General features: G+C 34.8%; 7 protein-coding genes and 1 long non-coding RNA gene across 11 annotated transcripts; 4 read left to right on the top strand and 4 right to left on the bottom strand.

Moving 5' to 3' along the window:
- Positions 1-8,117: 8,117 nt before the first annotated feature.
- LOC145026657 (E3 ubiquitin-protein ligase) lies at positions 8,118-10,241 on the bottom strand. Its single transcript, XM_078976855.1, has 5 exons — positions 9,771-10,241; positions 9,321-9,391; positions 8,777-8,882; positions 8,543-8,675; positions 8,118-8,448 (listed from the first exon to the last, which is right to left on the bottom strand). Exons 1-5 carry the CDS (start codon positions 9,857-9,859, stop codon positions 8,287-8,289), a joined length of 561 nt encoding a protein of 186 aa, XP_078832981.1. The 5' UTR covers positions 9,860-10,241; the 3' UTR covers positions 8,118-8,286.
- Positions 10,242-30,739: 20,498 nt separating this feature from the next.
- On the top strand, positions 30,740-33,748 carry LOC145048542 (tropomyosin). 3 transcript variants are annotated; one of them, XM_078997070.1, is made up of 10 exons: positions 30,740-30,931; positions 31,038-31,124; positions 31,622-31,755; positions 32,052-32,110; positions 32,193-32,247; positions 32,333-32,383; positions 32,620-32,721; positions 32,881-32,928; positions 33,103-33,222; positions 33,480-33,745. In XM_078997070.1, exons 1-10 carry the CDS (start codon positions 30,883-30,885, stop codon positions 33,546-33,548), a joined length of 774 nt encoding a protein of 257 aa, XP_078853196.1. In that variant the 5' UTR covers positions 30,740-30,882; the 3' UTR covers positions 33,549-33,745. The 3 variants fall into 3 exon arrangements, with proteins under 3 accessions (XP_078853196.1, XP_078853205.1, XP_078853213.1); XM_078997079.1 differs by lacking the exon at positions 32,620-32,721 and having other exon boundaries at positions 33,480-33,748; XM_078997087.1 differs by lacking the exons at positions 30,740-30,931; positions 31,038-31,124 and having other exon boundaries at positions 31,626-31,894; positions 33,480-33,747.
- Positions 33,749-33,961: 213 nt separating this feature from the next.
- On the bottom strand, positions 33,962-35,235 carry LOC145048533 (spliceosome-associated protein 49-like). The gene is made up of 4 exons (XM_078997058.1): positions 35,091-35,235; positions 34,486-34,697; positions 34,258-34,387; positions 33,962-34,164 (listed from the first exon to the last, which is right to left on the bottom strand). The coding sequence occupies exons 1-4, from the start codon at positions 35,128-35,130 to the stop codon at positions 34,121-34,123; spliced, it is 426 nt and encodes a 141-aa protein (XP_078853184.1). The 5' UTR covers positions 35,131-35,235; the 3' UTR covers positions 33,962-34,120.
- A 465-nt stretch (positions 35,236-35,700) lies between these two features.
- LOC145026641 (eukaryotic translation initiation factor SUI1 family protein) lies at positions 35,701-39,020 on the bottom strand. Its single transcript, XM_078976854.1, has 8 exons — positions 38,751-39,020; positions 38,111-38,222; positions 37,821-38,011; positions 37,649-37,743; positions 37,197-37,574; positions 37,005-37,113; positions 36,295-36,940; positions 35,701-36,089 (listed from the first exon to the last, which is right to left on the bottom strand). The coding sequence occupies exons 1-8, from the start codon at positions 38,883-38,885 to the stop codon at positions 35,965-35,967; spliced, it is 1,791 nt and encodes a 596-aa protein (XP_078832980.1). The 5' UTR covers positions 38,886-39,020; the 3' UTR covers positions 35,701-35,964.
- Positions 39,021-48,602: 9,582 nt separating this feature from the next.
- On the top strand, positions 48,603-49,783 carry LOC145026625 (uncharacterized). The gene has a single exon (XM_078976853.1). The coding sequence runs from the start codon at positions 48,725-48,727 to the stop codon at positions 49,547-49,549; it is 825 nt and encodes a 274-aa protein (XP_078832979.1). The 5' UTR covers positions 48,603-48,724; the 3' UTR covers positions 49,550-49,783.
- A 333-nt stretch (positions 49,784-50,116) lies between these two features.
- LOC145048529 (uncharacterized) lies at positions 50,117-52,152 on the top strand. The gene is made up of 3 exons (XR_013682899.1): positions 50,117-50,205; positions 51,695-51,748; positions 51,940-52,152. It is a non-coding gene; the product is annotated as an uncharacterized LOC145048529 (long non-coding RNA).
- A 9,477-nt stretch (positions 52,153-61,629) lies between these two features.
- Positions 61,630-64,058, top strand: LOC145026583 (exocyst complex component EXO70I-like). Its single transcript, XM_078976849.1, has one exon. The coding sequence runs from the start codon at positions 61,825-61,827 to the stop codon at positions 63,937-63,939; it is 2,115 nt and encodes a 704-aa protein (XP_078832975.1). The 5' UTR covers positions 61,630-61,824; the 3' UTR covers positions 63,940-64,058.
- Positions 63,961-66,737, bottom strand: LOC145026599 (translocator assembly/maintenance protein). Of its 2 annotated transcripts, none has more exons than XM_078976852.1 (11): positions 66,645-66,737; positions 65,814-65,911; positions 65,648-65,704; positions 65,498-65,560; positions 65,300-65,368; positions 65,119-65,211; positions 64,897-65,001; positions 64,741-64,818; positions 64,501-64,629; positions 64,302-64,395; positions 63,961-64,220 (listed from the first exon to the last, which is right to left on the bottom strand). In XM_078976852.1, the coding sequence occupies exons 2-11, from the start codon at positions 65,907-65,909 to the stop codon at positions 64,030-64,032; spliced, it is 975 nt and encodes a 324-aa protein (XP_078832978.1). In that variant the 5' UTR covers positions 65,910-65,911; positions 66,645-66,737; the 3' UTR covers positions 63,961-64,029. The 2 variants fall into 2 exon arrangements, with proteins under 2 accessions (XP_078832978.1, XP_078832977.1); XM_078976851.1 differs by lacking the exon at positions 66,645-66,737 and adding an exon at positions 66,428-66,637.
- Between the last annotated feature and the right edge of the window lie 5,352 nt (positions 66,738-72,089).

Genomic DNA, 72,089 nt, shown 5'->3' with positions numbered 1-72,089 from the left:
ACGACTTCTTCGCTCAGTCCTGGGTTTTGGTTTCATCTAATTGTTTCCCTTTTCTCTTGCGCTTTTACCCCTTCCATCACACATGCTTTACTCTCTCACTCTAGCCATCCGTCTCCATAGAAACCTTAGCTTTCACCTCTGCCCTTCCTCACCAACACCGATTACCTTCTCTCTGAAATCCCCAATCGTTGGCGATACATGTGGGTCCTTCTGTGATTTGGTGTTGACTTATAATGTTGGGCCCAACCAGGAGTCAATTGATGTGTTCAATTTGAAGTCTTATATCATCATCACAAATTAGGAAACCGGGAAACAAAATTTAGACAACAAGATTGATTTTAATTCATGTCTCATGTTTGTATGATATCTATTAGAACGGAGGAATATTTGATCACTTATCTAAGGACCAATGTCTGTTTAGATCAGAGTTCGGCGGTTACTTTGGAAAGCAGACTTTGTTGTTTAATTTGAAAGTTGTAATTTAGTTATAGACTTATTCAAGTGAGAGATTGTTGGATTAGGTGTCTAATCCATTAATTAAATTATTATAAACTTAAATTATTAGCAAAGTCTTTTTGGGTTGCCCTCAAATCTAGTAAGAGAATGAAATGTTATTTGGAGAGAGAGAGAAAGAGACTGATATATTAATTTATTATATGATTAATAAATTAATTAGAAATCAAAATAAATAATTTATTAATATGTTTTGAGAAAAATATATTAGTTCAAAATTATATTATAAATTAATCAGAAATTAATTGGAATTAATTTTAGTATTAATTGGAATAACTAAAAGTGGAAGGACTAAAAGTATCAATGTCTAAAAGTTGAACGTTGATTGATTCTAGAGGGAATAAAGGAGCCTTTCTTGGGCTCTAAAGAATACTAGGGCTGCTTTAGGGGAAAGAAAAGGGTTAGGGTTATCCATAAGGAAACCTGCCTTTTATGCACCTCCTTATGACCTATAAATACCCCGATCCCTTATGATTTTCGATTCAACTCTTCCAAGATACCCTAGTGATGAAATCATATCCTTCCCCTCTCTCTTCAATAGCCTCCAACTTCTAGTGTTTGGGTGTGAGCCATCAGAGGCAAGAAATTTCTGGTGCTGACTTTCTGAAGATCTACAAAGAAGGAATTCAAGTTTATTTACACTAATAAACTAAAATCTATGTTTTCTAATAACCCATCTCCAATTTCGAAAATAGCAATCTAATTTAGGGTTCTTGAATTCAAATTGTTGCTTGCATAAACATAGATCCTTTAGGGTGTATCCGAATTTAGGGTTTTGTATTTTCCACCAAAAATATGATATTTGTTATCTATAAAACCCGTCATACATAATGGGCCTCGCCCAGACTGATGGATTTTATACTAACAATCCTATGTGTACATACAACCCTAGCGTTGGATCTATGTTTTCACTATTAGATATACAACATTATGAACACATAATAAAACCCTAAAGATGATTGCTATTACCGAAATTAACCAAGAAGGTTAGATTACATACCTCTTGTTGTTATATTGTAATAACAACTTAAATCTTCAAACCCTAAGTCTTGAAAGCAAGCACCTCAAGTGTAGTGCCTCTAATGGCTCACAAACACTACAAGCAATTGGAGAGGCTATAGAGAGAGAAGAGGGAGGTGGAAATTCGGCCTTAAGAACCCTTTTAGGAAGCATGGACGAAATCCTAAGGCCTTAAGGGTCTTTATATAGGGTTGGGATTAGGGTTTCAGTCCTTATCCTTATCCAGTTACTTGCCCATCAAGCAACCATAAGATAAGCCTTGAAAAACCCTTATCTCTTGGACCTTGGACGATTTTAAGGATATCTTTATCCTTGAATTCGTCCATCCTTTAACAAGGATAACCAGTGCCCTATTTTTCAACTATCACATAATTACAATTCAGCCCCTCTAGTTTAATTAATTACATTTGATCACAAAATTAATTCTTAATTAATTATTGACTAATATTAATTAAACAAATATGATTTCTTCTTTAATATATTATTCTTATAACATATTAATAAATCATAATAACCTCTTTCTCTATTATTTCTCCAGTCAAGTTGCTTTGGTGAAGGCAACCCAAAAGGACCATGCACAATCGGGTCAAGTACTTACCAAATATGGTTACGGGCATAGATACTAATCCAACACAGACCTCACTGCAGGGAGCTACATCTTGGTATTCCATACACTTTTAGATGTTAGATACTGGTCTTCCATACAATCCATAAAGTCATATGTAATCAGGGGACACATAGGCAGTCAAACGGATGATCCAACCAAGAGCGAACAATCAGGCAAGAACATCACAATAAGACATTATACAAAGAGTTCCCGGGCTATCCAACTTAGACTACATAGAACCCAAATTATCACTACCACATAATCATGTAATATAAACACATAAAATATACTAGCATATTGAATACTCTTGACAACTAGTCTTCCCTAGTTACCCTACCAACATAACACATAACAATATCATCCATGTCATGGTCATTCTTTGGCCACATCGTGGCAACTTCCAGAAGCCATATTTTCACATTAAGGACTTAATCCGTTAAGTCCTTTGCCCTAACTTTCCTGAAGGGTTCATTTCCTTCTAAAGAACCATAAAAATCATTACTTTATAGACATGTGTGTCCAATGTATGTCTATCCCAAGTGTGACAACCCCATTTTCATGGCCATAAAAGACCGATTTTGTTTATGCTTTGTTTTATAAATCAGAGTAATCTTTTAAAGAAAACAGTTGCGGAATTTGTTCCCAAAACAAAATGTGATAAGAATTTATCAAAGCATTTCTTTAAAAAAATGTAATTTCATTAAATAACAAAATCTCGGGGTGTCATGTTCAGATACAGACCAAAAGCATAAACAGTATAAAATAGACCTTACAACAGTCATTTATAATTACTGATCTATAATCCAAAATCTCTCGTCAGGATCGCCAACTTATACTCTTGTGCCATTACCTGTAATACAAAGAAAACTGAGTGGGTCAGGCTTGGGAGCCTGGTGAGCATATAGGGCTCTCAACCCACAATGTTATATCACATATATATTAGAACTCACAAACATATACAATTCACTATATATAAACAACTCTTATCCCACCCCGTCTATCCTTACAACGAAACAATCCATACTAACGTAACACAATGTACCTCTTTACCCAATCCATACTCACTGATCTACAACTAACCTCTATACCAAATCCATACTCATGGATCTAAAACTAACCTCTCTACCAAATCCATACTCACGGATCTAAAACTAACCTCTCTACCAAATCCATACTCATGGATCTAAAACTAACCTCTCTACCGAATCCATACTCACGGATCTAGTATATCCGATCCATACTCTCGGATCTAAATTAACCTCTTGATTCGATCCATACTCCCGGATCAATAATTGTGCCCAACTCATACTCCCGGAATAGAGACAATTAACTATACCTAAATCCTGATCTGATCCATACTCCCGGATCAATAACTGTGCCCAACCCATACTCCCAGAATAGGGACAATTAACTATACCTTAATCCATAGCTACCAAAGTTCTTCTCTAACAGGTGCTAGGTCTATAACTATCGACGTTTACTCATACCATCTTTCATCTCTCATTGTTTATCTACTCATGTTCTACCCAACATATTGTTAGATACAAAATACATATATAGTTTAACTCATTTAAAAACTATATAAAATATCCATTACACATCCATCTCATATAAACAAACAATATATAACACATAACACGTATTTCATAGCAAATACTTCATATTTATGTGTTAGAAGAAAGTGACTACACACTCACTCATATCATATATCTAATATGTTCATCAATACTTGTATTATAATCGTGTATATGAAAGGAACTATGCACTCATTTGATCAGAAGATGATGCTCGGATAACACTACAGCTTGTAAAGAAGTATTCTTCGGGGAAACTAGAAGATCTTCACACAACGGGTTTCTCGCAAGCAGAGCTTCCGCTCAGAAACTCTTTTCTTCTCAGGATCTTCGGGCTTTGGGACTTGCTTCCGGTCTCGGGATGATCTGGGGCTTTGGGGGTGCTTTAAAAGGGCTAGAGAGGGTATCGGGAGTGAGAGAGTGAATGAATTAGCAACTAAGGCAGGCTGCCCTTCGATTTCTATTTATAGGGCCATTTTTCTGGATTCACGTCGTGAACCTCAAATATTCACGTCGTGAATTCAGTAGTCATCAGGTGCGTCATCACAACTTGCGTCTGTCAGGCTCCAGAAGTCATAAATACTGAGTTCACGTTGTGAACACTGTGTTCACGTCGTGAACTCTAACACAGTGTTGGGGTTCGCGCCTCGAACTTCAGAAATTCATAACTTTCGAATAAGATCACTATTTTTGACGTTCTTTTTCTCCACGCGTAGGTAAAAACAAGATCTACAACTTTCGTTTAGACTCCGTCGGCTAATTTTGACTTTAATTTTTATTATGTTATTTTTAGTAGGCCGGGACAAGAAAACTCTGTTATAAACTCATAACTTCTTCATCCGACGTCCGTTTTGTTCTATCTTTTTACCGTTGAACTACTATCGATGAGATCTTCGATTCTCATTTAGATTGTTTCGGCTAGAAATCCGTCAATATCATATTCGAACTTCGGGCTGCATACTGTTAAGTTGAAACTTAGAAAAATCATAACTTCTTCATACGAAGTCAGATTTGGACGTTCTTTTTATGCACACTCTCGGTTTAACGTATTCTACGACTTTCATTTAGATAGCTAAGGACAAATATCGCTCTACCATAAATTCACTATTTACATCGCCCTGTGTCGTGTCGGTTCTATTGCGAAACTTCGACAGGTCATAACTTCTTCGTTATAACTCGGATTTCGGCATTCTTTATATGTACAAAATCCTTGTAACATATACTATAACTTTGTTAAGATTACTCCTTCTAAATAATCTTCCATCAAAAAGATATTTTTGACTGTCATTATCTCTAAATTGATTAGCCCGGATCTACGGGCGTTACACCAAGACTAGGTCAAAAAAGTTAGAGATGGAGTTAAAACTCCATACATTACACCAAACAACAAGAGAGTTTAGATCTAGAACATATGATGGCCAGGGGCCCTCAACAAGTGATAAAGTTGTCAACTTTATCCAAACCAACCATTCATAACCACAAATCATGAAGGAAAAGGGAACAAAACGCAGATCCACAAGATATGGACTAAAAAGATGGGAACGTGGAGACTTACATAAGTCCAGAAGGTGCACCAAGAGATAGATGATTTTGCTAGTTGGTCAATGGTTCAACAAATCTTTCCTTCAATATTCAAATACTCAAAATACCATTAAAGAGCTCAAAAGGCAAGAGGAGACGCTAGGGTTTCAAAATAAGAGGATTGAGGCTGAGGGAAATGAGCTAACCCTAGAGTTAAGGTATTTAAATATGGAGGAAACCATAGAAATCATTAGGGATGAGCATGGGACGGAACCGGTACAGACCCTTACCGTTCCCGATTTCCCAAAAACCGAATTTTTTCGAAAGTTAGTCCCGAGTATCAAACCGAATTAACATCACCGTTACCGATACCGGGAATGGTACCGATTTTAGGTACTATTACCGGTACCGGTGGTATCGAATCCCAAATTTCATGTATGTGGAGTACCGAGTACCGTCCCATCTTTTCAAATTCGGTATGGTTCGGTACTGATTCCGGTATGGTACCGGTACGGGATCGGGATTTGGGACAAACTGCTCATCCTTAGAAATCATGGGCTTGGGTTGCAACAACTGCTACGTCGTGGCCATCCTCATGCTACATCGTAGAGCTTACCAGAGACACATGTTTCATATAACTCATGTCACGTCGTGGGCATCCATGCACCATGTCGTGACAAATGATTCTTCTCTAAAAAAACCTATTTGAATCCCTTTAAGTCTTTACCTGATACTTTCTAGAAAACGGGTGTTACATATTCACAACTATAACTAACTACGGATATTTAAAGTAGCTTGTTGTTATCTATGAATGAAAACATGCTAATTCGGGGCAAAATGACGTTTGGTGAAACAGTGCACCTTATATATTAATTCATCATGATAAAACATCACCACGTAATTCTCCGTCCTCCGATACCAAAATACAAAAATTCTTAAACAAATGATCTCATCCTTTTAACATGATTAGCCCCAATACCATCAATAGTCTCATGTTGTGTAAAGAAAAGGCATGGTCTTAGGTCATATATTAATGATTTCACCCGAGTGAACCTTTTAGGAACCACTAACTTCATTTTGATCTAATTTACTACATATATCATAATGAAAAAGTCTTGGCATTCTCTGGAATTCATTCCTCGTATGCAAGTGTCCCTAGTACACTCAAGTATTAGTCTAGATATATTTGAGGAGATATTCAATAGTTCTAGAAACAATTTGTTTTCTTAAAACATTGACTTATCTCTTTAATGTTTTTTCAAAAATATATATGAAAGCCTTGAAGTGTATTCAAATATCTTATGTCAGATTGTGCATATTGTGCATATTGATCTTCTCTAAGAGGGATCCAATATGTCTGGTGTATCGTACTACGTGAAAACACGGTTGGACTATAATCATCAAGACTTCTCTTGTTAGTGTTGAATGTTCGCATAAGTATTACCTTTCAGTACTGATTTTCACCATCCAAGTTTGTGTAACTAATTATTCTTAGTTTTCATAAAACTCCAGAATACTCTCTATTCACTCTTCAATGCTCTAAGCATATTAGACCAAGTACATGACATGTTTTTTTTTTGGTAGACTTGGTGGAATAAAATCTAGTGATCTCCATGTCTCATAAAATGTGCTCTTTTAATCTCATGTGACATCGGTATGATTTCAAACAAAAAAATTATCTTGAACTTAGAGATGGAAACGGGGCCCGGGAATACCAGGGACCCCAATCCCCATCTTCATCCATGAATCCTCATTACAATCTCCATTCTCATCCTCATCTCCATCAGAGAATATAAATGAATCATCATCCCCACCCCAACGAGGATTGGGGATCCCAACGGGGAATCGAAGATTTTATTTTTCTATTTCAATATGAAACTTTTATGTAAAGAAAAAACTATAAATTTCGATTAACAAAACATAAAAAAAATCCATAGATTGCATAAAAATCATAAATGTTTCTTCTATCAAATGAACTCTAGCTAAAACTAGATAGGTGTGAGACTTGGAGAAAGACTCACACCTATCTAGTTTAAGACCCTTGTTTATGGCTAAAACTAAATAGGTGTGAGTCTTCATTAGAAACATGTTATTAGGTTTTTCATGTCTAAACTACTATTTTGACATATGTTCAGTTAGTAGTTGATCCGGTAGCCTTGAAGATGGACGATCATTCTGATTTTTTAGAAGACATCTTTCGGTGCATGCTATAATAGTTAATTAACCTTTGTCTCTTGGTTACTTGTTACACCCTCATCCTCATATATTTTGAAATTTTTAAAACTTTAAACAGTTCAAAATTTAGACCTTATCTGCGATTATTTTTTTAGACATTACAAATTATTTTTCTAAAATGTTTTAAAATCTTATTAAAATAACTATTGCAAATAGCCTATACAAAGGATTTGGCAACAAGGCATCTACACAAATTTGAAGACTCGAGACTGTTGTGTTACTCATTTTATCTTGCAACTCAAAATAATCAGAATTTGTTTAAAAATGGAATCTACACCTGGATTTGCCAAAAATGAGCAAATTTAATTTACGCAAGACATTGTTGGTACTTCAATTTACTTGCACGTTATTATGGAGAAGTTGTTTATTACGTTTACCTTTGTGTCTAGTTTCATTACTTGCACCTAACCATATTAGCACTTATAGAAAAAAAAAATGTAGTCTCAGATTGAGTATGAGCTCTAACTAACACCACAAAGTGAAACAAAACAAATAACCCTAAACCTACATGATTACTACTAACAAACCCTATACAAAATTAAAATAAAAACCAAACATAATATTCAGATCTATAAAACCAAAATTTTCACTAAAAACTTGTATAATAGATTTCTAGATAAAATATCGTTATTATTGAGAAGGGAAGGTTCAACAATCTAAATCCATTATTTTTATCCCACACATACAAAGTCAAACAATTTATTAGTATTACATGTATATATACTTACAAATCGACACCATAAAAGAATATTGAATAAATTCTTTTTTCCCAAAAGCAAAAAAACGTAACAGAATTATGTGACATTTTGGTGTTATTCAAGTATCCCTCACCCTAAGCTTCAATTCTGTGCTGGATGGTGAGGCTGATTTTGGGCCTGAAGTGTTACTGAATTTATGCACTAAAATCACAAAAGCAGGTAAAAGAATCACATAAAGTGCCCCTAGGATCAACGGTGCCAAAACCAACCACCCCAACAACTGTAAAATAAAACTTTAAAATGAATCACGCATTTGAAGGAAACGAGTTTAATGTGAAATTTTGTAGGGGTAAAATTGTAAATATGCAACCTACCGCATGAAGGAGGCTTCGAAATATCTCCATAGAAGCTTCACCGGTTAATACCTTCTTTAAAGCATCAGAAGTCAAAGGGAAATGACCTCCACCCATGATAAACTCACCAAACCGTAAAAATACTATCATCAGACTACATCAGTAAAAAAAAAAAAAAGGATCAAGATTTTATAATGCAAGTTTTCTAGGGATATTTTAGGTGATGAAGATGAGAAGGGTATTTACGTCTTTTACCTGAGCTCTAATGGAGTAGCAATAAAATTAGCCAACATAACTGTGGGAGCATTCACAGAAGATCCAAGCACTGCTATAGCTAGCCCACACAGGAACACTGTCACCCCTGTTGCAAGATAACAAGTTACATTTTGACTATATTGCCCCTTTCAATGATAGGGGTAGTTTTGAAATAATAATTGATCTCAGAGAATAGAAATGACTTATTTTTAAAGATTTGGATTGTGCCAAATGACATGACATTGTTGTTGGAAGGTCAACTTTGAAGAAAAGGTAGGAGCTAACTAACATTTCCAATAAGGACAAAACATATTACAAATAACTATTAGTAGTATTTAAAAGAAATAAAGTTTGATTTGAAAACTTATCTAAAGAAAGAAATTCCTTTCATCCGAATATAAATTAATGATTTACTTGGTGCATAGTTTGATAAGAGTATCAACTTAAGTCCATTATCTAAAATGCTTACCAAATAAGTCCTAAATTGAAAAAATTCATAAATAAGCATAAAGACCATAAATAAGGATTTGAATCAAAATCATACCAACAATTGGGAACACTCCTAATGAAATGCCAAGGGCAGTTGAGAATGCCAGTTGCTTAGGCTCTGCTCCCCTATAATCAAAGTGTCATAAAATCAATAAAAACAAATCAGTGCCACTCAACTTGTAATTACATAAAAAATGGGTAAAATTTGGGAGAATTTAAACAATCATTGTTACGAGTTAGCTTTATGAATAAAAGGAATCTTATCCTATGGAAGAATAGTTCACAGGATGATAATTTAATTGCAATATAAGTTTGCGTACATGTTAAATTCAAAAAAAGTTAGGTTTTCTTGAGTTGAATCTGAGCTAACAGGTGATATATAGTCCGAATTAATCCAGAAAACAAAGAAGACGTGCTTAACATTTCTTCGATTTGGTACTTAAACAGGTGAAATTGAAAACAGAAACTAATGAAAGATTGTTAGGAAACACGAGTGGTTGTTTACCTGCGAAGGATTTTAACGAAAGGATCAACGATCTTCTTGCGAAGCCAGGGAGCCATGGCTCCTAATCCACTTCCCGCCGCATCCGACATTTATAAAATAAAAAACGACGTATACAAATCCGAACTCGAATTAGTTCAAATTCCGCTTGAAATCGATGAATCAAAGACAATAACTCATGTTGCCTCTTACTCAAAAAAATTAAGACCCGCAGTTTTCGATTCAAAGGTCAAAAGATGTTGATTTTGGTTCTATGGAAAGTGCCAGATTTCGCTTACAAAGAAATGCAGCACACAGTTCTGTTTCTATCGTGCAAAAGAAAATAATATCTCTCTCCTAAATGTGTTCTATCTCCTCCAATCGTTTTCCGATCTTGTTCGGTGTTTCTTTTGGGTTTTTACATGTCGATTGATATGTGTCGAATCTCCATGAATCGTTTCCTCTATTTGGAAGTTTTAGGTCGCATTCCATTTCAGCCACAAAACTAATAAATTTTTTATTTGGACCACTGTACTAAATATCTCACATTGTGATGTGACTCGCAATAACACCAAAACAATTTTATCTCCATACGACCATAACTCAATCATATAAATCGTGCATTTATATTAGATCAGTTTACGTAATAAAGCAACTGTTGCATCTCACGTGCGATGCGAATTCAAATATCTTTCAACTGTTATTATGAATTTGTTTAAAAAATTGATCGGAGATGGATTTTGATGTGTGAGTGACAAATAGTTTAATAAAGATTGATTATTAACTTTTGGGGAATATGTAATACTATCTTTTTTTTTTTTTGTACATGTATAGGTAACAAACTTTTTGGAAGTGTTCACATATGACCATTATGACCTGCTATAGCAGGTTAAATCCTAAATGTAAACACTTTCAACAAGTTTGTTACCTTGATGTATACAAAAAAAGTAGTTACCCAAATATGAACAAAACGAAAAGTAAAAATTAAATTACATGAATGATCCCTGTAGTTTGGGGGAATTTGTGGTTTTGGTCTCTAAGTTATTTTTTTAAACTTAAATGGTTCCTATTGTTTATTTTTGTTGCGCGTTTGGTCCCCATCTTACCTAAAAATACTATTGTGCCCTTATTAATTTATTTTTTTAATTAATTTTCTTATCTATGTTTATTTTTTACATATTTATAAAAATTAATAGACCACACATATTTGTATCTCCTCGGATGATCCATACTATTTATTTTTTAATTAATTTAATTTTTTAACTCGGATGGTTCCTACTATTTAATTTTGTTACGAACTTGGTCTCTGTCTTACCTAAAAAGACTATTGTGCCCTTATTAATTTTTTTTAATTAATTTTCTTGTTTATGTACTTATGCTTTATATGTTTAAGAAAAATTAGTAGACCTCACATAACTGTATCTCCTCACCATCCCATCTTTCATCATTCTCCACTTCTATTTATTTTTCATCTTTAGTGATATCGACGTCTTCATCATCACTTCTTTTTTCGGTCCTTCAACTCCGTCGAAACAACACCACAACCCACTAAATATGAAGAGACAGTAGGTTATGGTGTTGGTTCTCCAGAGTTGAAGTACCGAAAAAAAGAAGGACGTTGAAGACGTTGATGTTACTAAAGATGGAAAAGAAATAGGAGATGGGGAGGATCAGAGATGAGATGGTGAATGGTAAGACTCAAATTAAATTTCTCAAATGTGGTTTCAGGTTTATGGTAATAAGATACATATATGTGGGGTATATTAATTTTTTTATAAAAAATAAATACATAAATAAGAAAATTAATTTAAAAAATTAATAAGGGAAAAATAGTATTTTTAGATAAGACAGAGACCAAACGCGTAACAAAAATAAACAGTAAGGATCATCCAAGTTAAAAAAAATTAATTAAAAATAAACAGTAGAGATCATCCGAGGAGATACAAATATGTGTGGTCTATTAATTTTTTTAAATATGTATAAAATAAATACATAGATAAGAAAATTAATTAAAAAAATAAATTAATAAGGGCACAATAGTATTTTTAGGTAAGATGGGGACCAAACGCGCAACAAAAATAAATAGTAAGGACCATTTAAGTTAAAAAAATAAATTAGGGACCAAAACCACAAATTCCCTCAAACCACAAGGACCATTCATGTAATTTAATTTTTAATTTTCATTTTGTTCATATTTGGGTAACTATTTTTTTTGTACACATCTAGGTAACAAACTTGTTGAAAGAGTTCACATCTAGGATTTAACCTGCTATAGCAGGTCATAATGGTCATATGTGAACACTTCCAAAAAGTTTGTTACCTACATATATACAAAAAAAAGATAGTTACCCAGATGTGAACATACTGAAAAGTTAATTACCTTGATAAGTTATATTCCCTTAACTTTTTTATGATTGTCACTATGAAAATATTTTTTACATAATTAACTTTTTATATCTTTATTTTTATTTTTATTTTTTAAAAATTCTTTTCATTTTACATCTTTGTTTTCAGACATTTTTTTTCTCTATTGTAAATTATGTTCCGCTAACGATACATTAGGCCTGTCAAATCGGGTCGTCGTGTCGTGTTTTTGTCTGACACGACACGACACGACAAGGTTTTTTGTAACAAGAACACGACACAACACGATGTCGTGTTTCTTTTCACTAACACGAAAACGAAGCAATTAAAAAACGACAACACGACACGACACGACAAAGATAATATTACATAACTATTATTTTATTTAATTCATATTTAATCATATATAACACGATAAAAACGACAAACACGAAAACACGACAAATACATGCTCAATCGTGTTAATTTCGTGTGGATTTGTAAATACGAACACAACACGACACGACATCGTGTTTTTTAAACTTGACACGAACACGACACGAAAACGAATTTGAATTTTGATTTCGTCCCGATTTCGTTTCGTGTTGTGTATTTTTGTTGTGTCATGTCATAAATTGACACCCCTACGATACATACACAAACTTTCGGTAGCGAGACTCGCTTACTACCCACATTTAAGGGAATATGACTTATTAAGGTTGTTTTCGGTATGTTTACGTCTGAGTAATTATCTTTTTTTTTTACACATGTAGGTAACAAACTTGTTGGAAGTGTTCACATATGATCATTATGACAAGCTATAGCAGGTTAAATCCTAGATGTGAACGCTTCCACAAGTTCGTTACCTAGATGTGTACAAACAAATAGTTATCCAAATATGAACAAAACGAAACATAAAAATCAAATAACGCGAATGGTCCCTGTGGTTTGGGAAATTTGTGTTTTTGATCCCTAACTTATTTTTTTTAACTTGGATGGTCCCTACTGTTTATTTTTGTTGCGCGTTTGGTCGTTCTCTTACATAAAAAAACTATTGTGCCCTTATTAGTTTATCTTTTAACTAAATTTTTTATTTATGTATTTATTTTTTACATATTTAAAAAAAATTAATAGACCAAACATATTTGTATCTCCTCGAATGATCCATACTGTTTATTTTTTAATTAATTTTTTTTAACTCGGATGGTTCCTACTGTTTAATTTTGTTACACACTTGGTCTTTGTCTTACCTAAAAAGACTATTGCGCCCTTATTATTATTTTTTAATTAATTTTCTTGTTTATGTACCCATGCTTTATATATTTAAGAAAATTAATAGACCCCGCATATGTGTATCTCCTCACCATCCCATCTTTCATCCTTCTCAACTTCAATTTGTCTTCCATCTTTAGTGATATCTACGTCTTCATAATCACTTCTTTTTTTGGTCTTTCAACTCTGTCAAATCAACACCACAACCCACTAAATAGGAAGAGACAGTAGGTGGTGTTGGTTCGCTAGAGTTGAAGTACCAAAAAAAGAAGGATGATGAAGACGTCGATGTTACTAAAGATTGAAAAGAAATAAAAGTCGGTGAGGATGAGAGATGAGGTGGTGACCGGTAAGACCCAAATTAAATTTCTCAAATGTGGTTTCAGGTTTACAGTGAGGAAATACATATATGTGGGATATATTAATTTTTTTAAATATATAAAAAAACAAATACATAAATAAGAAAATTAATTACAGAAATTAATAAGGAAAAATTAGTATTTTTAGTTAAGACAGAGATCAAACGCGTAACAAAAATAAATAGTAGGGACCATTCGAGTTTAAAAAAAATTAATTAATTAATAATAAATAGTAGGGATCATCCGAGGAGATACAAATATGTGTGGTCTATTAATTTTTTTAAATATGTAAAAAATAAATATATAAATAAGAAAATTACTTAAAACATAAATTAATAAGGGTACAAAGTCTTTTTAGGTAAAACAGAGACCAAACATGCAACAAAAATAAACAGTAGGGACCATCTAACTTAAAAAAAAATAAGTTAGGGACCAAAAACATAAATTCCCCCAAACCACAGGGACCATTTGTGTAATTTAATTTTTACTTTTCGTTTTGTTTATATTTGGATAACTATTTTTTCTTGTACACATCTAGGTAACGAACTTGTTGAAAACGTTCACATATAGGATTTAACATGCTATAGCAGATCATAATGGTCATATGTGAACACTTCCAACAAGTTTGTTACCTAGATATGTATAAAAAAAATTACCCAAATATGAAAATACCGAAAAGTTAATTACCTTAATAAATATTATTCCCCATACTTAATAACACTTCGAAATTTATGCGCAAATACATATTTGATGAGTCAACTAAATTCATCCTACACTAAAATTATATATAACCCTAACATATCCAATTCCCACTTATTTTATATATACAATTCATGATTTTCAACAAGATAAATACATAGCTATTTCCTTTTCATCTACATATGATAAACTTGAAATTTATTTCTATCATATCATTCATTTAGTTTTGTATAAATGTATAAAAAGAATCACAAAATAATATGTATTTTCAAGTAAACAAGTCAAAATGCAATATAGGGGACTTTATAAATTTAGTGGTCAGTATATGATTTTTTTTTTAATTTAAATGTCCCAAAGAGTAGCTACGTTGCCAATTTTTCTTAAAATAATTTCAAACAAACTTTTATAAAATGTGAAGGTACCTTTTTATATATATATATATATATATATATATATATATATATATATATATATATATATATATATATATATATATATATATATTAAATGTTAACAATTTAAACAAAAACAAAAACAATATCTAATAATTGTGCCCCAAATTGATCTTCAAATTCCAAACTTAAACTAGGCAAAAATAGATTATAGTATCTTTAATAAATTTCAAACTATAAATCAATTTTGGTATTAAGACCATCCATCCCATTCATCTTCTACTCTAATAAATGAATTTTTTTTGTCACATCTCATACTCTCATTCAATTTGATAAATGTTATTTTGTTGTTATTTTGAATTAATTTATTTTCCACATATCATTTATGAGTTTTTCTATTTTAATAAATTTCATATAATACTTTAATATAATAATTAAAATAAATGTAATAATAAATAAATATCAATTTCATTAATTAACTTATATTTTTATTTCAAAATTTTCAAATTAAAGGTCCTTAGTTTATTGTGTTTATTTATTTAAATTTAAATGATAAAGAAAATCAATTTTAATAATTTATAATTTTTTTTATTTTCTTATAAATTCAAAGTTTTTAAATACTTTTATTTATATATATATATATATATATATATATATATATATATATATATATATATATATATATATATTAATTAATGTAAATAATGAGTCTTAGATCTAACGAATAAATAAATAAATAGGTTGGTTGGTATAAAAATATTAAAATAAGGAAAAGCTCTCCAAATAACAACGATTGGTACTCTATCACAAACCTCATTAGGTCTTTTTTTTTATTAATAATTGTTTTATATATAAGTTTTAAATAAAAATAAAGAATATCCTTTTCATTACAATTTAACTCATTCGGCCTATTTTTCTTATTAATAATTGTTTTGTATAATAATTGTTATATATATATATATATATATATATATATATATATATATATATATATATATATATATATATATATATATATATATATATATATATATATATATATATATTAGAATAAAAATAAAGAATATCCTTTTTCATTATAATTTAAGTTTAGAAAATCAAGAAACTACAACTTCTTATCTTCTAAAAATGTACAATATAAAAAAAGTATAAAAATGTTATTGAAGTTCTTCCACGTCAAATTCCAAATACCCAATACTATGAAAACTTCCATTTTTTCAAGTCCAAATCAAGCATATATCACTAAAAAACAACCACAAGTCAATAATATGTACTTTGCATCTTTTAAATGTTTAATTTTATATTTAATATTATATTTGTAGCTTGATTTGTCATTTTTATTAAGTATGTTTGATAAATGTTATATATTTTTATGTCTATTTTTTTAATATTTTTTGTATCTTAAATAAATAAATTAGTTGCTTTGAAAAAAAAATATTAAATGTGATTGAAGCATTTTGATCATGTTCATGGAACATTTGAAGCACTTGGAATTCAATAGAGCACTTGGGGTTCATGGAGCGTGTGCCAAAGGAACGGAACATATAGAAGGGGGTTTGGAGCACTTGAGAGTGATATGGAGCAACATGGGGAACTTGTTGTGCCATATGTTAAAGGGATGGGGCAAGAAGGATGCTATTACGCCATGACATTTCTTCTTGCTGTAACATCTATAAAATTCATGAAAAATTTAAACTTTTAAAACCACTCCACAAATCAACATTGTTTAGAAAATAGTATTTAAAACATGTTTAATATCAGAGTTTTCCTAAAATCATAAAACAAAATACGATGAGGTACAAGATCATGCCTTTATCTTCTCGCAATCATCTGAAGTACCTGAAACATAACCCAAAATTGTAAGTCAAAAGCTTAGTGAGTTCCCCTAAAATACCAACACATTACATAATCATAATAATAACAACAAAAAACATGCATACAGAGCCTTCGATTTGATTGGAACGCCCACCAGCCTACAGTCTACCTGGTACACTCACAAAACCTTCAGCATGATCGGTACGCCTCACTAGGCCTTCAGCCTATCTGGAGCGTTCTCTGGGCCTTGGGCCTGACTGGTATGCCCCACTGGCCTTTAGTCTATTCGGGATGCCCTGGATATGTTGGCCTTCAGCACAAAGCAGGACCGCCTCAACCCAACCACACATACACCGTGTAGACATACATATATAACAGACAAGCGTACAATAACCAATTAGTAAACAAACAAACAGATCTTACAAATCACTAAGCATATCATCATCTTATTTACCAGGATACAGATCTAACAGATCACTACAACACACCATCATACGATAAACCAGGATAACAATCCAAAGGGTCATCCTTGGTGACTTCGATTCGTAAGTACAATAAGCTAAACTCACCTCGCACTGCTGAATCTCACAGAAAGAATCTCTGGTCGTTGCCTCACTAAAATCCTCTTGCTACAAATCACCATAATAATCATCCGTCAATAATCGAATCTGGTCCATACTAATTGGCCAAACTGGGGTAAAAGACCTTTTTACCCTTTACTCAGCATGACCCAACCTAGGTCTAAACCAACAATCCAAAGATCCAATAAACATTCAAGGCCCATACATGGCCTAATTTTCTAAATTGGGCCCAAACCCTTACATGGGCCTTACCTTAAGGCCCATTAATTTTCTCTACTCCAAACTCTTGCATTCAGGTGGCCCAACAAAGCCCCAAGCCACAAGGCCTAAAGAATAGCCAAAATCTGAGGCCCAAACATGTAGAACCCACCAACCTGAGTACGCGGGGTGTACCCATAACGTACGAGCAACGTACTCACTTGAAGGCTTGCACGCTATGTGTACTTGCTTGTATACCCAAAACTTAATTCCATCACTTAATCCCTTAAGACATAACTTCAAAACACATATCTGACCTCCTTGAACTAGATTATCACGAAAAGTTGCTAACTTTACGTTCATGCATGGCTAAATGAAGCTCTTAAGCTTAAAGAGAACTTAACAAGTGCTTAATGCTTGCATGGACCACAATACATCATAAAGCTTGCATTTTTATGAACCTTGGGACAGAATGGAGCTAAGATCTAGCACTCATTGCTTCTAGAGCAGATCAAAAACCCATCTTTATCACAAAAGACTCCAAAAAGCACAATATACTCCATGAACTGGATCTAACATATAATATCATAAGATAGAAACTTTATACCTCCAAAATGTAGATCAAGATGCAAAAATCCTAGATCCAAAAGCTTCAAGCCATCCAACACTTCTCCAATAAGTTCCTTCTTCTTTTATGAACACTAAAAAGCATGAAATACTACCAAAAGCTGAAAAACCACTCAAATACACGCAACGCACTTCTGGTACGCCCAACCTATTCCTTAGAGAATCCACGATCATACTGCTCAATACTCCCATCATACACCATTGTACGCCCTGTGTACTGGCCTTAGTACTAGTACTCCCCGCGTACCCGGTTTCACTCTAAAACCACTAAAAGTTCCGAAGGCCATAACTTCTTCGTTCTAACTCTGTTTCCAACGATCCTTATATCCATAAAAAGGTAATGAGAAGCTCTACCCTGTATCAAATCATACATGCCTTAAAACCTCTTTAACAAAAATTTTAAATTCCATAAAATCTTGAACTGACACTTTACCAAAATACCCCTTGGCTCCAAAACACAAATCGAACTTCCTGGATCACCCTAAATTACACAAATCGACTACTCAAATTTTAATAATCGGATTTCCCACTAGAAAATAGATTCACCAACTATACACTACTACCGAAAAACCTTCACTCGACCAAAGGAACAAATATTCCTTCGAGGGAAAGCTCATCCTAATGAAAATAATTTTTCTAGGAAATATAATGAACAACTGGAAACAAATTGGGAGATGAGCCTTCTAGTGCTGAACAAGACACTGCTTCCTTTAACTCCTGAACCAACATACCCCGACCGAAATTCTGAAACCCCATACTTTCCTCCCCCCCCCCCCCCCCCCCCACATACACACACAGAGATAGAACCAAACCAAGCCACAATCACAAGGATCTGATCTGCCATCAAAACTGAAACCATCCTTTAACCCTGAACCCTCCAACGGGTCTCCTTGGCATACATATTACTTAATTCATACCATCAAAACTCACAATCATTACTTAGTATTCTAAGTTTAAGTTTAGAAATCCTACAAATTTCTAGTTCGCTTAAACTAATGCTCTGATACCAACTGTGACATCCCCCAATTTCTCGGCCAGAAAAGACCGATTTAGTTTATGCTTTTAAAATAAAATCAAAGTAGTCTCTCCGATAAAAATATGCGGAATTTTTCCCAAAACAAAATATGATAAAAAATTATCAAAGCATTTCTTAAAGAAATGTATTTTTCATTTCATTACAAAACTCGGGATGTCCAAATCAATACATACTAAAAGCATAAACAGTATACTATAGACCTTACAACAGATATGTACATCTAATGACCTATAACCCAAAAATCCATCTTCATCATCCAACTATGCTCTGGGTCCACTACCTGTAATATAAAAAAGCTGAGTGGGTCAGGCTTGGGAGTTTGGTGAGCATATAGGGTTTTCAACCCACAATAAATAAATTTATTAATTTCATCAACCAAAAATATCCCTGATTACCCATTCCCGTTATCCTCGCTTTACGTCCCTAAATATCTATCATAAGGGACCTAGCTTAAAGATTTTTCTTCAGGGTGACAACACTGCTTAGGGGATTCGTCAGCAATACATGTCAAATAAGGCAACAATGGAGGGGGGGGGGGGGGGGAGTACATCTGGTGAACACTTAGTTCAAAAAAAGCTATAGGTTGTGAGCCTACTAGCGTTCCACGGGACTGTCTAGAATAGTTTGTGGTCATCATCTATACTCCTCTAGATGACTGGAACAACAACAACATCGAGGTCTCTCATCATTTTAATACACATCAACTGTTTCATGTACTCATATTATACCCAACATATTTGTAGATAAAAATACATATACAGTTTAAATCATTCTAAACATGTGTAAAAACTTCATTCAACATCCATCTCAGATAAACAAACAATATTTATACACATAGCACATATTTTATAGAAAATATGTCATATCTATGTGTAAGATGAAAGTGATCACACACTCACTTGATACGATGGTAATTGGGCAGCACTTCGTCCTTTAAAATAATCTATTTAGGTGAAACTTGGATGTTTTCTCAAAAACCGGGCTTCACGTGGATAGAGTTTCGACTCTAAAACTCTTTTTCTCGGGATCTTCGGGTGCTTTGGGACTTGCTTATGATGCTAGGATGGTATTTTAGGGTTGGGGGTATTCATTGTAACATAAAAGAAAGTTTAAGGTGGGAGGATGTAAAATTTGTAAACAAATTTTGGATAGCTTCGATCACTATTTATAGTGGCTGAACATTTGAGTTACGTTGGGCGTAACTCTATGGTACGCGGGGCATACTGCTTCTTCAACCAGTACACTAGGCGTACATCGAGTACGTTGGGGGTACAAAGGGATTATCTCAAACGCGTCAAGGCGACAAATACGTGTCCACCATGAAATAGAGTAGGTTGTGTGGCCAATTATGGACCGTGAACACAAACGTACGTTGGGCGTACATATCTCGTATGTTGGGTGTACATATTTATACGTTAAGCGTACCTCTTGGTACGTTGGACGTTCTCCCAGCTTCGAAGTTTGTGCCTGAAACATCAAAAATTCATATCTTTCACATACGTGCTCCATTTTTGACGTTCTTTATATCCACGTGTAGGTGAAAAATTGTACTCTACAACTTTCCTTTAGAATTCGTAGGCTAATTCTAACTTTATTTTTAAAGTTATATTTTAACAGGACGGGATAGGAAAAGTTCTTTAAAAATTCATAACTTCTTCACCCGACGTCCGTTTTCATCTGTTTTTTTTTTTTTCCATTAAACTACAATAGACAAGATCTTCGATTCTCGTTTAAGTTATGTCAGATAAAAATCGCTCGATCTAAAAATTCGAGTTTCTGGCTGCATACGGCTATACCAAATCTTAGAAAATTCATAACTTCCTCATACGAAGTCAGATTTTGACATTTTTTTATGCAAGCTCTCGGTTTAACGTATACTACGACTTTCATTTAGATTGCTAAGGCTAAAAAGCATTTTATCGTAAATTCACTTTTTACGTCATACAGCGTCGTGACGGTTCTCTCACGAACTTCGACAGGTCATAACTTCTTCGTTATAACTCGGATTTCAGTATTCTTTATATCTCTGAAATCTTTGTTTCAACTACTAAAACTTCCTTCATAGATATCGGGTTTATCTAACATTTATTTTCGACGCTTATTTTTATCCTTAATTTATTAAATCATAATAATTAAGTATAAACACATAATACTCAAATAATACATCTTTATTATTTCAAAATAAGTTACAAAGGTTGACCTAGACTATTACATCATCATTAATGCTTAGCCTAAAAACACGAGCGTTACAATTCTCTCTCTCTCCCCCCCCCCTTTAGGATGATTCCGTCCCCAGAATCATACATCAGCAAACAAATACAGATAACGATTCATCATGTCACTCACCATTTCCCAGGTGAGATTTGGCCCATTTGTATGTTTCCATCGCACAAGCACTAAATCGTCCATCTTGCGTCGCAACTTCTTAGTCTTACGGTCAACGATTGCCTCCGGTTCTTCAGTTAACCTCTTGCTTTCATCCAACCTTAATTTAAAAATTGGAATTATGCCCGAAACTTCTCCCATGAATTTCTTCAAATAACACACGTGGAAAGTGTTATGAATACCATCTAGTTCTTCTGGTAGTTCTAGCTTGTAAGCTTGGTTCCCAATCCTCTAAAGAACTTTTAACGGTCTAATAAACCTTGGACTCAACTTTCGTCTTTTACCAAATTTTATAAGTCCCTTCGACGGCGAGACCTTAAGTAAAACGAATCTCCAACTTCGAATGTTATCAATTGTCTTTTCTTGTCAGCATAGCTCTTTTGACGATCCTGAGCTGCTAACATCATTTCCCTAATCACTTTCAACTTTTCAGCAATCTGATGGACTATCTCGGGTCCCATAAACTGCTTTTCTCCATCTTCAATCCAACATGACGGCTTTCGACACTTTTATCTATACAAAGCTTAATAAAGGTGTCATCTTGATGCTCGAGTGGAAACTCTTACTGTAGGAAAATTCTACTAAAGGTAAATGTTCATTCCAATTACCTTGGAATTCAAGGGTACATGCTCTCAGCATATCCTCCAATGTTTGAATCATTTGTTCACTCTGACCATCGGTTTGCGAATGGTAAGTTGTACTTAAACACAATTTCGTACCCAATTCCTCTTATATACTTCTCCAAAACCGTGACATGAAACGACTATCACGATCTGATACAATCATTAAAGGAACACCGTGAAGTCTTACTATTTCCTGCACATAAGGATTAGCAAGTTTATCCATAGATCATTTTTCATTGGCTGCTATGAAGTATGCACTTTTAGTAAACCAATCAACGACCACCCAAATCATGTCGTGACCGCTCTTCGTTCTGGGCAGTTTAGTCACAAAATCCATGGTAATGTCTTCCCATTTACCCATGGGTACAGGTAAAGGTTCTAAACTCCCATACGGTTTTTGATGTTGTGCCTTAACGCTCGCACATGTCACACACTCGGTCACATACTTTGCAACATCGGGCTTCATAGTTAGCCACTAGTAGTAGGGTTTCAGATCCCTATACATTTTTGTGTTGTCAGGATGAATCGAGTACATGGTCTTGTGAGCTTCCTCCATCATAATATCTCTTATTCATCTCGTTTTAGGTACCCAAATCCTATCTTGGAACACTTTCGGCTCTTGACCGTTTATATCAAACATTAATGTTTTGCCCAAACATTCTTCTTGTCGGTCATTTTTCTCTAAAGCTTCTATCTGAGCTTTCTTAATGCTTTCTACAATCGTTAAGACAATTTCGATTCTTAATGCTCTTGGCATTTTCTTTTCAACGCTCACTTTTCTGCTTAAAGCATCAGCTACAACATTTGCTTTACCAGGGTGGTAAAGTATTTCACAGTCGTAATCCTTGAGCAATTCTAGATAGCGCGTTGTCTCATGTTCAATTCCTTCTGATTAAAGAGACACTGAAGACTCTTATGATCAGTGAAAAGTTTGCACTTTGTTCCATAAATATAATGCCTCCATATTTTTAGGGCGAACACTACCGCTGCCAACTCCAGATCATGAGTGGGGTAATTCTTTTTCATGTTCTTTCAATTATCTCGATGCATATGATATCACCTTATCCATTTGGGTCAGAACACAACCTAACCTAACTCTAGATACATCGCTATAAACTACGTAGTCTTCAACTCCTTCAGGTAAAGAGAGAATCGATGATTCACATAATTTCTTCTTTAACTTCTCAAAGGCTTCCTTGTGCTTTTCAATCCAAGTATAAGTAGCTCATTTGTGGGTCGAAGCTTTCAATGGAGCAGCTATCAAAGAAAATCATTGGATAAACCTTCGGTAATATCCGGCTAATCCCATAAAGCTTCGGATCTCCGTTGGACTCTTTGGTTGTTCCCACTTTATTATAGCTTCAATCTTAGTTGGGCAACCTATAATCCCTTCTTGGTTAACCACATGACCCAAAAATTGGACTTTTTGAATCCAAAAATCACATTTGGAGAACTTTGCATACAACTTCTCCATTTTCATAACTTCTAGCACTTCACGCAGATGCTTGTCATGCTCCTGCTTTCTTTTGAATATATCAAAATATCATCTATGAACACTATCACGGATTTATCGAGGAACGGTTTACAAACCCTGTTTATCAAATCCATGAAGGCTTCTGGAGCATTGGTTAGTCCAAACGTCATAAAGAAAAACTTGTAGTGTCCATATCTTGTTCTGAATGCAGTCTTCTCAATATCCTGATCTCTCACCTTTAGGTGATGATATCCTGACCTAAGATCGATATTCGAGAAATAACTCGAACCTTGAAACTGATCAAACAAGTCATCAATCCTTGGCAACAGGTACTTGTTCTTTATTGTTGCATTGTTCAGCTCTCCGTAATCTATTCACATTCTCATGCTCTCGTATTTATTCTTTACGAATAACATTGGAGCTCCCCAGGGTGATGAACTAGGTCTAACGAAACCGTTGTCCAACAACTCCAAAAGTTGCGTCATAAGATCCTTCATATCCGTTGGTGCTATTCGATATGGTGCTTTTGATATTGGTGTTGTGCCTAGTAATAAGTCTATTCTAAACTCCACTTGTCTATCAGGGGGCAATCCAGGAAGATTTTCAAGAAAGACTTTCGGATAGTCACACACCACTGGTATGCTTTGCATTTTCTTCTTCTCATTCTTTGCATCAATCACGAATGCTAAGTATGATGTGCATCCTTTAGACAAACATTTTCTAGCCTTCATCAGGGTAATGATTCCAGAATTCACTTTGCGCTTGTCTCTGTACACCGTAAATGACTCTTTTCCAGGCGGGTGAAACTTACCCTAGTTCCATACCTGCTCTCCGTGCCCAAGGCACGAACTAACCCCTTTTATACTCACGACCTCCTTAAACAATTGCCTCCCTTAAAGTGGGAAGTGAAACTTACCCTAGTTTCACACCTGAGTCAGCTCCCCGAAGATTCTGATCGATTCTCCCCCACTTAAATTTTTCCAAAACTCTCCCATCCCACAAGTTTTGTTGGGTTCCCAACCTATTTTATCCTCATGAACCAACTATAACTGGTGTCTACCAGTATCATCGTTCCATTACTAGCCAATCTCGATAATTGCCCAACTCTTGAATCCCCAAAGAATGCTCTCTGAAATCCTAGCAAGCCCGATAATCTCAATCACTTCTCAGGATACCGCACCAAATCCTTACGCCCCTAATAATGGAGACTAAAACCATAGCCCTTTCTTTGAATTGGCGAATCTTTAACCTACTCCTCATCTTTAGTTGAATACCTGAATTCTAACCATCTACAACCCTTGGAGATAAATAAACTTCCATGGAACTTCCAATGACCTAACGACTCATGCGATTGACACCACCATCTCCTTGTTACCGCTCCTTCCCTAGCAGTGATAGTAGTTGAACCCAAAGGTTTTCTTATGGACAACTGTCGGTCCTACTTCAACGAATGATATCATGCATGAACTCTGGCTTCCTCGAAGGACTAATCATTTTACTTAGCCATAGATCCTCCATTCCCTACCCCCGAACTAGGTCCACTAAAGGAACCAGAATAAACTACAGAACCATTAAACCACACCTAATGAGATCCGACCCACCGATGACTCTTGGGATGCAAAATGGCATATGAAAGATTCAAAGTACACAAATAGGGAAAACAGAGAACTAACCGGACGATACTACTTCCCAATATCCAACAAGATTCTAAGGCAAATGCAATACCGATTAAGCACAATTTAACCATAACCCCACTACAAAATTGGGGATCAAATTACGTACCAGAGATTTCTTGCACCTCGAATTTGACCTTCCTGAGGAACGATGAGCATTGGAACCTGGACTCTCTCCATCCCCAAAGTAGGACAATGGAACTGGAAATGATCTGGCTAGTGACAGTGAAAGCATATCTGATCCTTCTTATAATCCCGACACATGCCCTTTTTCCCCACACTTGTAACACTTGAACTTATGACAAACAAATTCGTAAGTTCCCCTACACTTGCCACACACCTCATGATTCTACTAACTTCCAGTACCCAGGTCAGCAACCTCAATCTCCTCACCCTTTGGTGAAAAAGCCATCTTCCTCTTCCCTAGTTATGACACCACAACTAGATCTCCCCCAGCAGCCATCCCATTAGCAACACCTCCACAGACTAAAAATATGTGGTTTGCTTCTTGAGCCTAGCAATAACCCTGCTAGTGATCCGATCTATGACATGACACAATTCTTCTTGCAAAACCTGAAAAACCTCCACGACAACCACCTCCTGCATCTGATCAACAGACAACACCGGCCTATCTTGGCCATTAGCTCCTGATCCTGATCTGGATCCTGCCTCCAATTGTCTCATCATCACCATATTGAACATAACTAGGGAGATATCATATAACATACATATCATAACAGGGGAACCACCTCCCAACAAATCCCTAGGGGGTTATGACTTCCTTGTTACGTATATGGTCATGTATTTTCAGTAGTACAGACCCATACTACCTTCCACACCTACCTATATTTGTCTCAAGGATCATCAATCCTAATAATACATGCTAGCATACACACATACAAGGTCTTAAAATCCTAGAGGAAAACTACACATCTCAAGACTGGCCGGCTGACCCCACACAACTCTTTCTACCACTAGCTACCACACAACCCTCCATTGGTGCAAGATAACTATTGCATGAATAAAATCACCTGCCGTACAACTAAACAAACTTAAACTAAAAGATTAAATCCTATAACGGCTAGACTCATACAAGAGTTGCAAATCCCTTACCTTAAGATCGTTTAACCTATGAATCATGTGACTTAGCGCATTCACTCAATAGTCAGTTCACATGCAAAAGAGTCATATAACAATCAATCAAGTATTATATAAGAGATAAGGTATCATATATCAGGCAATTCTATCATACATTTCCTGAAGATCCCTATCTTGTTACTAGCATGCTGTTTTAACATATCATAACGTAATCTTAAGTAACTATGTGGTAATTTGGGTTCTACTTATTGACTCCGGCTGATCGTACACATCGCATCCTCCTTGATTATTTTGAAAATCCTGTGAAAAATGTTTTTTTTTTAATCTTTTTACTTAGTTTAAAACTGGATTCACATGAGTGTTCCTCCAATTCACTCAAACCAAGGTTCTGATACAAACTTGTATCATCCATAAAATTCATGAAAAATATAAAATATTAAAACCACTCCACAAATCAACATTGTTTACAAAATAGTTTACAAAACATGCTTAATAGAGTATTCCTAAAATCATAAAACAAACTATGATGAGATGCACAATCACGCCTTTGCCTTCCCACAATCATTTGAGGTAGATGAAACATAAACCAAAACTGTAAGCCCAAAGCTTAGTGAGTTCCCCTAAAATACCAACACATCACATAATCATAATACTAATAATAACAAACAACATGCATACAGAGCCTTCAGTCTGACTGGAACTCCCCGTCGGCCTACAATTTACTTGGTATGCTTACAGAACCTTCAGCATGACTAGTACGGCTCACAGGGCCTTCAGCCTATCTGTAACGTTCTCCGAGCCTTCGGCCTAATTGGTACGCCCCATTGGCCTTCAGTCTATCCGTGACACCCTAGGTCTATTTGCAACGGTCGAGATCCAGGTATTTACATTTCTTACCCTTAATATGAAAGTTATTACAAAATTTGGGCCTTTTCGTACGTTGGGTGTACTTAAGGAGTACGCTTAGCATACTAAGGATGGTTGATCACGGAGATTCGTCACGTACGTTGGGCATACCAAGGGGTACGCGGGGCGTACATAACTGAAGACCAAAACCATAATATATGGGCTTGAGACCTATATAAACGTCCTTAAGTCTTTTAGACCAAACCCTAATCAGCCTCCATAGCCTCATTTCGTCCTTGAACCTCAAATTTCCTTGTGAGTAAGATTCTTGAGCTTAGAAAGTGTGTTGGTGGCCATTTTAGAGAGCATTCAAGAAGGAGAAGGTGGTGATCAAGCCTTGAGTGTCATTGAGCTTCTACATCCTGTATCTAGTTCATCTTGATCCTTGATGAGCCAAGTATGCTATGAAGTCCTCTATGATGCTCAAGATCGTTCAAGGATGCTCAGAAGTTGGTATTGCTCAAGGATTACACCATGTTGTGCCATCATGATGGGTGTTGGTGTTGGATAAGGTGTCTAAGCCCATAACTATATCTGGTATGTACTTAACCCGACCCGACATGGTCCATTTGGGTTGCATGGCACCATGCATTGGATAAACTAAATGAGAGAAATAACACTTATGGTTTATTAATATATTATAAGTTCTAATATATTAATAATATTATTTAATTAGTTTGATCAAGAATTAATTTAGAATTAATTGAGTGATCAAAAGATAACTAATTAAATATATGGGTTGATTATGTAAATCATCCATAACTTATGTAGTGGGCTAAGACGCTCCATGGATTATCAAGTTGGATTCCACCCATAGGATGCTCCATGGACTTAATCCATGGATCATGAAAATGAAGATTCATGTAACATTAGTGTTTTACCTAATGCAATACACTATATAAACCATGTGACATCTCCCAAAGACGGCTATGCATGCATACTTGAGGGCTAGAGCCGATTTTTGAGTGTTATACTTTCTCTCCAAGTTTTCTCCACAACATTTGGTGTTGTGTGAAGCATTTGAGGCATCGCACTTGGGGTTCTAGGCTCACAAGGTTTTAAGGAATCAAAATCAACAACAAGGTATGTTATTCTATCTATCATTTAAGTTAAAATGTTCCCCATGTATGCTAGATAGGATCATGAACCTTGGAAATCACTTTTGCATGAATCTTAGACAAACATAGATCCAAGGTTTATTAGGGTTGCATGTACACTTAGGAAGTGTTAGAATGCTCTAAACCCATCAGTAGTGTTAGAATGCTCTAAACCCATCAGTTGGGCCATTAGTGTTCATGATGCACCACTTATACATCATCATGCTCCACTATGGCACAAGGTGATCCATCATGTGTGTTGCTTATGCTTATGGGTTATATGACATGGAAGAATGTTCCATAAGATGTTACATGGCAGATTGAGATTAGTTGACACCTTTCATGGGCTTATGGGCCAATAGGCTTGGTCCATTAGGGTTTTAGGTATGATCCCTCAAGTATAAATAAGGATGCATGCTAGATCATTTTGTATCTTGAATTATAAAGTGATAAGCGAAACTCTGTGTAATTGTACTTGTAACATCTGTTTGAGAGCTCTGAAATAAAAGAATACTCCCCTCTTGCTCGTGAAAGCAGGTCACCTTGATAGAACCACGTAAATATTGTGTCTTGTTTGCTTATAGTTTTTCTAGTTTTCCACTTTACTTACTAACAAAAAATATTATAATAAAAGGACTTATAAAATTTATGTATTAAATAAAAAAAATGACTTTGGTTGGATTGTTAATGAGAATGAAAATTTGGATTTAGTTGGGATGTATAGGTGGAAAAATAAAAATTAGTTTTTTTAATGAATATTTGGGTTGCGGTTTTGGTTGTGAGTGGAGATAATCTTAAGAGTATATATATGTATATATATATATATATATATATATATATATATATATATATATATATATATATATATATATATATATATATATATATTGGAAAAGTGAATATACCCTTATGGGTATATAAGCTTAGGTACCAAAACCTACCATAATACGTTGTTTTGTTTGATATGTTGATTATAATGTTCTTAAACTTCAACCCATAACTTGATTTACATTCTAGATTTTCAAATTTTCACTACTATCTTCCTCTTATATCACATATTTTTGTCGAACACTACTAGACTATATATATTATAGTTAAAAATAAATATTATGTAAAAAGAAGATAAATGTGAAATTTATAAAAATCTTCGAAGTAAATCATGTTAGAAGTTGAATTATATAAACATTGGACAATTGCAATGTATATATATGATACAAAACGACATAGTATAATAAGTTAGGGTATATAAGCTTATATACCCTTAAGGTATATTCACTTTTCCTTAGATATATATATTTATATATATATATATATATATATATATATATATATATATATATATATATATATATATATATATATATATATAAAAGCTTATATACCCTTAAGGGTATATTCACTTTTCCCTATATATATATATATATATATATATATATATATATATATATATATATATATATATATATATATATGATACAAAACGACATAGTATAATAAGTTAGGGTATATAAGCTTATATACCCTTAAGGTATATACATATATATATATATATATATATATATATATATATATATATATATATATATATATATATATATATATATATATATATATATATATATATATATATATAATCGAGAAAATTACATAAAAACATTAAGTTTACAGAAAATTTTGATTTTGACAATATGTTTTTTTTTCTTAATTGAAGCTAAGTTTAAATTTGTGTTGAAAGTTGAACAAATCGACTTGTTTGTTTTTATGTTTCTTACTTGCTGACTAGGCAAAAAACGATGTAACTTATATACATGATCCTAATTGGCAAACATTTGATTTAAAATGAACTTACAGAGATATGTATTCACTTTCCCTAATGTTTTCTTCTTTATTTCTCTGAGAGAATCACAATTTTGTGTAATGATTTTCCAAGATCATTCAGATGTTTCATCATCCCAAAATGATGTAAGCAAAACAAAAAGTGTTGTCCATATTAACAACTCCTAAAGAAATATTATTTGCATTGCTTACTCCACCATTAGATTATTAACGATTTGAACCACTTTTGGAAGTAATTGCATAAAATTGTAATGCTTTAAAAGAAGAAAAAAAAGGGGGGGAAAGTAAGAACATGAAACTTCTAAGTGGTTAATTGGTTAAAATTACAATAAAAACGTGAAGTAACTTAGTTAAGAAAAAATAAATATAATGTCAAATTCAAAAAGTATATATATATATATATATATATATATATATATATATATATATATATATATATATATATATATATATATATATATATATATATATATATATATATATATATATATATATATATATAAATGTTTTTATGCATTTTGCCATATATAATAGTATAATACTATCATTGTAATTTAAAATAAAATAAAATAAGATTGATCGGCTTCTTTAAATATTTTTCTTTTCCTTCTCCCTCCCTTTTTCTCAGATAGAACTGGAACTACTGAGGTAGATTAATTCATTGTGAATCGCATTACAGATTGATCTATTTTTGTTACGTGAGGTTGTTGAAGATTTGGAGGATGGAGGAGTACTTACAGTACATGAAAACTTTACGCTCACATATGAACGGTGAATCTCTCTATCCATTATTGAATTGTGAAATTGTTTGGTAGTTGGTATTTTATAAGTGATGAATTGATGATGTGTTTTATTTTATATGATGATGCGACTTAAGACGTGGAGGATCAAGCGGCGAAGATTTCTGTCGAAGAGCAAACGCAGATCACTACTATTCAGACTCTGAAGAACGAGGTTGATTTAGGTATCTAAGTTTCTGCTTTCCTTTGCAAATATATTCACAAGCATAAGCTCACCCTTTGCTGTAGATATAATTGTAGGTTTTTGATGCCTAATTATATAAATTTGGATCTGATCAATGTTAGTTTAACTCTAGCATCTTGTCGAGGATCGTAGTATTGTTCTATAATTGCTCATGGTGCGAGTTATTGAAATACTGAGATAGGAAAAACCCTAATACGATGTGCTTTTGCAACATTGCTTAATTAAACGAATATATGGTTTCTTTTTGGTCGTATTTTCAAATTTTGATAGCAGAGGATAAATCTCTTACCATGATTTTGTTATCATCCATCATAAACTCATTATTAGACAAGTCTAATGTGGTTATTAACTACCACATCTATTTTTTCCTTCCTACCAAATTATCACAAAACTTGTATTCCAACTCAAAATTTACATTTCTGAAACCAAAATGAGGATGTCATACATGCGCAACACTCAATTCTGTGAAACTTGCAGCTAAATCTGAAACAAAGCTACTAAAGGAGGATTCTGACCTAATGATGAAGGGAAAGGGACACATCTGCTCTCAGATTTTAGAAAGACGAAATAAAATTGCTTTGTTGGAAAATGATTCGTCCACACTTTCACAGGTAGGGTTTATTTGATTCATTTCTATTGAAATAATGAACGAATATAAAACAGAAAGTGCAGATTACTACTAAAGTTTAAGATGGGGGAAAACTTAGTTGATACTCTGACAAGATAATGGACATCCAAAAGTCTACTAAAGTAAGGCCTCATACTTTCAGAAGATATGTGAAAAGTCTTGAAGGATGATTTCAATTGGAGTGTAATTTATACAATAATCCAACAACATATCAAGTTAGTGATTAATAAGGTCTTAGTTACTGTCTTTCTTATGTTTTGATTCTACAAAAAAAAACAGACATTGGAGCTTATCCAACAGGAAAGATGCAACTTGTCAACCAAACTTGTTGAGAAACGGTAATTATAAATACATAATACTGAAAATGGATATAAATAATGGGCTTTATGTAGTACTGATTTTCTTTGCTTAATGTAACAGTGCATTCTATGGCATGACTGAAGAGGAGATCAACACCAAATTAAAAGAACAACAGGTTCTGTATCTTTTCTTTGCACTATGTATTTTTACTGTTGGTATAAAACAGTCAAGTAATAAATAAACTTTCTTGAATTGCATAGGACTGGTTGGATTCATACAAGTCTAGCTTAAAGATTGGAGACCATAATTTGGTAATTTCTGATCTATACGTGTTCCATGGTCAAATTGCAAGCAATAGCAACATATTTTACTCTTTGTCTTTCTACCTGTATAGGAGGCAATGTACTTTATGTTAAGACTTTTCACTATAGCAACAAACTTTATTTACTATCTAGTGATGGAAATGCCCCTATTAATGTTGAATTAACATGGTACAGATTAGTTAAATTCAAGTTAATATTTAATCCAAGTAGTTTTGTATGTTTAGGATGATGCATACAACGATACAATGACAAAGGTTGATGCTGCCAAAACTAAATTTGACAAGCTGACACATATGAGATCTGAACTTGCCTCAGAACATCACAAGGTTTACACAAAAATCTAACCTTTTCATGTTAACATAATTAAAATAAAATGTGTATAGCAAAAATTGTGAGGAATAGCAATGTATTCATATCCTTTTGATGTGAGTTAATAGTTAATCTCTCAAAGTGCTGGTTTGTTCACAAATCTTTTTGTTTTACAGGTGAAGGAATCATTGGAGAAACTGAAGGGTAGAATTGAAAATTTTAAGGTTAGTTTTCATAACATATCTTTTGGTTCTTTTCTGTCACCTTTGTTTTTGTCTTTGCTTACTATTAGGGGTAAAATATAAAGTACATTTTACAAGTATCAAGTCATATATATGAATATCTATTATGGTTAAATACATGTAAGTATAGTATGTTGCTATTTTGGTGAGTTGCAGCAAGAACTAAGGGATATGCCTAGTGAGACCCTGGAAGAGGAGCTTCAAGCTCTTATTTCTGACAAATCTGGAGAAACTCAGTATCATGAATCTATACAGAACCAAATCGACACTATTAAGGTAACATAACCTAAATATGATGTTGAATTATTAGATTCCTAACAAAGAAAGTCAAGGAAATGAGACTTTCACCATTAAGTCATTAGTTTTACTAATTTGCCCTCATCTACTTCTTTCTTCCATTTGTCCAGACAACATGTGGAATTGATTTATTTATTTTTACCAAAAAACAATGTGTTTGAGTCAAAACTCGAAAGAATCAGTTTTTTGTGCAAGTAAAAGAAACGATTGATTAAAATGATGTTTTGTTTGATCAGGGAATTTCACACATGGTTAAATGTGGTTGTGGAGAGGAGTACAAAGTAGAAGTGGTTATTTGTTTGTAATAGAAACATGTCACAACTCAACAAAAGGGTCTTTAGTCTTTACACAAAGTCCATTGTATGGAGCTTGAGTAAACTCACTAATCATTGGAATACCTATGAGTGCAAAAAACTCCTTATTACTATTAGATATGAATGCAATCAACTTCTTATTAGTGTTATATGTTGTAATATAAAATAATTTAGGATGTTACTAACATGTAAATATTTTTTGGATGACTTTCCACTTGTTAAATATGTTTTTGTAGCAAAATGTTTTTAATTCTACTTGTTTAAATATTGAAAAGTAAACTTAAAAAGAATTGAGGTCGAATTTACCACACTCCATGTTACTCAACAAAGAATTGCCAAGTGGTTGATCATATACATATTAAATGGGATATGTTTAGATTGATTTAACTAACTTTTTTTTTTGAAAAATAAAATGGACTTATCAATATCATTTTAGTTCTCAAATGGAAATCAAAACTTTATTTACATGGGAAAAAAAACCATGCATGAACACATTTCTAAATACAAGGTCATATAAGCAACTTTTTAAACTGTCAAAAAGATACTATTAACACCTTCGTGCTCTAGACTTCCACCTCCTTGTCTTTATTCAACCCCGAATCTTCATCTACATAAAAGAAAAAAAAACCCGTTTAGAAACACCAAATGGGAGGGAAAAAAATAAAAGTAGAAAGAAACCAAAGTGATAAAGATACTTTACCTTGTGTATATCGTGATATAGGGCTCATAGCAACATCTTCATGGAGGCTTGATTTAATAGTAGAAGTATATGTGAGCATGGACATGGATGGTACTTGCAAGTTGAGGGTGGCTTTGTCTTTTCCAGATATCTGTTCAACTTCATCTATCAATCATCATATGAATATGAAAAGAAAAATGTATGAAATTCACTCATTGAGTTTAAAGAGGAAAGTAATATATATGATACCCCAAATCTCAAGGTTTTATTGTAAAGGGTGACAAGGCCAGTGAAAAGCCTGACAGCATAATCAGCAATCTCCTCTGTTTCATATTCTGCAAACGCAAAGCCTTTTGGTTTATCAGTTTCTTTATCTCGAGGAATGTGTAAATCAACTACACGACCAGCTTGAATAAGTATATCGTATAAAACCCTATCGCTTACTCTCTCATCCAAATTACCTGTATAAAAAATAAAAATAAAAATAAAAACATCAGTTATAACTAAATAATAACGGACCAACAATCATCTTTCATCCAAAAGTATAAAAAAATTTTATAGAAAAAAGGGAACCAGATCATGTCATAGAAAAAGAATTCGAAAGCATACAACATAACGTTTAGCCAAACAAATGTGATCTACCTGTAAACTTGAAAACGCAAATCTCTGATTCTCAATCAGAATTTTACATCAGTCCAAAAATCAATCAACCAAAATTAATTGCAATACAAACAATTAGCGCTAACAATCCCGATTGTTGGGATTGGTATTTAGAATCCCACACAAAATGCAATCAAATGACTCGACTAATGGTCGAAATGTAGCAACTGTGTTAAGGTAGATTTGAAAGTTACCAATATAAACAGTGCAGCTATCCCTAGGATCTGATGACATGATCGACTAAAGTATTGCCGCTAGGAAACAGACGAGAAGGTGGTGAATATCAATATCGTACGATTTACGCTTTGTTTGGAATTGCGTTTTGAAACGACTTGATTTCTTATTTATCATGTCTTAATTTTCTCAATTATGAAACTCGTGTCTTCATAATCTTCTAATAAATATGTATAAAACTAAATATATTTTTCATTTATTCGCCCAGTCGTAAAATAAATGTATAAACAAATACCTGCACCAAAAATCAAACACATTATTTACACATTTGTTCAATCCCAAAAGAATTTGACGCTAGCAAATTTGCATTTTATAATTTATATGCCTTTTATTTTCTTTAATGTAATGTAGTTTTATTTTTCATATACAAGTATTTCAGATTTTGGGTCCATTTGTCACACTCACATATTCCATCCCTATACAATAACGTTTTTCATACGGGAAATATGAAAATATATGAATTAATACATTTGTAACATAAGGTGCAACCAAGACTATTTACACTTAGTTTATACATACCGTATTTTTATTATTTGACTTTAATTGACCACCCAAAATTGAAACAAGTCCTAACAACTAAGCTTCACAAATTATATATTCAGAAAACCAAATTCACTGCATAAATTTTTCGTGAACAACTTTAGGGGTCCACTCCACACTTCCACCTATTTGTCTTTATTCGATCTCACACTTTCATGTATATATATGTGGCAAACAATGAGTCGGTAACTTGTATATCACGCGATTATGAAAATTCATGTAAAATTTCATAAAATCCTAGACATTGTCAAAAACATAGTATGCAAAATAACATCTACATAATGAGCAAGATCTTCATTTCCTTGCTGTTTTATCCAAAACCTCAATATATTTCTTTGGGATCCCATATTGCTCAACCAGATATCTAGCAAGTACATCAATCACCCCACCTTGAACAAGAACTTCATACCCCTTCTTCCCTGGTTACAACAACAACAACAACAACAACAACAACAACAAGAAGTTAGAATGAGAAGGGCATTTACGTCTTTTGCACAGACAAAACAAAAGATCAAGAAAAAGTCCATGTCCCTCTCCCACCTTTTGGGTAGAAGACAAGAATCTCAGCCAAATGCAGTACAACCTGTTCTGTTTTGTCCTGTCGTATTACAACTTACAACGTACCTGGCATTTCGGTGACGGAAGTACTACAAGCAAACTTCTTCTGCAATTCCGATGCCAATGGCTCGGCATCAATCAAAAACGATTCCATTCCGGAGAGCTTCGTCACCTTCTTGTTTCCTTGTCTTCTTTCCGTCATTATCTGCATCGCCTTCAAACCACCTTTTCTCACAACCGATTCCTTTCCTCTCGTCACTTGGTGATGCGCTTGCATTCTGTTTATAAATGTCGGTGCCAAATCCTTCTTGTGTATTTCCGAAGGGTACGTCGATCCTTTCTTAATAGCCCCCTTAAACAACGCATCACATAAGATCGCATCCAAAACAACAATCGACTTATTCGTCGGTTTGACAAGGTTTTCCTTTTCCACGTAGGCGAACACCACTTCGCTTGCTTCCGATGCGGTGTACAGCTGGCGGGTGTCGGCCCCCACGGAGGTGAAAATCGGATTTACATGAACACTTGGTTTGTAAATCTCTATGACCTCCATTGTTGTGTTGAGATTGGTTTCGTTAATGGGATGATCAAAGGTTTGTTCGGTTTTCTCCACTTGTTGTTTTTCGGGTTTGAAAGAAGTGTAAACCGGATGCTTTCGGTTAATGGACAGAACCATGACTTCTTTTTTGTGTTTATCTTCTTTTGATGATATCTGCAAGTCAACAAAAGTCAACATAAGATGAGGAAAACAAAATCTTGAAAGTCATTAGGCTTACCAATCCTTCAGTAGACTTGGATTGTAACCATTTTGATAACTTTTTGTGTGAAGATTTCTTTATATCCAACACAGTTCCCGATGGCCTACAAGGTAACACATGATTCGCCCTACAACACAAATAAAAAGTGTCTTAAACCATTCAGACATGAAACTATGATATCTTACATAAACATATACATCAGATATTTACCACAATGTACTTCCAGCAATAGGAAGATCTTTATCCTTCATGGTAGTGTAAAAAGCTTGCAAAAGGCATTTGTCCAAAAGTGCATCTACATCCTCAACTGAAAGGGTATTTTGGTCTTCTGCTGCAGTGCCCTTATCACTTTCAACATTTTCTGTTACCTTTAGATTATCAAGATCAGTGATTACTTGTTGGGAGATATTTGTGTTTGAAGATGAATCATCCAGGTCATCAATGGTGGCATTGGCCACCTCTAATTCTTGGTTGTCTGCATTATTTTCATGATCACTTGTAGCATCAGTAGTTGAAAGAGAGGGATCCTCAAACACTACATCTTCCAGAAACCCAGCATTGGGCACGTATCGACCTTCAGCTGATTCCCTAAGGACATTTATGGAATTTCAATTTATCAGTAAGTTCAATGGATGAAAGTCTATTGCTTTTCTTGAATTTACCAAAGAGCATCTCGGTAGTGATGACTAATCTTTAAAGCCTTTCCACGAAGACCAGCTTTTAAAGCCTCAGAGCTGCTCATGCAGGTAGACCCAACCTATAAAAAAAGAAAAAAACAAATTACATATTTGAATATTTCTAGAAAGTTCCGGAAGAAATAGTGTGGAAGCTGACTGCAATTAGAGCTGGATTCCCAGGAACTTTAACTGCCCATGGCTGCCCGGCTAAAAACTCAGGAAGACCCTCTGAATCTATACTGATGCCCGGAAACATCAAATCTGCCCCTCCAATCACATATCTTGAAACCTCTCCTCCTTTCAGAATGAAAGAGGGTAGAAGATGAGGAACTTTCCATAATGCATATACTGCATTTCCAGATCAATAATGTTAGAGAATGGTAGTCTAGTGACCTAATTGAAGTTTATAGTCAATTATTTTTCAAAGAATTTGTTGTAGTTGAATACCTGTTGGAAATATGGTTGTGCCTCTGCTATCAACATCAAAGAAAATTGGCAATCCACCTTCCAAACTGTAAATAAGGACACGGTTTGGGTGCTTTGAGACTGTTACCTCTACCTACAATAAAACCATAACATATTTATATGCATCCATTAAGTTATGTGTCCATTTCCATTCCAATTATAATCATAATCAAGTGGCAAAATCATCAGTTTAAACATACATTCAAACGCCTCCGTATTCTTAAATGCAGGATGATCAAAATCAACATCACCAATGTGTTTGTGTTAACATTCTCATCTCAAATGTTTTATATTTTCCAGGTTGAAGCAAATGTCGCTTCGAAAAGATCAAATTACCTTGAATTAATAACATGTTGTTTCATGGTTGGCTATAATTAGGGCAACCCACTACTCAATAAGTAAAAGATGAATTGATTTGCTACATACATTAGAACCAAGAATAATATTATCAGAGTAAGAGAATCCAGATTAAAAAATTGAACCTACACCATTCACTAAAATAGCATGTTACAAAGACGAACTCGTAACCAATCAATTAGAAGAAGAAGCAAAAGGAGCCCCGTGTTGATTACTGTATCATAGGAATCGATTCAACAAAAATACGAAACGAAAGGAGACAAACCTTAGGGGGGATTAAAGTGTCGAGGTCGGAATCGGAAGCAGCCGGGAAGCGTTCTTTGATGGTTCGCTTCAACTTCTTACGATCTGCTCCCGATAATCGCTGCTGCGCTTTTGCCTCCACTGATTTCTTGAACATTTCTTCAAATCAAAACAGCTCTCGTCGATTGTATCTTTGGCTCACTGCGGGTATGCCGAGCTTACAAACGAAGAACGCAGGGCAGGAAAAAGGCGAAGCTTGTAGAATCGCTCTACCGCTTTGGAGGCGCTTTTCTTAATTTCCCCATGTTATCTATCCATTGTCATTATAAGTCCCTAGGTTCTTATTTTTTACAAATTGATAATTAATGGCTGCATTTGGTTGGCATGAAAGGAATGAAATTCGAAGGAAAATGATTCCAATTCCCTCGAATTCATGCGTTTGGTTGGACTTAAATGGAGAAAAACATTCCTAAATGAAATAAACTTCCACCATATGAAGAAAAGTGAATTCCTTTCAAAATTGGATGAAAAACATTCATTCTCATAAAGTAAAGTGACAGATTACAAAAATACTACTTGTACTTATCAGAAAACCCACCACTACTACCACCACCACCACTACCATCACCAACCACCACTATTATCACAATCATCGGCACCACCACCACCACCATTGTCGCTGCCACCGATCAACTACCGCCACCACCACCGTTGCTGCCACCACCCACCACCGCCAACACTACTACCACCATACACTGCCACCGCTACTGACCACCACCACCATCACCGCCACCAGCCACCACTACCGCTGCCATCACTCACCACCACCACTACCACTTTCATCATCACTACCAACATTGCCACCACCACCATCGCCACCACTAACACTACCAACGTCACCGCCACTGCACCCACCACCACCACTGCCACCACCACCACCACCAACGTCGCCACTACCACCACTCACGACTACTACCAATGCTACCACCACCACCTTCGTTATCACCACCGCCACCAGTCGTCACTACCATCACAAACATCATTACCATCGTCGTCATCGCCACTGCTACCATCGCCACCACAATCAATGCTACCGCCACCATCACCCTTCGTCGCCACCACTTTTTTCGACACCATCACCACCACCCATCAGTATTGTCATTCACCATTATTTTCGCCACCATCATCACCACCCATCAGTATTGCCTCCACCATCACTGTCACCCCCACCACTGCCACTGCCCCACCACCACTACTAACACCACTGAAATTTTATTGTTTTTATAATTTATCTAGTACATCTTTAAATATAAGTTAGAAAACACTATAAATATAAGCAAACCAGGTAAAAAGGGTAATTCTGTCATTTTATATGAATTCTAATTCCATTTCCCGCGAAGAAAACATAATCTGGAATTAATTCACATTCCATTTCCTTCCAACAAAACAACATATGGAATTGGATTCAAATTTCTGACAAATTCCTTTTCCAATTCCAATTCAAATTCCCTTAGCAACTTTTTGCGTTCCAAACAACACCTAAGGGAGTGGTGCCCAATATTTTGAAAACCAGTTTGAAGCGGCCGATCAAACCGATTGAATCAGACTCCGGGAAAAACGGTTTATGTATCATCAGGTTTACGTCAGTTTTTAGACCGACCAGAACCAGATGGCTTGACCAAAACCGAGTTTAATCATGGTCATAAAACCGGTAAAAAATGTATTAACTGATGTATTTAACTTGGATTTTACTTAGTCCGATAATACAAACTCATTTCAATACATATTGAACAGCGATAAGCCATTAGGTTATCTCGTTTAACCATCATATACGTAGATCTTCTTCCCATTCGAGTATTTAGACACCTCATTTTTACCATATCTCTCCTGCTTATTTGCAATTTTGCATGGTTTATCATGTCACATTTTTTTTTTAATTATATTTAACCATTTTAATGTAGATAAAAACTAAAAATTTCATTATTTTAAAATTACATTAAAAAATATTAGATTACAAACTAACAAACATAATACGAAAAATAACAAAGATAAACCTTGTATGTTATATTTTTTCTTTATTTCAGCTTACTCCTAAGCCAATTTAAGGTACTTGGTGAAGTTATTCATGTAATGGAATGTGGGTGGTGAAAAAATAGGTTAGCATATTTAAGGGTGAATATGGTGCGGTTTTTGATCGACCCACAAACCACAAATGTTGTTTTTTTTCCAACCATATGGTGCGGTTTTTTATGCGGTTATGATTTAGTTATTAACTGCATGAATTATGTTGCATTTTTTTTGAATGGTTTGGCTAAGTGGAAAAATCATTAGATTTTTTAACCAACCAAACCCAAAGGGTTACGAAAAAGCCACACAGTTTACAGAAAAAATCAGAACAATTAATCCCATTAACTATTATTTGTCAAATAAAAATATTTAAAACTTTGAACTAACAAATTAGCCGTTTTTTTGCCGATGAGTCAAAGAACGCAACTACTATAACTTTGTCATTGTTCAAGCACATATATGATCGGCACATTTCCTCTATCATTTTATATTAGATGTCTGTACGTGTAAAACAACATCGATAAATAGTTTTTTTAGCGAATAATTTCTTACGTGGAAGTGATTATTACATATTGTTATTAGTTATTATGTAATAAAAAATTACCACTTTTAAGTAAAATATTTATGTTTATACCTTATGTTTATATTATACCTTATGTTTATATTATTTGTTTATACTATAGATGTAAATTAATTAATATTGGTGTCTAGTTTAAGAAGTGTAAATAAATTTATATACATGAACTTTATATATTAAAATTTTCATTTTGCTCCAAATTGAAATTTTTAATTACTTTCATTAATTCAAAATTTTTCAAAAACTAAAGGGCTTAGAGGCTAAAAGGATGAGGCTAAATGATCCACAAAGATGCTTAAATACACCACAAACCCTAAAATTAGGGGTTCAATCGGACATAAGTATGCCCATCGTACATATGTGTACTCCTGCTCCTAAAATTACCATTTTGCCACTAGGGCTTCTTAGGGCTACATCCTTACAATCCAAGGACCAAAATGACATACTTTAAACTAGGAGATGAAGTTGAAATTACCTGAAAACCGAGGTGTTACAGTGTTTCTGAGGTACCTTGTGCTTAAAAATGGTAGCTTTATATGTTTAACTCAACCATGCAAGGGTTGATGACCATTTCATGAGGTTAAGTTGTTAAAATTAGGTTTTGGGATTATTAAGCCATGCATAAGCTTAAAGCTTCTGAATTTATGGATTAAGAAATTGTTTTGGAGTAGATATGAAGTTTAGGCGAAAGGGTCTTAAGGGATTAAGCCATCCATATAAGGATTGGTTCACAGACTAGTACGTCGGGCGTACTTCTATGTACACTGGACGTAATGGATTCGAACCCTGTATTCTGGTCGATGTGAGTACATAGAACGTACGACTTGGGTACACTCATCGTACTCCCAATTGCGGGTTTAAAAAGGTTGGACCATTTTGGGCTTCGGGTGCTTTTGGGTTTGGGCCACGGTTATTTGGGCCGATTAAAGGGAAAGGTAAAATGGCCTTTTACCTTAGGAGTCAGGTTTAATGACTTAGATTCCCTATTAAGGTTTATGACCTAATTATTAATTAGGGTATTATTTGATTGATTAGTATGGGGATTCTCCGATTCAGCAGCCCGAGCATCTATTTGTTTATCAGCGGGTTGAAGTGAGTTTGCCCAATATAGTATATGATACTAAGGTTTATATGTGTTTGTTGTCTTTGTGACTCTTTTTGTATGCATGCATGTTTGTTTTATATATGTGTGTGGGGTGAAATAGACTCGTATGATTGAAAAATACCAACCAATTTGAAATAGACTCGGGAGTGAAATAGACCAGGTACAACCTTGAGCTGACATGTGAGTTGAAATAGACTCGGGGTGAAATAGACCCGGTACTGCCTTGAACTAACGTATAAGTATGGTATGCGGTATTTTGAGGGAACTCACTAAACTTTGTGCTTTAGGTTTTCAGTTTATGTTTCAGGTACTTTCGGTTCAAAGGAGAAGAGCTCAGGATGATCGCATCGCACAGACCATGATTTTCCACCTTATTTGATCATGATGTATTTTTGGATGATTATTGGCATACTCTGATTTCCCTTATGATTTTATAAACATGTTTGGTTAATGTTATTATTAAAAAAACAAAAAAATGAATGAATTTTTTGGTCATAGATTTTTGGGATGTTATATACGGTTTGTGTGTTAGAATGTTTTCAGGTACTCCAATTCTAAAGGGAAGGACCCGACTTGACTGCACAACATCATCCCCCTGATGATTTTTCGTACTTATAACTACTATTTTACTCTGATGATTTTGATACATTGTATTGTGACTGACTTTGAGACATATGATGTATCGATTTGATGATTTTAAAAATGGAAAATTTTATGTTGGTTTAGGGTTGTTACAGGTGTGGATAAGAAATGATGTTAGATCAATGGAAACAATCGTTAACGGTTTGTAGAGTGAGCTTGGTGAGACGAAGTTGTGTAGATAGAACTTGTGGAGATGTTGCGAGGACGATGGTTTGCAGGTGTCAATGGTATTTTCTTTTTTGGTAGCTCTGTCGATAGTGGTTCGCTCAAGATGGTGAATGACAGATGGTCGAAATTTTAAGATAGTACTTCACCGTCGGAAAGTGTTGTGGTCTTAATGGTCCAAAATTCTGGTGAGGTTCCAAACTTCCATTCTTCAACTGGTTTTCCAGAGAAACCGGGGAAGAAGAAAGAGGGGTTGAAGAGAAGCAAGATGGACTCTTTGTGGTGATGGTAGGGCAACGAATTAGTGTTAGTGGGCCCTCTTAATTTTTTTATATTATTATAAATAATAAAAAAAGGCAACACAGTCATTTCAGGTATGTCAGGAACAAAGCGTGCAACATTCAAACTTATAAGGGACGGTTCGAGTTAATTTTTGAAAACAAAGACTTGTAATTTGACACTCGGACCATGAACAAATCGTGTAATTTACTCAAATTTTAATTATTTATTTGTTAATCTTTAATTCTTTTAACAAGTATTTTGACAAAACATAATAAAATTTTGAAATTGTGATACATTTATCCTCTAATATTTAGTTTTGTTTTCTAAATAACAAAAAAATTAATTATATTATTAACTATCGTCAATATAGATGTTTCTACCAACAATTGACACTCTTTAACTTTTAAAAATGATATTTTTCATCATCTATTTTACAAATGTTATTCCACTTATGCTCTTTGAACTTTATAAAACATCACTTTCATCCATCGACTTTCTAAACTTTTTGTGTTTTACTTCATCCATCAATAATTTTGTCAGTACTACTCATCTTTTATATTTATCTACCAACAAAAATACAATACTATTTAGTTTTTATCAATATAATCTTTAAATTCAAATACTAGTTATATATTAAATGGTTATGGAACCAACCTTTGAAATAACACCCAACAGATTCCAACAAAAAATGTTCCATTTTGTAAGACCTTAAAGTTTAATGGTTATTGTCAGCAATTGATGACCTGGGATCAGAATGATTGGGGAGAAAGAAGAAGTAGAATTTCTTTGAAACAAATGGTAAACTACGGTCTGATATGGGAACATCTTTTTCCCAATCCAAGACTCTTGACCTTATAATGTGATGGGACGTGGTTGGTCTAATAGTATATCAAAACTTTGATTTTAATTTTTGTATATATCATTAAAATATTCATCTTCGAAAAAAGTGACAATTAAAACTGATTTTTAAGTAAGGAAAATAAAATTGATCTTGAATAACACAACTGAAGAATCAAATTGGACCCAAAAAATATGAATTTCGGCCCCCTTAACGATTATGAATGTTTGAAAGACAACGAGTTTTGTTCGTTGATCTATTTCAGGTAGACTATGAGAATTTCAGTCCGTTCCGATACCGAAAGAAGTTGAGGCTAAATAACCGCTTAAAAAAATTGTGATGACATAATCGCTGATGTCTATTATCATGTATTCGGTGATTTAAAAAAAAGAAATACTGAATTACATTCATAATAATTTTATATTTAGCGATGACTCGCTCAACATTTAAAATTAAAGTATAACTAAATTAAACCTATCTTAAAGTGGTCAAGCTTTTGCAAGCCGTCACCAATGAATATGACGAAAAATATGTGTTTGTTGAAATCACAAAATTTGAATATTGTTGTTCTAATTAACAAGATAAAATATGCTATAATAATATAGCTCAATCTAGTTTTAGTTGTGTAATATATAAAATGTTCGGGGGTCGTAGAACATGTTCGTGGGACAATAAATTACTGTTGGCAATTATGAAACTTTTAAATATTAACATCATCCAACAATACAATTAAGATGCCAATTGATAAGTGCAATGATGATAACAACGACAACTATGACATGCGCAATTTGTTTGTATATGAGAATTTTGTTTCTATTTTAAGTTCATAATTTATACATATTTTACAAAAATCTATTTACATTGCATACGATCTAGTTCCAAAGCTAATTACGTCAAACTATAAGTCATATTGCATTATTATTGATTCGTTGTCTACTTGTTTTTGTCATGTCTTGAGTTAGAACAATATTATTATATCAATAAACTAGTTGTTTTCATTCTTAATTATTTTATTTTCAATGTTAGTTAATCGATTTTTCGTAATTAAAACAACTAAGACCTTGATGTTGATGCAAGGGGTGGCAAATCGTGCTATCGTTTCGTGTTTCTGTCTGACACGACACGATACCACAATGTTTTATGTATCACGAACACGACACGATACGATGTTGTGTTTTTTCTAACTAACACGAAAACGAATGAATTAAAAAAACGACAAACACGACACGACACGACAAATATAAGATTTACTAAAAAGTAATATATTTAATGAATATTTTATCAAATATAACACGAAAAACACGACAAAAACGGAAAACACGATAAAGAACTACTAAATCGTGTCAATTTTGTATCGAATTTTGAACACGAACACGACACGGCACGAGATCGTTTTTTATTGTTAACACGAACACGAATTCAAATTTTAGTTTCGTCCAAATTTCGTTTCGTTTTGTGTATTTTCGTCGTGTCGTATCATAAACTGCCATCCCTAGGTCCGACCCTTAAGGAGTGTAAGGTGTGTGGGCCCCAAAACAAAATTTGATAGCGTAGAAGTATCATCGGGTAAAGACAAAAAAATTAGTAAGTATTGTAATGACAAATCTTGGTCATTTAATTGTTTAAATAATTTTTTTTTGAACCGGTAAATCTAATCTACTCCTAAACTAACAACACCTATTCCACATATATCAACGACGAGACTTGAACCCTCGATCTCAAAGAAAGAAGGCATCACCAGATACCGTGGAGATTTCGTAAAAAATTTGACCCAAAACAAAATTTGGCAGTTTTGTAATTCTTTATGAATTTCGAAACTTTCCTAAAAGGGTAAAAAGATTTAGGGGCTATATAGGAATTGATAGAGAGAAAGCTGGACACATACACATACACCGCAAACATTGTATTTGTTTGTTATAATTTTGGTAGAGTACATGCAATATTTTCATAATATTGTTGAAAAGGAATTATGAAATGACGAAAGGATTTTATATTTTATTATATTTCAGTTTTATAAAAAAGACCATTGTTATGAACATAGTTATCTACACATATTATAGGTTAAATTGGTTATAAACTATTGGCATTAATATTATTATTTTAACGATTTTAGTAATCCGAAACATCTAATCAGTAGCTATAATTACAACAAGTTCAAACAATTTTTTAGTGAGTCATTACATCAATTGGATCAATTAATTAATAGGACCAACATTCTTACTTCCAATCTTAGATAAAAGCCAAAAATGTTCCTATATTCATTATTACTTCTTTTCACCGGGTTGTAAAAAATGTGTGTATTTCAGAATAACACAAATGATGATCATGAAGACCATCAAAATCATATTTTTATATTTTTAGGTTTAGATTGCTCTTTAAAAAAATGATTCTTTCTAATGTTTTGTTTATAACCATCGTGGCCAACGATAGGAAGTGTTGGGCCATACAGCTATCGTGGTCAAAATTTAAATAGCGGTCACATGCCGCTATTTGAGATCGCGATGGTATAGCGGTTTTTTTATATTACGTATATTTTATAATTTTATATTATATTTATATAGAATTTATATATTTGAGTATCAATACTATAATTCTACATAGAATTAATATCATCATACCTAAAAAGTCATATAAAAACATAACATAATATTCTATTATAGTAATATGAAAACTAGGTAGTGTCAAATAGAATTTAACCACATTGCATGTGTTCGATATTGTATCAGTAGGTCGTGGTTGATTTAAGGAGTTAAGTCCCAAGTCGTAGCCTCATAGGTGTGGGTCGATTTACAAAAAAACATTAATGGAGTCTGACCATAGCAGCTCAAGTCGTCATGAGTACAAAAAAAATGAGAAAGAGAGTTGTCGATAGACGTAATTGCTTTGAATGCTTTTAATTATTTTAGTTGTTTGGGCTTTTTAAAATGAAAGTATAGTAAGATCATTAAAACCACAAAGTGTGTCAGAACCTCGGCTCCATAGGAGGCAAAAAAAAGGCCTAAAATGTGCACGAAAATGGAAAAACGCTGATAGCGCTGCTATAGAGATTGTGGTTATTGCGGTAAATAGCGGTGAATAACGCCGCAAATAGCGGTACCGCGAATCGAAAACGTTAAACTGAAAATAGTGGTTCTTGACCACCGTGAAATGCTATAGAACTGTTATAGTGCGTAATTGATAGCTTAAGTGTTAGGTATGTGTCACTAACATGTCGTTAATCCATTGGAATCAGGTGACTTCTGTCATAGTTACAATTATTGTTAGTTGATTATTTGTAAATGAACAATTTTATTCTTTTTTTTTTAATCCTAATCACTAATATAACTAGTGATATTCTATTAGGTTTCGAATTTTATTCGTAATATTTTTAAATTTTGTTTATATATACAAAAAATATATATATTTAGGACCCATTTTCAATATTCGCATAATATTTAATCTTCAAAATCATTGGGCGACCCTGCTAATGCACTACTATTCAATAAAAAAATATCAAACAAAAAATAAGACTCAAATGAGTAACATTTAAATATTATCACTTGGACGATAAGTTCAAATACTATAAAAGGATAAACTATTGACCATATATAACTATTTGTCAAATATTCTAAAACATATGTTATTTTATATAGAGCAGGTAAAATAATTGACGGATGTATAGATTGACACGCACGTAAAATAAAAAATGAATCTGATATGCTTTTAACTCTAAACTTATTTTATATTATAATATAATAAGTAAATCGCATGTAGAAATGATGCATCTTTTTTTCGCAAAATATGATTTTGATTTTGATGTGGATATTTTAAAACCTACGATATACATATTTTTAGTTAGACAAGAGACCTGACAATCAAATAAGTTAACAGTGATTAAAGGCTCTCTTAGTTTTAGATGTAATTGTCTACCAATCACAAAAACCACTTTTGTAATTTACTCTTTCAATTTATATATTCTCCATATATATCCTCCATGTTTTTTTTACTTCAACAATCAATATCCTTTTTTTTTTTTTTTTTTCTTATTCTTATTATTTTTTTTTTCTCCAAGTGACCTACACGATTATATTAAGAAGGATTAAGGTTTACCACTTCCCCGGAAAGTCGTGCACTCATTTAGAAGCTTCCTCAAAGCACCTAAAATTCCAATTATGTCCTTTGACTATTCCGACATATCCATCAAATCCTTCTTATCAACTCTTCGCTTGACAAATTTAGACTTGTCTCAAAAGTCTAAAAAGCTACCATTAAACTCATCTCGAAACCTCAAGAAAAACACATGCACATAAACACCCAAATTTTGAAAACAAGAAAACATCCATGTCCTTCATCTGTGGTTCCTTCAAAGATCAGAAAGAAGAGGATTTCGAAGTTCTTTGGCCATACCCTCCCACACCTTTAAGAAAAACAAGAAGACACAGATTTTGTTGCAGAAGGAACAAAGAAAACAAGAACCCGTATTCAGATCGTGGCCTCGACAAATTTGAAGCTCTCTTGGCTGATCTTGATGACATGAAGCAGAAGATCTTCACCCAAAAGGGATCACAATACATCTCCTTTGTTCGGTTTGTGTACTCAAACTCCAACGATGTGAAGCCCATTATTGTGAGGTTAAGAGATCCAAAGAAACATAACAAAGATCATCATAAGGAAAATAACGTGAAAGACACCAAAACTTCGACACTTTTGAGAGCTACAACTTTGGATCATCATCAGACTTCAAAGCCTCCTGGAACTATCTCTAATGGTACGATCAAAGCCCAAGAAACAGAAGATGTGAAACCATCGATTGATCGATGTACGAAGATGATTAGGGTTGACCAATGGAAGTTGAATTTGAAAAGGAAGTTAGAGGAGTGGTGGATGCCTTCCTATAATTTACCTTTATTTTTTATTTTGGTCTTGGTTTTCTTAACATTTTTCGGAAGATCTTTGGCGATTATATGCACTTCGATTGCTTGGTACATGATTCCTACCATTGATGGAACACTCGAGAACACGACCATGAAGCAGAAGAAGATGATCAAGAATGGGCACTCAAGACAACCGAGTGAAAATAAAATGATTTCTTCTCCAAAAGCCTTTTTCAGTGGACCCATAAATCTTCAGCAAAAGCGTAAGATGCAGAAGCTCATGAGTTTTTGAAGAAATTAAATTGCGATATCTTTTATTTTTTGTTTTTGATTTCGAATTTCTTCCCTGTTATTTCGTTTTGATGAGGGATGTTGTCCCTCGTGTACATGTTAACTTTGCTGCCCGATTATGTTGCGTCTTGGACGCATTGAATCGGGTTTGTAGTTAAGTTCGATCTCTCGACAATTCTTGTAAATGTAAATTACCAAACATATGAGAAGAAAATGTCTTGTTTTCCGATTTCAACAGTGAAGAATAATTGTATAGCATTAATTTTAATTTTAATTTTTAATCCCAAATTGGGCAGCTTATTTTCAAAACGTTCCACCGGTAGTAATTAAAAATGCCGGCGGTTTTGAATGTAGAACACATTACACGAACACGAGAAATTAAATTGGCTGCTGTTTTTTTTTTTTTCCTACAAATATTCTATCTATTAAAATTATACTAATACTTACCCTTCCACCATTTCATCTAATTTTATTTAATATCCTTAATAAAATACCCTTGATAAAATAAGTAAAAAAGAAAAAGAAAAAAAGATCAATATAAGATGATTACGTGCACCATGTAATCTTGCGTATGCTCCATATCCCATTACTTATCCATTCCATCAGCGCGCCACCTTCAAGCCTCCAAATCTTAAGTCTAAAGACAACAACCATCAGGTAATTTCTCTTTTATTCCCGCTAGTAGTATCTGCTGCTTTATTGTTAATAAAATCGTTGGTGTATTGTTAGTAAAATCTTTGATCTAGGCTACAAATTCAGTTGAAGGGAATACAATTCTCAATCCTCAAGGCCAAAAAAATCATAAAGTTGGAATGATATTTTATTCGAAAAATGAACTTTACGATTACTTTAAAACATATGCAAACCAGATTTGATTTGGTATAGAGAAAACTAGTACAAGAACAAAAGATTCTAGTGCTACAACATACTATTACATGGACGTGACAGAGGAGGTGTATACGTACTTAAGACAAACAAACCATATCAAAAGTCTTCTAAAACAAATTGTAAAGCAAAAATTTGTGTAATCGCATATGGTGATGGAAGATGCACTATCTCTTATGTTTTTCTTGGACATAACTATGCTTTAAGTCTCAAAATAACTCGTTTCCGACGATCACATAAGAAAATTGATTCATATGCTATAAGAGAAGACTTGAGTTGAATCATTACGTTGGAATTCCATTAAACAAAAAATTTCATATGTTAATTGTTGAAGCGAAATGGTATGATAATTTGTTATTATGTGAGACAAATTTTAGATCTTACATTGCAAAAGTAAGACAACAAAGATTGAGCTTGGGGACGTTGAGGCACTTCGTACTTATTTTATATGTATGCAAAAAAGGAGTTCAAATTTTTCTACGTGATTGACATGTGTGATGAAGGTCATATGCGAAATGTCTTTTGGGCAGATGCAAGGTCTCAGATAGCTTACGAGTCATTTGGAGATATAATTTCATTTGATAACACATATTTGACTAAAAAATATAATACATCGTTTGCACATTTTGTTGAACTAAATCACCATGGAATGTCTATCTTATTTGGATGTGGTTTGTTTTCATAAGAGGATACAAAAACATATGTATGGTTATTTAAGTCGTGGTTAGAATGCATGAATGGACGGACACCAAAAACAATATTAACATATCAATGTCGATCAATGCAAGGAGTTGTGGCGCAAGTATTCCCCAAATCTCATCATGGTCTTTGATTTTGGGATATCATGAAAACTATTCTTGAAAAATTAAGTAGGTTTGGTCAATATAAAGTAATAAATAAGACTCTAAAAACCCTTGTATATGAGTCTACAAACACTAAAGAGCTTAGAGCTTTAAGATGAGTGGTGCAAGCTGGTTGAAAATTACACACTTGGAAAAAATGAGTGGTTATGTTCTTTATTTAACTATCGAAGGCGTTGGGTGTTGATATATGTAAAAGTAAACTTTTTGGAATCTACTATGTAAAGAAGTGAAAACAATAATTTTTTTGATGCGTATATAATTCTAAAACCTCATAATGATAATTTGTTGAACAATATGATAACACACTGGAAAGAAAGATTGAGAAAGAAACTAAAGCTGATTTTAAGTCGCTTAATTATTCATATACATTAGTAACTCGGTTTTATTTTGACACACAGTTTCACGAGGCGTATATGAATGCAATTTTAAGTTGATTCGAGATGAATTACGAGGTATGTTGTTTTTCAATTTTTCATTGGTCAAAGTGGATGGTGCACAATATGTATTTCATGTCACATATATTATGGAAGGGAAACATGGAGACTTTAAAAAACGATTTATTTATATCGTTAGTTATGATAAAAGTGCATGTGATATACAATGTTCTTGTCATTTGTTTTGAGTTTCGAGGAATTATTTGTAGGAATATAGTGAAGATATTGATTGTGATGGATATTAAAGAAATTCATCAACAATATATTTCATCTTGGTGGAGGAAAATATAAAGCATGGGCACTACTTAGTGATAAATTGTTATGAAGATTTGATGAGTGGTGAAAATGTTAAACACTCTGACCACCTGTGTTCCAATTTTTACGAGGTTGCACATATTGTTAATTCTCGCGAAAAGTATGAATACTTGCTAAGTTGTATAAATATGACAAAAGAAAAGTTAAATGATGATTTAATTTGGGGTTGTAGTACTTACGTAAATGTGGTAGTTGAAGATGTTCGTGTTTCTGACTCGATGATAAAATTGTTACCACCCTTACATGTATGTAGTAAATGTCGTCCACCATCCAAGAGAAATGAATCTAGAGCAGAACATGTTATGAAGAAGAAAATAAAGAAAAATGTAATATTTTATCTATTCAGATTTTTTAATTTTTATTTGTTTAATAAAGTTTATAGAAAAATGTAATATTTTATCTATTCAGATTTTTTCAACAGTCCATGCTTGACCCGACTCGTCGAGTGCACCCATGTGACTCGTCGATTCCACTCGTTTTCCTCAGAAGTCTCGTGAAGGTCGAGCTTAGCTCATCGAGTTGACCTCCAACTCACCGAGTTATCGCATGATCAAGCTCATTGGGACAAACCCTCACCGACTCGTCGACTCGGTGAGTCCATTCAAACTCATTCCTCATTCAGACGATTCAAAGCAGATCTACCACTACAAATACTAGATCTAGCATCTCAAGACTTAATTGTCACGTTAAGCACAATAACCCTCATATGGATGAATAAAGTTGGGACCTTTGGACTCTTGGGACCTCACAAGGTCCAGATCAGGTCCAAACCTCATGATAACTCTATATGCTCAAAGTCCCAACAAAAGGTGGTAGAAACCCTAATCTTCCATAATAATGAGATCTGGGTAAATAAATGAGAAAGGTGCAAGCTTTTACCACCTATTGAATCCCTTGCATGAAGATACACTAGATCCAACGAATTCTCTTGCTTCCTTGTTGGATAATCTCATATTCTCCTCAAAAGATGCACTAGGTTACTCCAATTTTAGCATCTAAGACTCTCTTAGCTCACTACACACGTTTAAGGTTTTACAAAGGAATATTAGGCAGCTGGTGAGGTAGAAATGAGGGCATAAGTTCTCTTATATAGTCCCCAAACCCCAAGAAATTAGGGTTTCACTACATAGCACCAACTCGGCGAGTCGGCTCTCTGACTCGTCAATTCCATTCATTAACCCCACGCTGTCAACTCGACTCTACTCGACGAGTTAGACTCAAAACTCGTCGAGTCACTCAATAAATCTCAAAATTAAACACACAATAATATACCTGGGAGTCCGGATGTTACAGTTCTCCTCCACTTGAATTAGATTTCGCCCTCGAAATTGCTCCTCAACAACACATATATTGAACCCAATAGCCCGAAAAGCACCAGTGAAAGGATCTCATACCACACAATTATCTTCCTCCAAGGACACCTGAATCCAGATAGGAACTCCCAACCCAAAAAAGGACAGACCCCTTTGCCGCTACGATACCCGTTCTGACTCTCTAGAACCTGGAAACTCTAGTAACCTGTCTCACTGCCAGACCTCCCTCTTGAGATATCACCATGTTATTCACTCCTCGAATAACAAACCCTGATAACTCACCGCCCCTCTGATTCTCTTATTGTGATTGATAGAAACAAGTCAAATGACCAATAATTGGCTACCGATCACTTATACCAGGTATACTAAACGATCCAGATCATACTCCAAGGAACGAAAGGGTCACACCTCACCAGGAACCCATATGAACAATGAACTCTCAACACGTTGTCCTCAAACCCAAGAAAATGATCATGCTTGCTCAGAAGTATCATCTGACATCTAATAATCATAAGCCCCAACTCCCTCTCAAATATAGCTTTTAACACTGAGCACCAGGTCAACTCCCGACCCAACAGTTGAACCTCCAAATTTTACTACAATCCCAACTGAAATCATCTCAACTGAAATTATCCACACAACACCAACTCGATGAGTCGGCTCTCTGACTGGTCGATTCCATTCATTAATCCCAGGTTGTCAACTCGACGAGTTAGAATCAAAACTCATCGAGTCACTCAATAAATCTCAAAATTAAACACACAATAATAGACCTGGGAGTCCAGATGTTATAAGTGCAATGGAGTCTGTCAAAAGAGGGATATGGATGAGTGAAAATTTTATTTTGTTTTTAGGGAAATGACATTATAACCCTACGATGTTTTGCACATTTGTTTATTCAGTTCCTTAAGTTATTTTTGTGCCTTTTAACAGAAGAAAGTTGGTTTTGTCGGGTCAATAGGTCATTTTTTGACAAAAAGAATGGGTAACCTGGTTACAATTTATGTCACCTCACTTAATTCGTCTAATTATTTATTTATTTATTATAAAGGAAATGACACTTCTCTCTCCCTCTCTCTTATCTGATTGTGTTCTTCCTAAAACAGACACAAACACACACTAAGATTAAGACACACTTCTGAATCCACACACCACGCCTTTTGATTAATCATAACACAGGAAAATAATATAAATTGAAGCAAATCGGTGATGTTGGCTTGATTTCATGATCGCATTCTTCGTCTTCAACATGCAAACCTATATTTTGTTTTCAATTTATCCATTTTTTCAATGGTTTCATATAATCTGCTTTGTTTCAAAGATAAGAATCTAATTAATTGATCACCTGCTCATCAAGAACCCTCAATCACTCTATTTCCTTCAAACCCGTTTCTTGTTCTTCATCAGTTTCCATTTCTAATGCACCCACTGGATTAAACCCTAACCTTTCCTTATTTATCCGACCGCACACCTTCAACGCAACCTTATCCGACCCGTAACAATGATAGAATTCGAATTAAAGTGAGATAACAGAGGAAATAAAGACATAATAGCATCAAAAGGGGCTAATGAAATACATGGGTATTTAAATCAACGATTATAATTTTATATAACTAAAAAAATATCCCTTAAATAATAATTTATTTAAAATAATTTATTAATGATTTTGATTTTTTAATACGAAAGTTTAATTAGTTTTATAACCGTGGTTATCACGGGTTATAAACTAGTATTTAATATCTGACAAGAACGGTTCTCGATCCGATTCTATCTTTCTAAGAACCGCCCGTTGCTGCTCCGTTCAGGTTCTGTTCTTGCCAAATGACGCTTATGCTCATCCCTAGCAGCGTGCGTGACCCCTTCCCCCTGTTCACTTTCTACTCTCTCAGAGCATTGGGTGTGGGCAACAAGGTGCAACACCAAGTTATGCCACCTCACATGCCACATAAACAAATGGTGTTATAACACCAAGTGAGGAAATGGGCAACAAGATGCAACACCAACTTTTTGAAAATAAATATTTTTATTTTTGTATTTTTTTTACTATTTCGTTTTTTTTACCTTTTTTTTGTTTTCGTTTTTTTTCTTTTTGCGTTTTTTTAATAACTAATATATTTTTTTTTATAAAACATATAATTTAAAAAAAAAAAAAAAGACATAATATTTAAAATCTAAAATCCGATTACAATTAAAAAAACATAATTTTAAACCTAAATTAATAATTAAAATACCATTGAAATCACTACTAAATACCACACACAAATCCTAATTAACCCAAATATTTTTTTCCTAATTTGTTCCTTCATTGCTTGTAGCATCGCTAGATCAGCAGACGTTAAACCCTCCTCGCTTGTCCGGAGAATTGACAACTGTTGTGTCATTAGTTCCCTCTCTTTTTGCTCCTGCTTCTCCCGTGCCTGCCTTTCCAGGAATTCCAAATGACGACGTTTCAACTCATTTTTTTTCTTTTATTAATAAATTATGTTCGTCGAATTTCGCTCTCATTTCCGCCGCATCTTTTGCTCTCGTCTCCACCTCCTCCGCATGTCTTGCAGCACTCCTCGCTTTGTCGCGTCCGGGCGGTCGTCGTGGTGGGGATATCTCTTGGATATCATCCGGGATCTCATCGTCATCGGCGTTTAGGTCGATGTTAGTCCGTGCGCCCGACACATCAATCGAGCTAGAATTTTGAGACCTTTTGGATTGAACCTCCGACGATGTAGGCGTTTTATTCCACTTTGGATCCGCTCACAACAATTCCCATGATTTTTCAAAGTCGAAAACATGACCCATTTCGACCCGATATTGTTCCTTAGCAACTTTGAACAAATCAAAGTTGTTGGTTCCACTTTGTTGTTGCGCCGCAATCCGGTTGTAAATACCGTTGAATTTGATGCACCGCTTAGTTATCATACCCCAATTGCTGCTCAACATGTCGTTGTTGCGATACGAATTTTTCTTTAAAATAGCGTGAAACTTGTCGAGCAACGCCCCCCAATAAGCTCCTTTTTTCATTCCATTTCCGCAAAGTTTGTTTTTTGAAGTAGCACACCAAGCCGCCGTCAAAGCGTATTCCTCCTCCGGTGTCCACCATTGTGGAACGTCTGCATTTTCAGATTCCACCACTATTGATTTCCCTTTTGATTTTCCTTTCCCTTTCCCTTTCCTACTACTTCCCGCTTCCACTTGAACTGTTGGTTGTGTTGTAGGCGACGGTTGATTGGTTGTTTGTTGCATTGAACCAAAAGTAGAGAAAAGATTTTGTTGTAAATTTGGGTTTTGACCAAATTGATTTTGTTGAACGTAAGGTAAGTTGGGAAATTGTAGTGGCGGTGAAGCGGTATTGAAAGCGGCACCTTGATATGGTATTTGTGGTGAACCTTGAGAAAACAAAAGGTTGAAATAATTTTAATACCCCGCAAATCCGAGAGGCGAGGTTATGTTTGGGTTTAATGATGGAGGGGGGTGTTTGGGTTTTGCTCCATTTTTTGATTAACAAAGTGTAGAAAATATAGAGAGGATTTTAAAAAGATATGTAAAGTTTAAATTAAAAAGAGTGTATGTATGTATATATATATATATATATATATATATATATATATATATATATATATATATATATATATATATATATATATAGCTAAAAAGATTAAAAAAAAAAGTTTTTTTTTAATTGAATTTCGACCGTTTTGAAACGGTAAAAAAAAACGGTAAAATGTTTCGTGTTTCAATTCGTCATGACGCCCACGAGATGTCCTCGACGAGATGCCCTCGACGAGATGCAACGAGATAGGGGGTGGTGTTCCCCCCGTCATAACGTCGTCGTCGGCTGCCACGTCACCGCGTTGAATCTCGTTGATGGCCCATGCCGACTACTCTCATTGATTTCTACTCACCGGTGCAGCAAGGCATACTCCAATCCGGTTCAGTAAACTGATACAAACACATTTATTTAGTTGACTGATTCTTATTTCCATTATGCATGCATTTAGATAGAGTCCACGTTTTCATTATTTCCCGGTAAAGAGTAGTTGGTTTAGTCCATGTCTTCCATTTCCTGCATGTTCCCATTTCCATCTTAATTTTAGGATCAAATTGCATATTTAAGTTGCTTGTAATCTATTGTTTTGGGTTACGAATGAAATCAGAAAAATTGTTCCAAAGTTGCTCTCCTTTTCTTGTTATGTTCTTAGGAGATTAGTCATCTGGAAATAGACTTTATCATAATCCCTTCAAACGGCAGAATTTCATCCCGCTGATAAGTGGTTCAAAGTATGGTAAGTAATAAAAAGCCTCTCCTCCCGTCTTTTAATTACCCGTATTTAGTGTATGTTTGTGTGTATGTGATTATTCGCAAGACCTAATTGATCAGTTATGGTGGAATTTCATCAGTCGTTTCTACTTACATACAATTTCACCATACAATTTCACCATACCAAATCTGGTGTTTTTCACCAAATCTTTCTCGATAAGGATGGAGCTTACAGAGGTGAGGTGTTTCAGGTGAAGTGTGTTTGTGATGGAATGAATAATTAGAGGTTAATAGATTTTTGGTGTATATAATTAGTTACAGAGGTTTGTGGTGTACTGGATGGTGGATATGGAGGAGAAGATGGTGGAGAAAAGGGTGATTGTTAGCAGTGGAATTGGGTATACGGAACAGCAGAAATCTGAGTATCTGGAGAGGAGAAGATTGGCGGAATGTTCCAGAGATTTTGGTACAAGAAAAATCAAGAGAGGGAGAGGGAAGAAGGTCGATGTTGGATGTGTTAAATCAACAGTTGCAGGTGGTGATGTTATTTCCGACATGAATAGAGCAAGGAAAGTGAGGTGGTGGTCCGTGGCGGCGATCAAGCGGGTTTCCGATGGTCCTTGTATCTCCGGTGGTCGGATTCTAATTTCAAAGGGAGGTGAGGGACGATGAAGAGAGGGATTGAAGAGTTAGGGTATTTGTTGGTAAATGGGGTGGGAGTGATAGGTTTAAGTGTTTAGAAATAATTAATAAATGTAAAAATACAGGATTGAAATTTATTTTTTGTTTTTCTTATTAATACAAAATAAAACAACAAGGGCAATATAATCATTTTATGTGAGGGTAAGGATGAATTGTGCAGATTTAAACTAACGAGGGATCAATCGTGCAAGTTTAAACCAAACGAGGAACGGTCCGAGTTAATTTTTAAAAATAGGGACTGAACGTGCTTTTCGGCATATGCACCAGGGACGATTGGTGTAATTAACCCATTTTTATTTCTTGGTAAAGATGATTTTATGCTTACAACTACCAAGATTGGTGGAACCAAGTTATGATTCAGCTTTGATCTTGCCATTATGAATAATGCGGATATCTTTTGATTAATTTTCGTGGTTGATGTCCATCAAGTTTTCTAGGGTATCAGGGTTTATCCATTGCACTCTACCTGTTTGTTTAAATGCCTAAGTTACCTCCGATCAACAACAAGCAGTTAACCTTTGTTAGCTTTGGCCTTCTACATCTCCTGATGCTTTTTTTCACTAAAACAGCTCCTCTTTTTCATATAAAGACTTAACTTCTACTTTCAGTCTTTCACATACATGATTATTGTATATTCCATCATTGGAGAACTTTTGTAAGCTAGATAATGCAGAAGAAATGACACCAGCATCAGCATCCTTGACTATGAGTGCTAACCAGTTGGCTGCTAAAGTTATGCAGTTACGTATGAAAGGAAATCATGAAGAAGCCGGATGCTAAAATAAGAAAGTTAAAGTTCAAACCTGAATGTTTCAATCAAGGGACGACCAGAAGAAAGGCATACGATGATCCAATTCCAAAAGGGTTGCTTTTGAAAAATTATAATTTTTTCGTAATGACACAATTCCAAAAGGATTGCTTTAATATCATGGAGTCGCAGTAGACATTTATTCTTTTTATTTCAAATTCAGTATGTAAATTTAAACACCCCTATTTAAAAAGCATATTATATAACTTGTTGCATTCATAATCGTAGAAAACTAGCTTCCATTTGCTATAGTTACTAGTACATCAACAAATAAAAGAAGCCAAATGGATAAAACACTACCCTATTTTTTTTATACCTTTTAACTATAAAAGTGAACAAGAGAGTGAGAGACAATGACATACAGATTCTTTCACAGCCTTTATTTTAAATTTTAACAAAAATAACCAACATAAGTTATCACGTTAAAATAATTAATATCCTTTCTCCACTTGGTATGCTCCTTATCATCTTTTATCAAACTAATTATTTAGGCTAGTTACCTTAAGTAAAATTAAACAAAAGCGATCTAAAAAAATATACTTGTAGGAATATACGTATGCTATGAATAAATATTGTGTATGTAACAAAAAGTTACGAAACCAATACTTCGTATATGTAGCAATTTTGGATCCATTTTTACTAGAGGTTAGATTCATTAAGGTTATGTCTGATTTTTAAATGATCATATATAAAAGAGAGCGGATAAAATATGTCAAAAATCCTCCAATATTTAAATGCATACCTGTTAAATTGTTTCATTAAGAATAAAATAAGATAACTGACATAATAATATAGTTTTTATATTTAGATTTAGTATAATATTTATTTATTAAAAAATAAAAGAATCCGACAAGACCGAACCCACTCAAACTCGTTAAGATCGCACAAAGACCAGATTCGGACATATTTTAGCCAATCCGATAGATGTACTATCTCTGGAAATTAAAAAAAAAATTAAAAATTAAAAATAGTAAATCGTAGGTTGTTCGATTTCAAAATTTATCAAGTTACTTGCCATTTTACGATCATAAAGTTTATTCATAATTTTAATGACATTATTCATTTACACAGGTCTTGATTTCATTAAAACCTACGGATAAGATTTGTGAAAACAACTTTTTATAATAAAAGTATTTATTTTGTTGAGTTGGTACACATATGATACACAAAAACTTGGGTCTTGGGATATATTTGACAAACGTAAATAGTAACTCAAAACTGAAAACTATAATTTATTTGTATAAAATGTTCTACAAAAATAGTTATAATATTATAAAAGATGTAAACTTAAGTTAAAATGTATATTGAGATACAAGTGCACAACTAGATTGGTCCTGAAAAAATAATGAAACCGAACCGAAAAAAGATCAGACTATTGTAAAACCGACCCGAGACCGATCCAAAACATGAGAACCATTTCAAGACAGACTCGAGACCATTACCACAATCCAATCCATTTTATAGATAACCTCAACCTTTTAAATTATAAAGTTGTTAACATAACAAAATAAAATATTTATTATTAGATATATAGCAAATCTAATTTTATATATATATATATATATATATATATATATATATATATATATATATATATATATATATATATATATATATATATATATATATATATATATATATATATACACTAACATAAAGAAAACAACAGAGATAAACAACCAACTCCTACCTACAACCTATCCATGCTAGCACAACTCTATGAATCCAAAACCAAAAAAAGTGAAATTGAAATTGGATTGAAAAAAAATGAAACGAACAAAAAACCACAAATCCAAACCGAACGAAAGACTCGTCCGAATGATGACATATCTTGGAAAAGACCGAACCGACCCTAGACTGGTTCGGGACCCTTTTTGGAGTTTTTATGTAGATAATTGTATTTTGAAAAAATAATTAATAAAGTAGTGTAGTCTTTAGATTATTTACCAAAAGATGGTAAATATATCAACCCACCTTCCTTACCACATTGTTTCGAAGGGCAAGGAACTAGGAAGTTTCATTGCCGACCAAGTGTTCTGCCTTTGAAATTTAAAGCGTCGCATGAACCTTGGTGGCGTAATCTTTGGCCTCGTCTAAAGCATAACCAGAATCTAAGGCATCTTGAATAATCAACGTCTTTTACATTTCTAACATTGTTATATTGGTTAATATACTAGTATTTGTAAGAGGACATGTTAAATTGTTAATCTGGCATAATAAGAGTTGTATATGCTGAAAATGTTTTCTTTGTACTAAATGGTGATGTACTGATGCGGTTTTTCGCAAGATCTAGAGTCTTGTTAAAAACTATTTGTTTTTAATTAAAAAAAAATACAACTATTTTGAAAATAAATTAAAAAGTATAAGAAGTTGGTAAATATTTTTTAAAACCACGATCATCTTGTTAACAACTCACCCTTCTTGTGCACCATTGTTTTAAGAGTGTCAACTCTCAACAAGTCACTACCAATGTGTGACCAAATCATGAAACACATCCGGCTGACGGCTGTATCCAAAGTCCAAACTCCAAACCCATTGATTTGTCCACACCCAATTTTCTATTGCCATTTGTTTTCTTTTTCTTAGTTTACATCGAGATTTAGTCTTTTACTTAATTCTCCCCGTCTCTTTGTACATGTTGCCACCCTAGTCTTGTCTTATAAACCAACCCTCGCCACCACCCCCACCACCTCCACCACCCGCCATGGAAGACTACCCAATGCTCACCAAGCTAGAATTAGCCTGCTCTGATCTCAAAACCCTCCTCAAATCATCTGCGAATTTACAAACGAACCTGGAAAAACTCGATGACAACTTTGACACTCTACAAGAAACTCTAACTGTCGCTTCAAGAAGGCTAGCCCCTCTTCAATCGCTCTCCATCGCCTCAAAAGCACTCGAAACAAGAATCAACCGTGCAGTTTCACCTGCTCTCGTACTCATCGATGGCTTCCGTATATCCGAATCTCTACAAAGAAAACTCGACGACATTTCAACCAAACTTCCCGCACAAAAGTCCCAGAACAAGCGGCTACGGTTACTCATCAAGTATGTCGATTGTGTGGATAAGTTAAACATCGCAATTAATTTGCTCAGCCAAGAAGGTGGTCCGGCGATTCAGAGACTCCAAGAGGTGGTGGAGTTTTTGAGCCGGACTAAAGCCACCGACCAGTTCAGAACGCATCGATTGAGAGAAACGTTGGTAGCTCTCAACGCTTTATACGAAACAGAAGTCGATTCCATGAAATTTGATGGGTTGCTTGACGAAGCTTTATTGAATTTACAAGACGAATTCGAGGGGATTCTACTGCAATTAAGGCATCATAACATCGGGGGCGATGACGACGATGGAGAAGCGGCGACGGCGGCAACGGAGTTGGGGACTGAGATGGAGGTTGAAGTTCTCCGACGGATTTCCGAAACACTCACCGCTAACGATTGCTTGGATATATGCATCGACATTTTTGTGAAAGTTAGGTATAAGCGAGCAGCGAAGGCGTTAATGAGACTAAACCCTGATTACCTCCGAACATACAAACCAGAAGAAATCGACGAAATGGAATGGGAAAGCCTAGAAACTTCCATAACTCTTTGGATCCAGCACTTCGAGCTAGCAATCAGAACCGTTTTCATATCGGAAAAAACCTTATGCCACCAAGTCCTCGGGAACATCATGGAAGGCGCCATCTGGCAAGAATGCTTCGTAAAAATCGCCGACAAAATCATGGCGGTGTTCTTCCGGTTCGGTGAAGGCGTTGCCAGAAGCAACAAAGAGCCACAAAAGCTCTTCAAACTCCTCGACATGTTTGATTCTTTAGAAAGATTAAAAACAGAATTTTCAAACGTTTTCGAAGGTGAAGCTGGTGTGGATATATGTTCCCGGTTTCGGGAACTCGAGAAGCTTCTAGTACATTCTTCGAGTAAAGTTTATTGGGAATTCGGTCTTCAAATAGAAGATAACCAAGACGGGTTACCCCCGCCACAAGACGGGTCAGTCCCAAAGCTAGTCCGGTACGCTATCAACTACCTTAAGTACTTAACCACCGTTAACTACTGTCAACCCATGGCCCGTGTCCTTCGGACTGAACAGATTTGGAAGAGCGGAACCGGAATCACGGATTCCGATGAGGATTTGTTAAAGGATGCGATTTCGAACGTGATGGAAGCGTTGCATAGGAATATCGAAACGAAAAGGGCAGCGTATAAAGATAAAGTTATGTACCATGTGTTTACCATGAATACTTATTGGTATATTTACATGAGGACTAGGAATACGGAACTCGGGAAGCTTTTGGGGGAGAATTACATGAGGAAGAATTACAAAGTGGTCGCGGAAGAAGCTGCTTACTTGTACGAGAAGCAAGCTTGGGGTGGGTTAGTGAGGTTACTTGACAAAGAAGATATTGGAGATGAAGGAATCGGGAATGAGAATATTATAAAGGGTAAACTCGAAGCGTTTTTGAAGGGGTTTGAAGAGATTGCTCAAAGGCATACGAGTAGGTATAGCATTCCCGAAGCTGATTTGCGGGCGCAGATAAAAGAGGCGACTGTCAAGCTTATTGTCCCGGTGTATTCGAATTTTTTGGAGGTGTTTTCAGGGATTATAAATGTAAAATTGTATTCGTCTCCGGAGTCAGTTGAAAGTTTGTTGGGGCAGATTTTTTCGGGCAACGGGCGGAGTTCGTCGATGAGTGCGAGGCGGCGTGAGATTAATCGGTTGGAAGGGAGGAATTCGGTATCGAGTGAGATTGACTCAATACCGGGGCGGAGGTCCGTCGATCGGTTCCAGAGGAACCGATCGAATGCTGGTGATGAATAAAAATTCGAAAGTACAAAAAAGTTGTTATGAAATTTGTTTTTAGTAGTAAAATCATTATATGTTGTATTGGAAACAATGATATTAGTTATACTATGTGGATGATTTCCAAGCCTTTTGCATCTTTTTGCCGAGATATTTAATTCCGTGAACAGCTCCGACAGTAATGAAACCGGCTACTGCTTGTCGTGCACTTGAAATCATTACTTTGTGCCTCAAAACTTTTTGCATGCGGGATGCAGCTTCTTCCCGTGATCCGATAGTGATTTTATTGCTATTTTGATCTACAAGAACAGTACATGACAGAACAGGTTATACTGCGTTTGGACTTTGACTGGTACTGATTTGAAAATAACCCTAATTACCTGTATTTCTCTCGGCTAGCCCCATTCCCATTTGGATTCTCACGGATTCAGGAAGGGAAGAAACAACCGAGGATGTTGCAGATAAGCTACAATCCTGGCATTTGATAATATAAAGTTATGAAGACTTTTTTTCATGCACCAGTTTGCTTTTATTGGAAATTTAGAGTTAGTTATAGAGATTTTTAGAATTTAGACAAACCTGGGAAATGGTCATTTGATGATCAGCACATGAAGAGAGTCTCAAGAGTTGTTTAGTTGCGTACTCTTCAACCAACGGATTATACATGTTTCTGAACAAATCAAATTGGCCTTCTACTATCTTTTTCACCTGATGCAGAAATAAAACAATAAAGCAGCTTTAGAAAAGATTTAAGTGCCAAAGAGAATAATAAATAATAGATTCCAAACACAAAACATCTTCTCATCTATCATGTCGTACCTTATTTTTATCCTCTGCAAAAAGCATGCGCAAGTCACCCATATAAGAGAGGCTACATATTTTTGCATAAAGTTCCCTCTGTACAAGGATAAATACAAGGACATGTCAAAGCAATATTCACCAATTTAATAATAAGAATTAATACAAAATGCAAACCTCTGTAAATTTTGATGGCAAAAGCAGAAGTGCTGCAGAGGAGGCAGCCCTCAAATTAACTAAGTTGACATTTTCAATTTCCTTATTGTCCACAACAACATGCACCTGAAAGCACGTATTAAAAAAAAAAAAAAACCATAGAAATGTTGGTAAGAATCTTGATAACGTTGTAGAATAACATGTCAATCAGAAAAGGTGTGAAATGGAAATAACATGTCATACAGGTTTTTGCAAGCGACCACTAAGGTAAAATCTCTCCCAATTCAGCATATCTTGAACTAAATCATCCGTTTGAACAACCCCATACTTATACATCTGACATATGTTTTCATAAAGTTGGTTAATTTGCTAAAAATAATGATTAAACACAAGAAAGAATTATTGACCCATTACAGAAAGCTACCTTGTCGTTCCATGAAACAAATGGGTTAAAATGTACACCAACACCAATATGATCTGCTACATTAGTGATCTAAAAACCAAACCAAATCCATGTTTGAAGTAAATAAAGTCGGCATCATATGAGTGTGTGTATGTGTGTGTGTGTGTGAGAGAGAGAGAGAGAGAGAGAGAGAGAGAGAGGGAGAGGGAGAGAAAGAACCAGTTTTGCTCCACCAAGAGACACCATCCATGAGGCATAGTGATCCCGGTTCATTTGCAGATTCTTGAAGATAAAAAGAATATCAATCGTTAAATAAAGACCCAAAATTTAAGAATATTTCAGTAGAAACAGACGGAGGACAACAGATACCTCAGAATGCCATTGTTGAGGATTTGATACACCAAGAATATAATCTTCCATGGATGACTTTAATGAAAAAAAAGAAAAAGAGGAAACATAAATACAGACCCCAAATTTGAAGAACATTTCAGTAAAAATTGAAAGTTCAACTATTATAAACATGGAGAGAACTAACCTTGTCATTGTTATTAGGATGAAGACTTGAACCATATACACAACAAAAGTCTACTGGAGGTAGAATTTTCAGCAAGCTTCCGAGACTAGTTTCCATGGCTGTTTACCAGTTAAAAAGCTAAATTAATACATTAATGATAGGCTTCAAGAAAGCATGCAGGATGATAAACCATGCCCTTAATGAGTGTTCAAGTGTAAATGACATAATGAATATATGAAACTCAGAAAGTGAAGACTAAGACTAACAGCTGATATTAACTCAATCAACACGTACATATTTTGACCATTACAGACAAAAAGGCTAAACTAGAACAGCCACAAACAACATTTTTATACCTTCCTCGAGTAAAGAATGGACAAAATCATTATTAAATGAACGTATCAGTTTTGATTAAACTGGTCAATGAGGTTATATAAATGACATAACATTCTTGAAAAGATGAAAGAGTTTAAGCAGATTTTCTTAATTATGGTAACTTTCTAGTTGAGTGATTAAGAGGATTATGTGGGCAAGTCAACCTACTACGGAATTTGGGTTTAATAAATCCTGGTTATTTCCTTTAGTCTCTCTGTTTTAGTATCTATAATAAACTATATGATGGATCGAGTAAATACAAGTTCAAGCTGACAGAGGCATTTCATCGAACAGTTGGGGTGCAACGATAATATAGCTGGCTTTCGACCAAACAAAGGAAAGAGGTTCTTTGTAAACTAAGAAATCATGTGAAACGGAACAATGATGATAGAGATAATGAATGTGGGGGTCAAATTGCCTTCGGAAAATCAAGAACAATGAAAGACGACGACGAAGAAGAAGACGAAGAATAAGAACCTGTATCACTTGGACTTCAAATCAGGTGGGAATTTCTGTTTTTGAACTTTTGATGGGGTAATTTTTATCTCCGGTCCCTGAACTATAACTGTGTACCACATTTAACCCATATTAAAAATACTACTAAAAAATATATTATCTAATTCGTTTCAACTATCCATTTTGCCTCTTCAATTTGTTACCTTAAAAAACAATTCTACCTGCACAGTCCAAATTCGATACACACGATTGCATATATATATATATATATATATATATATATATATATATATATATATATATATATATATATATATATATATATATATATATATATTCAAGTCCTCCTCATTTTAGAGTCACCTTTTACAATTTGACAAATTTGGTACCTCTCGGTCTTTTTTAGAAATTATAAATGAAATATTACAAGTTGGCAAGTTTTTTCTATTCCATATTGGTGGGGGAAGAAACATTTAGTGGGTTTATAATGTTTTTCTCTTGATAGGCTTTCAAAGACGTTTAGTAGATCAATGGATAGACCAAGCCCACACACATGCCTAGCCTAGAACTAGCCGATGTTGGGAGCGTGCAAAATGGTGTAATTTAGGGTCAAATCGGTTTGACCGATCCGGTCAAACGGATGACCAGCGTTGACTTTGTGGATAAGATGACAAAATCTTTTGGAAGGCCCAAAAAACGACTTGCCTAGTTTTTCTAGGGTCCGACCTATGTTGCCTTCTAGGGTTTTGATACCTATAAATACAACTCCCTAGAAGTCGTATTTGACACACGAATTTCAAAGGCCCTTTATTGTCTTCTAGGGTTTCAATACCTACAAATACAGCTCCCTAGGAGGAGCTGTATTTGACACCCGGATTACGAAGCCCTCTCCCTCTCTTGGCGATTTCTTTTAGCTTTCTGAGTATTCACTTTGTGTTTATCGTTTTCCATTGTTGTTGGAAAACCGATAAGTCTGTATTAAATCTTGGAGTTTTACTATGTTGCTTACAACTAACACAGTTCTTTAAGATCAAGATCAGCTGACAACATGTTGGTTTTACTTTACTATCTCATGTTTACTTTCGTCCAGTAACAAGATGTTGTGCTTCTACTCCTTTCTTAAAATCAAATCTAATCAAGAAGTATTGATATGGTTTCTGGATTAAACATGGTAATCATAATAATAATAATTGGATTCATTATTCGCAACTAATCTTTTTTTTTTAAACGACAAATATATTAAACTACTTCTAAATTATTCAACCTATATCCACAATGGAACTTGAATCGGATACCACTGGGCTAGAAACCCTTTGGTTTCCTTGCGTGTCTATTGATTCTGATATACAACAGTCTCTACACATTTATCCCTTCCACCACCATTCTTCATCATCATCAATTCAGATGCTTCTTTAGCCTTTTGATAAGCTTGATCAAAACCACTACGTCTTTTCTCCACCGTTTCCCACCGCCTTCATCTCCCATCGACATCAAATACTTTTGCTCCATTGAAAAGTCTCAATGTATATTACGTTCTCTCATAAACCTTATCTTTGTTTTAGTCACATCTCACTACCAACATCTCTCTATCGATAACTACCACTCACCGCTCCCCCTTTCACTCATAAATGTCCGCCTCCAGTTCTCCTCTTACCTCCGCCATTGTCATCTATGGATATTGAATCCTCAAATTGACGTATTTGATGAAGTCCTCAGTTTCTAGGGAAAAGTAATTTTGTAGGTGCGCCCATTTTCTTTCTATTGAAATCAACGTCGCTTTTCGTCTTCTCCATCTAAAACGTTGTCCATATACTTTTGCATTTCCGAATCTTTCAAAAGTCAAGTGCATACTAACAACAACGAGATGTACATCAGCTCCGAATTCTTTCATCTTCCATCACCCATATTTCTCTAATGCTCCTTCTTTTGTTGAACGCACCACAAAAAACAACTAGAAAGGAAAACAATGTAAGAACGCAAAAGGGGAGTTCAGTCTTTTGTAAATCACCTATGGAACTTCCAAAGTAAGTTTTTTTATTCATATATTGATTTATTTTATATCCATATTGATTTCTGACCTTCAATCTGTGGATTGCAATTTATCTTACTCTTTAAATTTAATGTTCATGATTTTACTAGCATTGGCAGGTTGAGGATTCGATAGGAGGCTGAATGAGTTTTTAAGTTTCTCTTTTTGGAGCGACATGATATACTTCCAATTTAATCTTTTCCCTACAAAAAGCATGGTTTGCTTACATGGATTTTTGTTCACCTTTTTAGGTGGTTGAGGGGATAAGAAAGCAAGAACAGTCTCCTTCTTGAATTCGTTGCAGAGAAGGATCATCAGGAATCCATTTAGCTTGATTCATCCTTGTGAGAACAAGGATCTGATTGCGTAGGGACAAGGCTCAAAAACTCAAACCTTGAGTAAATGCTTAAGATCAATGTCTGCTTTTGATTATAAGTTCCAGTCAAGTCTGGAAAGACCTGTCGAGACTGAAGATGAGAATCAAAAAAGTATTTCAAGTATTAAATATGGAGTAATGAGAATAATCAAAGTAAAGACAATAAATGAACAAGTAGAATGTTTGAAAGACTTTGATTTGAGAGAAAGATGCAAGTGAAGTAAATTCAAATATAGCTATCTTTGGAGGAACAATCTTTCTTATATTCTTGACATGCAACACTCCTTAAATAGGAGAAACGAGTACATCGTACAAATTTAAACACACACATAGGACCGAACAAAAGAGTTACTTTTGACACTCTGATTATCCCTTTGACAAAATAAACCAAGTCCTATGAATAGTTACATCAAGCTAAAAGACAAGAATAATTAAAGCATAGACGGATAGACTGATTTGGACTTATTCTTCGTTCGGAACATCTTCTCTTTGAACATACTCTCTTCTCCAGACACAAACTTCACTTTTAACCATAGACTGGCTCCGGACCATATTCCACTTTGGAACAAATACTGACCTCGGAACATCCAAAGGTTAGAGATTGCTACAGGTTCACTTTCAGGTTCCAACAATCTCCCCCTAAATGAACTTAGCAATCCAGTTAGCTTAGCTCGAATCTTCCTTAATGAACACGTATGCCCAATACAACCATTCTCTGACTCCGATGTACCATTGCGGTTGACTTATGAACTTTGTCTTCACGTGCTCAGGTGCTTCGGACTTTGATGTTCGGCCGATGAACTTCTGAAGGGCCTTGGTGGGAACCAGGTGTTTGTCAAGGACTCGGAAGAAGTCCTTCTGGTTTGTTTTTCTTTGAAGATAGACAAAACTTAGTACTGGTTCATCAATGGGTCCCTCTGCTAAAATTTAAGCTTTTCGCAGCTTGAAGTCGATTTTGGCCAAGTATTTCTAGGTTCCGAACAAATAGGCCAGCTCAAAGTCATACCGACAAAATTCAGCAACATAATCTTTGAGGAAGCTCAAAGCAGCGTGGTAAGCTCCCATACTAAGATCATCAGATTGAATGCATGCTTCGGAATTGAGTACCAATTTTCAGAATGTCGTTTGGGTTGATTGCAGGAAAGTCGAGGTCAGTGATGGTTTTTCTGAGTTGGTTTGTTTCGGAAGATGTGGTACCGGAACAACACACAATTAAGTTCGAATATGGTCAAGATCTTCCTTGCAAATCCGGAAAATTTGGCGATCCTTTGCCGAGACCAGACTTATTTTTGAGGAAGTGTGTTCTTGGACTAGAAGATCTTCAATCTTTCACGTTCAGGTTGGATGATCATTTGAGGATCATCTTCCGGATGGAGAGGAGCGAACTTTATGTAAAACTTGTTGAAAAGGAGAAAGAGAGATAGAGAGAGAGAGAGAGAGGCAAGTCAATCTGGTCCAAATCTTGATTTGGAAGATCATAATACATGAAGATTTGGTCCTTCATGTACTTTAAGAACCTGATTGATCTCTTCCTGGGACCAACGAAGTCTATCTTTCAAAGGAGGAGCGGAGTAAGGGAAGTCTAAAATTGGCTTCTTGCCCTTGTCTTTCTGTTTATGGAGGGTGGAGAGGATGTGTTGCATGTTTTCATCAACAACAAACTTCGGAGGAGAGGAAGGCAGGGGCTCTTCCGTAATATCATCCGGCTTCCGGAGTGGAGAGCTTTCATCGATATGAGCGATTGGTTAATTTGGTTCTTGCGTTAGCCTCTTCTATGCTTCTATGAAGAACATTAGCCAGGGTAGATGGCCAAGAGACTGCTGACCAAATTCTTTGCTCTTCCTCCGTTAGCACTTTAGTAGTATATTTCCTTGGATATTGAAGTCCTATTACTTCGTTCTTTACATACACATCTTCTTCACCACTTTCATCATCATCATCATCATCATCAACAGCAGCACCACCTGGAGAACCTGAAAGGATCTGTAGAGAATTATCAGAGCTTTCATCTCGGAGTCTAAACTCCGAGACAAGTTTCCAGGGATGAGATCTTGAACTGGGTACTTCTCCCTCTCTTACAACGGAAGGCTTGACAACCGGTGCAAGCATAGTGAACTCCTTTAGGTTCAAAAAAATTTCAAACACCTTTTGAATAATGGTGTTAAGCTGGGGAGTTAGGGCATCATAAGCTTCAGTTGTGGGAGCCTGAGCTTTGAGATGATCAAATAGCTTGGAGAGAATGGAGAACATCTCGTCGAACTTGTGATTCGGAACATCCAGAGACCTGTGATTTCGTTAGTAGGGGCAACGAAAGACAAATTGCTTTGAATGGCCCTATTACTCATAGAGATGATAGTTGCTTTGACTAGAGACCTGGTGAGTTCCGGATGTCTTGTATAGCCCCTGTCAACAAAATCTTCCCATAAATGATCGTTAACACCTAGTTGTCTTGGACCCTTACCGGGTATCAAACCAGTTGTGGCACCTAAGGTTGGAGGGACCACTCCAGCCTTGGAATGCTTGGGGTCCAGAACAGGGGTTTCAGATCATGCTAAGGAAATGTTATATCAAGTGTGACTCGTGGGTTATTCCAGGGGGAATGAACTTTTGTCAACACCGACATCACCTTGTTGGGAAGGTGAGGGTGGATTATTAGGAGACTCCCGGTGTGTGTGTGCCTGTGATATTGACGCTCTGAAGGGTACTTTGGAAGAGTGGGTAGGTGGGGTAGAAGGATGGCCAAAGTCAGCCGGAATATCCTTGGATCCTTCCTTTTGAGAGGAGGAACCGACTTTGGTTCTTTTTTTGGCTTTTGGCTTTGAGGGGGGTGTTTTCCTCTTGGTAGATTTCTGCTTCTTTCCACCTAAGGGAACAACCTTGGCCACTTCCGAAGTAGGGTCAACGGGGACCGGGGCAGATCGTGTAGGGATACACAATCGAGGTCTCCAAATGATGTTTCAAGTGAATGGATTTGGAAGGTAGGATGGCCAACATATGTTTTGGTAAGAATCTAATTGGTCCGAATGAAGTTTGGTCCGGAATATGATAATGTCTAACGATT

Source organism: Lactuca saligna, chromosome 1 (genome assembly GCF_052625555.1).
Source record: "Lactuca saligna cultivar CGN05327 chromosome 1, ASM5262555v1, whole genome shotgun sequence".
Taxonomy (NCBI): Eukaryota; Viridiplantae; Streptophyta; class Magnoliopsida; order Asterales; family Asteraceae; genus Lactuca; species Lactuca saligna.
Note: the sequence above shows the minus strand (reverse complement) of the source record. Positions and strands in the feature narration are given on the sequence as shown.

Coding starts and splice junctions, on each gene's coding strand:
- LOC145026657 (XM_078976855.1), bottom strand. CDS start 9,859: ATGTCGGATGCGGCGGGAAGTGGATTAGGAGCCATGGCTCCCTGGCTT. Junction 8,883..9,320: donor AGGAGTGTTCCCAATTGTTG/GTATGATTTTGA, acceptor ATCTTGCAACAG/GGGTGACAGTGTTCCTGTGT. Junction 8,449..8,542: donor TTCGAAGCCTCCTTCATGCG/GTAGGTTGCATA, acceptor TTTATTTTACAG/TTGTTGGGGTGGTTGGTTTT.
- LOC145048542 (XM_078997070.1), top strand. CDS start 30,883: ATGGAGGAGTACTTACAGTACATGAAAACTTTACGCTCACATATGAAC. Junction 31,125..31,621: donor GAAGAACGAGGTTGATTTAG/GTATCTAAGTTT, acceptor TGAAACTTGCAG/CTAAATCTGAAACAAAGCTA. Junction 32,111..32,192: donor ACCAAACTTGTTGAGAAACG/GTAATTATAAAT, acceptor TTAATGTAACAG/TGCATTCTATGGCATGACTG.
- LOC145048533 (XM_078997058.1), bottom strand. CDS start 35,130: ATGTCATCAGATCCTAGGGATAGCTGCACTGTTTATATTG. Junction 34,698..35,090: donor TAGCTGCACTGTTTATATTG/GTAACTTTCAAA, acceptor TTTTTTATACAG/GTAATTTGGATGAGAGAGTA. Junction 34,165..34,257: donor TATATCACGATATACACAAG/GTAAAGTATCTT, acceptor TCTTTTATGTAG/ATGAAGATTCGGGGTTGAAT.
- LOC145026641 (XM_078976854.1), bottom strand. CDS start 38,885: ATGTTCAAGAAATCAGTGGAGGCAAAAGCGCAGCAGCGATTATCGGGA. Junction 38,223..38,750: donor ACACTTTAATCCCCCCTAAG/GTTTGTCTCCTT, acceptor GTTTTATTGTAG/GTAGAGGTAACAGTCTCAAA. Junction 37,114..37,196: donor ATTGCTGGAAGTACATTGTG/GTAAATATCTGA, acceptor TTTGTGTTGTAG/GGCGAATCATGTGTTACCTT.
- LOC145026625 (XM_078976853.1), top strand. CDS start 48,725: ATGTCCTTCATCTGTGGTTCCTTCAAAGATCAGAAAGAAGAGGATTTC.
- LOC145026583 (XM_078976849.1), top strand. CDS start 61,825: ATGGAAGACTACCCAATGCTCACCAAGCTAGAATTAGCCTGCTCTGAT.
- LOC145026599 (XM_078976852.1), bottom strand. CDS start 65,909: ATGGAAACTAGTCTCGGAAGCTTGCTGAAAATTCTACCTCCAGTAGAC. Junction 65,705..65,813: donor ATCCTAATAACAATGACAAG/GTTAGTTCTCTC, acceptor TTTTCATTAAAG/TCATCCATGGAAGATTATAT. Junction 65,002..65,118: donor GTGGTCGCTTGCAAAAACCT/GTATGACATGTT, acceptor ACGTGCTTTCAG/GTGCATGTTGTTGTGGACAA.